Here is a 60,948-nt window from a genome sequence, read left to right on the forward strand (position 1 = left end):
TTGCCTTCTCCGAGCTGAAGGGGTAAGTGCATCCAATTGCTGGCAGGCTTGAGGCTCAGGAAGAGCTGATGTTTTGGTTAGGAAAAAAGTGAGCCCTAGTTCAAAGAAGGCATAGACAGAAGAAACTCTTTCTAACTCGGGGAAAGGTCAGCCGTTTGGGGTTCTGTGTTCATTCCTGCTGGTCAAGTTCCCAAACAAACTCAATTTCATGTTGTACTTACTACCTCAAAGCCCTCCCACCATTCATTCATTCGTGTATGCACAAAAGATTATTCTAAATACTTGGCATGTGTTGTCTCATTTAACCATTGGATTTGGGAGGGGGGCACCCAGGAAGCCCTTGCTTTTATATAACAACAATCCCATTAAGTGAATTTTCCCCCAATTATAGACAAAAAAGCTGATGCTCAGAGCCTCAAGTGAGCAGACCTTTGCACTAATACTCCCCTCTTCCTGCAATCCTCTTCCTCCTTCCTTGGATCTTGGTTCAAATGTCACCTCCTCCAAGAAGCCTCCCTTGACCATTCGTTCTTAAAGAGCTAGCACTCTGAATCACTCTTGCACTTCATTCCATTTTTTCACAGCCCCTATCACTCTTTGAAATTATATTTTTAATTTATGTGTCTCAAGTTTATTGTCTGTCTTCCTCCATTAGAATGAGTAAGTTCTGTGAGGTTGAGAAAGGTCACCTCCTCTAAGTTGGGCCAGTCTGAATCTTTGGCTCTTAAAAGGATTCTTGGTGCATAGTAAGCCATCAATTAGTGTTCTTTGGATGAAATCATGGATATACCCAGAGTCACACAGCTGGTAAGTCACAGAGTTGAGATTTCAACCTAGACATGCCTTTCTCTAAAATCTAGGATTTATGCCTTTTCTAGACTTCACACTATCCATCTTGCTTGAAACTTTGTTATTTACTTTTCTGTCTCTCCTTCACAGTTTCTGAGAGTAATGCGACCACATCCTCTCATAGCTCCTATTAGGACATGGCCTCGCTCTCCAGACACTCCGCCCCTGTTTGCTGAGATGACTACATTTCCATGACAACATCAGAGGAGGAAGAAGGGCTCAGAGGCCCTGTGTGCTTTTCCTCCCCTTAGCATCACAGAATAAGAAGAGGTCCTCCTCAGCTCGCTTCAGGCCAGAAGTGTCATCTGCAGCCTTGGGAGGAGTCACAGCCCCGGTGCTGACCGCCTCCCTCGGGTGACACGCATGCAGGGCAGAGGCTTCAGCCCAGGCCCCATTTCAGGAGTAAGCACTGGCCAAGTTGCTTAGAAGATGTTAGACCTTCTGGCAAGGAAACTTGCTTGGCCCCTATTCTCAGGGGCAGGATTCTTCTTGGCCAGTGACAGCCTGGGTGATTCAGAGGGTAGCCAGCCATCTTCTTACTCCTGGAGTGAACACAGTGCAGGAAAAGCCTTCCCACCCGAGCCTGCCTTGGTTTTTTCCATTTTCCCCTGAGCAGGACAAAAAAAAAAAGAACAATGGAAACTCCCCATTTGTGCCGGTGGAGAGAGAGAGCTATGAATGAAACCCTTCTTTAGTGCTCACAAATCATTCACTCTGCCGTCATCAGAAAACCCAGAGGAGTAAAGAAGGCAGACGCGGCTCCTGTGGCCACCCTGAAGCCAAGGGGCCTCCGGAGCAACAGAGAGGATGTGCTCGCCTCTCCTTCCATGGAACCAGCCCCAGCCATGAAAGCCAAGCAGCCTCTGCTCCACTACGCACGCTGTTTTGCACAGGGATTTGGAAGCAGTACTCCACTTTCCTGGACTGATAGAGCAGGCAGCTGCCTGACATGTATGGTTTGACAGCAGCTAGACATGACTTCCTTCCTCAAAATAGCTCCCTATGCCTGAATTTCCCCCATTAACATAATACCCTTGAGTCTCACAGAATTGTCCTTTAAGAGAATCGTGACAACAATGCAAACTCCCCTAGAAGGCCAATTGTCCACTCGACAGGGGTCAGCAAACTTTTTCTGAAAATGACCAGATGGTAGATATTTTAGGTTATGTGGACCACACGGTCTCCACTGCAACTGCAATATTAACTTCTGTAGAGGTAGTCCCATAGCAGCCCCAGATGGCATGTGAGTGAATGGGCATGGCTGTGTTCCAAGAAACTCCACCAAGCCTGTGGCAGGCTGGACTGGGCCCATTGCACATGACCCATCAGCCCTGCGCGAGGCTGTAAGTCAGTGACCTTACCATCTCTCTACCCCCAGAGCCTCTCACATGAGGCATGCAGAATGAAGAGATGCTGCAATGCTGTTTGTTGAAGTAGTTACCAGCTAACAACAGTCCAAGGGAGGCTGTTTGATAGCCAGCATTTCCAGAAGGAGCCTTGATATAGCAGGGAATATTCAGAGGGCTGAGAATTGAGGAGGGTAGGGCTCTAAAATGAAATTTGCCAACTTAGCAATTTTAACTAAACAGATCTGTTGGTTGTAGTCATAAATCTCCAGATTCCATACCTGGATGAGAGCATCACGGATCATGGTCCCCATCTGGGGACGAGCAGAAAGGAAAGATTGGGAGCAAAGGAATCAAATAAGAAACCCTGGGCACAGTCACTCTTTCCAACTTTGGCATTTTTGTTATATTCCTGCCTCAGGAATGATGTTTGCTTTTGTCATTCCAGACAATGAGCCAGAGTCCTGTTGTTCTGGCTTAGGTGAACCATAAAGCCCTTTGGAAACAGCTTAGTTCTTCTGTAAGCCAGGACTGCAAGGCAGCGTGCCACTGTCCTTCTTTCCTCCCTCTCTGCAGTTGCATCACTGTGGCAGTCACAGCACCCAAGATCAGTCTATTGACCTCTTTCAAGATGGCAGAAGTGATGACTGTGAAGGTGAGAAATGATTTCAGTAAAGGATAATTGCTGTCGTTTTCACTTGGCTGCTTTTTGGACTACCATATCGGTTTGGTAGAGCACAGAGCACTAAAGCCTGAGTTGTGTGTGCTCATTGCAGTTCCAGACTTTCAGGGACCTTGTGTCTGTCAGGATAGGTAAGGTTTGGCCGCAGTAACTTCAAAATTTCAGTTTCTTCACACAACCCACGTTTATTTCTCATGTTACATGTCCAACGTGGTTGTCAGGCAGGCTCTCATTAGTTGTTCAAGGACCCAGATACTCTTGGCTTCACCATCACATGTGTCTTCTTGATCATCTCATCAGGGGAAAGGGCATGGCATATTATGCCCCAGATTCTAAAGCCTCTGCCCAGAAGTGTCATAATCTGTCACATTTCATTGACTGAACAAGTCACATGCTACATGGAACTTCTAAGAGGGGGGTTAAGTGCAATCCTACCATATGCCTGGAAGGATGACACAGTAGTGAGTTAGCCTAATGACTACCAGAGGACCTGAATAAAGGGTTGAGGCATCAGCTTGCATGAGGAATCAAATATCCTCAGGGAAAGACACTTAGCTAGAAGCTGAGTACTGGTTCAGCTTCGGGAACGGGAGTTAATATGAATATTCCAGAGGCAGCACAGGAGAACAACGCTCATTAAGGAAAGGCAATTGCTGAAGGCCAAGTTGAAGTTGAAGCCTGAGGACTGAAGCAGGTATTAAAGATAACTGAGGCTCCACAGTGGGAGAACCGTCAGACTGCCTTCTTCCAGGAAGAAGCAGCCTTTAAAAGAAAAAAAGCCTGAGATAAATGCAATGTGGATATCACTAGATTCAGTATAAAACCAAGGGTTAAGCACAGCAGTAGCTCTGAGAGTGGGTAAAACTACTGACGTGGAAAAGAGTTGACTTATTCTGATGCAGAAGGAAATGGAGCGGTGAGGAAGATGCTGGTATGTCTGCCCCATCCTGGTTTCCAAGTAAAGCCCTCCAGGCACTACAGTAGCCCTAGTGCCCAAGGTAAAACGAGCCAGGCCTGGGAGCAAGGCCAGCACAGTTGCGTAGATCGAGCACTGCACGTCTTGAGCTGCTGCCAGCCACACTGTGATTTATGTGAATGGAGTGTCCAGGAGCTGACAGTGAGCAACGTGAAGAATCCTGAGTGATAGCCCTGTCTCCACACCCTATAAAAGGCAAGATTTAGACCCCCGCTCTTCACTTCCCACAGCTCCTGCCCGCTTCAGCGTCATTTCCTGTTTCTGGCCTTGCCCTCACCCTTTGACTCTGACAGCAGAGCTAGCTGTTCTGGTTTCAATGGTCAGGGTTTACCAGTGCTTCCCTTACTTGTTCCCCAGAAGTGAGGTCACAGAGGGTGAATTCAAGGTCATGCAAAGTATGTCAGCCTAGAGCGAAGTAGAGGAAGTCCGCTGTTTGCAAGCATGTGGACATCCCCAAATCAGGAGAGGCAAGGATGAGCCTGGAATTCCCATGAGCAGAGGACGCAAGGAATTAGGTTTTTTGTTTCTGTTATTGTCAGTCTCCTGGTTCACTGAGGCTGGTGTGCAAGATAACAGAGGTATCTTCAGTGCCTACACAGTGCTCAGTATAAAGCAGGTCCTCATTAAATGTTGGTGGGAAAAAAATCATGAATACATATATTTAAAGAAAATTCAACCTTCTTCTTTCCATAGTCATAAGAATGAAGGGAATTTGACCACAAAACAAGCTACTGAAATGTGAAAAAGTCAACCAACTAAAGTAGAAGGAGAGAAGGTGGGTTTTTTTTTTCTCCTGTAGGAAAGCAAGGTACCATCTAGAACCGAATTGATGCTTGGGGATGGTGTCTTCTATATAAACCCTCACTTGTGAATTGGTCCTTACAATTTCAGTCCTAAGATGTTCAGGGGTGGAGTGAGTTTCAGTTCTTTAAATGCTTATAAAAACACCCAGGGTTAGTGCTGTGTCTGGTATTAGCACAAAACATTGAAGGTATTATCACCTTGAAAACTAGCACCAAACATCAACAGTGTTGCCATAACAATATTGAACAAATAGAAAATTGCTTTAGTCCTTGGTCATTTTGAGGGAAAGCAATGTATTTACATACTTCTCCTTAGAGAAGCACAAATATAGGTGATAATTGAACGTGCATGGGTGTGGAATAACCATTTTTCATGAAATCATGATGCTCAGCAAAATAAATACTGAGACTGAAGCCAAGTCAATCTTAGGCAAACATTTGCCTCTGAATGCACATGTGACCTCCCCTCCCATTGTCCTTCCCCATTTTACTTTCTGACAGAGACATGTGTTGAAATGTGGGCGTGGTGAAAACTTGACTCACATCAATAACGGTGAAAACTCAGCTCAGTATCAACAAGGCTCTGGCTTCATAAATATCTGTCCTCAAATAAACAGAAAATCCCATTTAGAAACAAAAAAAGAAAGTAGGGAAGATGGTAAAGGACAGGACAGAGGGTGAAATCTGACTTGATTTATTGGACGCTATTATCCAACAGCTTATTCTCTGCCAACATGTGTACTGGCCATCAAAAAACCCATGCTTAACGAAGATTTTCATCAACGCATTTGCATAATGCCTTATTTACATGCATAGAATTCCACATAGCATTGCTTCTGACCAAGGGACTCAGGTCTTAGAGAAAAAGATGTTGCATGGGGTTCACACCATGAAATTCCCTGGGCTCACCACATATCAGGGGCTTCCCTTGTGGCTCAAGTGGTAAAGAATCTGCCTGCAATGCGGGAGACCTAGGTTCGATCCCTGGGTTGAGAAGATCCCCTGGAGAAGGGAAAGGCTACTCACTCCGGTATTCTGGCCTAGAGAATTTCAGGGACTGTATAGTCCATGGGGTCACAAAGAGTCAGACACGACTCGACATTCATCATGTACCCCATCACCCAGAAGCAGCTGGCCTTGTAGAAGGCAGAATGGGCTGTGGAAGACTCAGTTACAGCCCAATTTGGGAGAATCACCTGAAGGTCAGAGTTCTAATTAATAGGATGCCACATATGCTTTGCGGAGAAGGCAATGGCAACCCACTCCAGTACTCCTGCCTGGAAAATCCCATGGATGGAGGAGCCTGGTAGGCTGCAGTCCATGGGGTCGCTGAAGGTGGGACAAGACTGAGCGACTTCACTTTCACTTTTCACTTTCATGCATTGGAGAAGGAAATGGCAACCCACTCCAGTGTTCTTGCCTGGAGAATCCCAGGGACGGGGGAGCCTGGTGGGCTGCCGTTTATGGGGTCGTACAGAGTCGGACACGACTGAAGTGACTTAGCTGCAGCAGCACATATGCTTTGAATCACTTGCCAATACATTTCTCCCAAAGCCATAGGTCCAGGATCAAGGGTAAAAGTGGGAGTGGCTTTTCTCACTATGTCACCGAATATCCACTCACAGCATATTTGCTTTCCGTGCCTGCAACTCTGGGCTCTTCTGTCTCTGAGGTCCAATTTCATACGGAGAAAAACTTCTGTCAGGTGACATGGAACTGCTGCACTGATGTGAAAGCCGTGACTGCCAACCGGTGCTCCCCTTCCTGCTGAACTTGCTAGGGGAGAAGGGGTTTCTGTACTGGTGGATCCTCATTATGTACTGAGGGACATCAGTTTCCTATTATACAAGACCGTTCTCTAGAACTAAGGGATTCTCTAGGGTATTACATAGTACATCAGCTAGAATCTGATTTTGGAAGTGGCTGTTTTATGTACGTGCATGCTAAGTAGCTTCAGTTGTGTCTGACTCTTTGCAACCCTATGGACTGTAGCCCACCAGGCTCCTCTGTCCATGGGATTCTTTAGGTCAGAATACTGGAGTGAGTTGCCATTTCCTTCTCCAGGGGATCTTCCTGACCCAGGGATCCAATCTGCATCTCTTATGTTTCCTACAGTGGCAGACAAGTCCTTTCCTTCTAGCGCCACCTGGGAAGTCCCTATTACATAGTTCATGCTAAGTTGCTTTAGTCGTGTCCAACTCTTTGCAACACTATGGACTGTAGCCTACCAGGTTCCTCTGTCCATGGGATTCTCCAGGCAAGAATACTAGAGTGGGTTGCCATTCCCTTCTCCAGGGGCTTCCCAACACAGGGATCAAACCTGGGTGTCTTACATCTCCTGCATTGGCAGGCAGGTTCTTTACCACTAGTGACACTTGGGAAAACCCACTACATAGTACACCCATGTCCATACTAAAAGGTAATGAACACGATATCATCTACAGCCAAACCAAGAAGCTATCATTTTTGTATGGAACTTTAAACATGTAGGACAAGTGTGTACCTTAGCTGAATAGCCAAGTGATCCGCGCTCCAAAACTACCTTTCTATGTCCCTTGGACTGCAAGGGGATCCAACCAGTCCATTCTGAAGGAGATCAGCCCTGGGATTTCTTTGGAAGGAATGATGCTAAAGCTGAAACTCCAGTACTTTGGCCACCTCATGCGAAGAGTTGACTTATTGGAAAAGACTCTGATGCTGGGAGAGATTGGGGGCAGGAGGAGAAGGGGATGACAGAGGATGAGATGGCTGGATGGCATCACTGACTCGATGGATGTGAGTCTGGGTGAACTCCGGGAGTTGGTGATGGACAGGGAAGCCTGGCGTGCTGTGATTCATGGGGTGGCAAAGAGTCGGACAGGACTGAGTCACTGAACTGAGCTGAGCTGAACTGATGTTCCGCTCAGTGATGTGAGGACTGACCCCTCTCTTTTGACAGTTGGCTCCTGGTTGTGCTCTGCCAGTAGGGGGCACTAGCGAGATACCAAAAGGCCTGCTGCTCTTAAGAACTTTGCCTCACAGGGACCCTTCACCTTGGCATTGACGAGGTCCATCCAGTGTCAGAGTTGCTTAAAACAGCTTCCTTTCACCCTCTTAGGAGTACAGGCATAACCAAGTCCCTTCCCTGGAGCATCTAGGTTTTGATAATCCCACCTCCTCCTCTGTTTCCTCAGCCCCGAGAGCAGTTGCTACTCTCACCGGTAATGATGTTGATTACCTCGGTTGTCCCCTTTTTGCTCCCTCAGCCCTCTCACACCTGTGTGATCAATTCTCCATCTTCAATTCTTTCTGTTGAAATTTCAAATGTGGTTTTTGTTTTCCTGCATAGACCCTGACTGATATCCAGCCTTAGAATGACGTTCAAGATTAGGCAGCATTTCAGTTATTATCCATTTTTTCAGAAAGATTCATTGGAACACTCAATCACAAAAAAGGGGGGGGGTTTAAGTAATTTAATATGGAATTAGTATTTTTCAAGACTACTATCCAAATAGGAATGGGGAGATTCCTGTGAATTCCTGTTGGAAAACAAATTCATTTTATTAAAAGGTTTTCCTCTTTGTATTTGGAGATTAAAGAAATGATAGAATTTATAATTCCATTAAACAAACAATTTCACTTATTTTTGATAAATTGCACTACGTGTGGTTTAATTGCTGTGTCCAGAATAGCATTTCACATCTGTGGCCCCAAAAGCTGTTATTGCTGTGGACCTGCGGGACAAAGAAATAGAGCCCTCCTGTGGCCAATTTAAGTACTACAACCCCTTGCAGTTCAACGTTGATAGTATTAACATCTTGATCTTTCGTATTAACATTTCTGATCTTTGAACAGAAAAATATCATACAAATCCTGCCCTGCATTTCTAAGAAACAGAATAGAAGCTTACTATCCATAGAAATAATACCTGTGCTTCTTGGCACTACACAAATATAAAACATAAACTGTGTAATCAAGGCCATATTAAATGCCCAATTTTTGAAGGCGTAGGTAGAGGGAGTGAGAACAGGTCTGGGAACAAAAGAGCTACTTAGACCCTGTACGTGGCAGAGGTCTTAACACAAACACAGTGATTTACTTCGAAATTGGTTATACACACAAGTAAGTCTCCTGGGCACCACAGAGAAGAAAACTCAATAAATGCTGCAAGAGTTTTTGATGTGCAGATGCAATGAAATATGTACATTATTATCTTTTGTGGCAGAGACAAGGGAGCCCAGTGAAGAGGAGTGGTAGAGACCTCTCAGGGCAAGCCGGAGAGAGATGGAACATGGAAGGGGGGAGCATTTATGCTTTGCAGTTGGATGGCACTGGGTTCTAATGGCATTTTAGCACATCTCTTGCCTGGAAAATCCCATGGATGGAGGAGCCTGGTGGGCTGCAGCCCATGGTGTCGCAAAGAGTTGGACACAACTGAGTGACTTCACTTTCACTTTTCACTTTCATGCGTTGAAGGAAATGGCCACCCACTCCAGTGTTCTTGCCTGGAGAATCCCAGGGACAGGGGAGCCTGGTGGGCTGCCGTCTACGGGGTCGCACAGAGTCGGACACGACTGACGCGACTTAGCAGCAGCAGCAGCAGCAGCTGTGTGACTTAGGGCAAGTTGTCCAACCTCTCTGATTCTCAGTTTCCCATCTGTAAAGTGGATGTAACAATATCTGCTTCAAGACAATGTATAGTGTCATGGGGCAGGGAATATGTTTCTGAGCCAAGCTCCCAGGCTTGAAATCCTGACCCTGCCACTTATAGTGTGACTTTAGGCAAGTTATTTAACCTCTCTGTGCCTAATCTATAAAACAGGACGAAGTAGTACTGACCTTGCAGGGTTTTTTGAAGATTAAATGACTCAATATACACAAAACACTTAGATCAGGCATCGTGGATGAATTTTCCAGTGTTACTACTATTTAAAGTACCTTAGGATGCCTTCCACATGTTAAACAGTAAGTGTTAGCCTTATTATTTGCTGTAAGTCATCATGGACAATTTACTTGTTATCTATTCCTTATCTGCTTCTTTCTCTATTAAGTAGAGTCAAGTGAAATTGCCATTTTTATAGGTGAAGAATACTTGAATGCAATATTTTCTTGGTTTGATGGAATACAGACCAGCGCTTATCACCAGGTCACACTCAGGGTTATTGGCAAGAGCTTAAGATGAAGGAATAAAGTAGGGCTTTCTGTCCACATTTATGCCACTGAGCCCAGAAGCCCCTTCCCTGCCTGTGATGACAAATCCCTTGAGCAGAATTAGTGGGGCTTTGTCCCCCCCAGTTCCTCTGCTAGTGCAGGAAAGGAGGAGAAGGAAGTGATGATTGGGGTATCTGTACCAATCTTACAGTCTGGCAAGGAAAACAGAATCCACCCCAGGTAGTTTTTATAGAGGGTACTTAATATGGAGAACTAGTTACAAAGGTGTCAGAAAAGTTTAAAAGCCACATAGGAGACATTGAAGCAACCCAGAGATGAGCAACAGTGGGGAGTAGCTACCACTTTGACTGCTGGAGGGGAAAAGGGCAGAGGGGGCATCAGAGCCAGAGCAGGGCCCCTGGCAAGAGAGGGAGCCATGAAGAGCTGCCCGGCCACTCCTAGAGCTGCCCCCACAAGCAGAGAGGGGGAGGGAGGTATCTCTTCCTTCTGCTCCCTGGTCTCTGGCCAGTGCCTCCCTTGGGCTGAGCTCGTCCTTCTCTGTTGGCAAAGGGGCATGGGGTTTGCAGGCATTAGCTCCTTGAATACAGAGAAGAGCAGGGTAAAAAAGAAATGGACTTGCCAGCAAAGAGGCAAATGCCTGTCTGGAGAAGCAGAAGTTGAAAGGAAGAAGGGGAAAGACTGGAAGGTGGCGGCAGCAGAACATAAAGTCCAGCCTCCTGTTTCTGGCGCTTCAGCATCTTCTCAATCCAGTGGAGGTAGAATCCAGACACTTCGCTACTTTAGCCAGGCCCTTTCAAATAAAAACTGCAGGAACCACCAGAATCCGTCTCAGGCGACTTGATAAGATGGGGAGGGGTACAGGCAACTGGGCAGGAGCCTTCTGGTTGACTTATGACCTCTAGGCAGAGAGGTTTAAAGACCTGCACTGCATATTCTTGGCCTCCACCCTTTTCTCCTGATGCCAAGTCCAGCGGCCAGGGAAACAGACTTCAGGAGGAGAAGCCTCACCTTGGAAGTTGTCTCCTCTAAAAGTACAGAAATCAGACAACAGGATGCGATGTGGGTAGCCTGGATTGAATACTAGAACAGAAAGGGGCACTCATGGAGAAACTGGGTAAAGTCTTTATTTAGTCAATAGGATTGTTAATTTCTTAGTTTTGACAAATGTACTATGAGTGGGCTTCCCAGGGGCGCTAGAAATAAAGAACCCGCCTGCTAATGCAGGAGACATAAGAGACATGGATTCCATCCCTGGGCCAGGAAGAGCCCCTGGAGGAGGACATGGCAACCCACTCCAGTATTCTTGCCTGGAGAATCCCATGGACAGAGGAGCCTGGCAGGATACAATCATAGGGTCGCAAAGAGTTGGACATGGCTGAAGCCACTTAGCACACATGTACACGCTATGAATATGTTAGATATTAACACATTATGGACTGGGCAGGGTTGGGGGGAGGGGTTAGCAGAAACTAATACCTGCGTCTGGCAATTTGTTATGTAAGTAAACGTTGAAGTGTCCCCAGTCGGTAATGTTCTGGAAACAAAAGATGTATTTATAATATGTAACGTTCTGTACTATTTTCTCTTCTGTAGATCTAAATTTATTTTAAAAGAAAGCCCACAAGATTTCTGTGACCTCCTCCAGAAAGACTTCTTCCTTTAGCTTCAGTGGGCAGCTTCAGCTGACACAGCACCACTGAAGCACCACCAAGGAGAAGATGCTTCCCCCACAAACCCACAAAACACCAGTAAACACATTCAGGAGAGTGTCAGGAAGCTCATATCCAGAAAGACTTCTGCAGGATTTTTCATACTAGTAAAAAGCATGAATGCATAACAGTATCCTAAGTACAAGGAGCACGGTTAACTCGTGTTGTGACCACAGCCACGCTGTCATTCTCATTGATGGGGTTTGTGTTATACCCCCTTTGGTTAAGCCAATGAACTGGGTGATGTTCAAACTTAATGGACAAAGTTCATGCTCCGAGTGTGTGTTAGTCAGTGGTGTTCAACTCTTTGCAACCCCATGGACTGTAGCCTGCCAGACTCTTCTGTCCATGGGACTCTCCAGGCAAGAATACTGGAGTGAGTTGCCATTCCCTTCTCCATTCATGCTCTAAAGAAGTTCTTAACCCAAACCCAGTCATGGTACTGGGTTATCTACAAATGAATTGACCTTGTATAGACACATTCATCTTTTAAAGTCACTTGAATAACTTTTAGAAAAAGCAGAGCATAGCTATACACACATACATACACACATGACCAGTTTAGGAAGCAATCTGACTCAATAGCACAGAAGCGTGAATTGATTTTTTTTTTCCAGCTTTTTTCCCATTGTCTTCTATCAAAGTCCCCGTTTTCCCACTGGGTGGTGGCTCCCTTTAAGGCATCTCAGTCAAATCCTATAACTTTTAATTCACTTTTGGTAATTATAACAGTCTCATTCTAGTTACCAAGACTTAGTTCTGTTCATTTTAAATTTTCAATGTTGTATATTTAATTCAAAGTGGCCCCTCCCAACATAGGTGGCTGCGGCTAGTTCTGATGGGGTCTTTCCCCCTCTGTCCTCTTTCTGATAGTTACTCCTCTGACATTGATCTGAGGGTGGGGACTGGGGAAAGTCTCCCTTTGGGACTGGTTATGATAAAATATATTTAGCCTCTTTCCTGTAAACTCCTGGCCACTAATCTATCTTGTAAACTGTATACTTCATTGTGGTTGCAGATGGAAACTCTAACAGTATCTAATAAAGAGACACTTGATTCCATTGACTTCTGATCCATGAGTACTAGCCCCAAATCTGCATCCCCTGATAGAATGTACTTCTTTGGTCATCACTCTGGCACTTCCTGGCAAGCCTGGGGCCCTGGATCTGATACACAGTCTGCAGCCCTAATCCACAGGCTCAGTACATCTTCTGGGCCCCTCAGAGACCAGCCAGGAGTGGTCTTTGGTCCTTCGTCTCTGTGTGGCTGTGCTCTGCTCAGGTCAGGTGTACTAGGTCAGGAAGCTTTGGCACTGCTAACCAGGACAGGGAAGGTCACCGCTTCTTACAGAACTCACAATTCTGTAATTAATTTGGGGGGTTTCTATCTCTGATCTTTGCAGACAAGATCCAGCCATGCTCATCCTCGTCCCCCTGCCCCCCAGAAGAAGGCAGAGATGAGGAAATGGCCTCTCTGTCTTGTGTACCACCTCGACCTCCAGCTTCCATCTCGCAACAGTATAGGACCTAACTCTGATTAGCATTGCTTGCCCCTGGAACTACAGACTGTAATACCAAGAATGATCTCTTATTGGTGCACTGGGACGACCCAGAGGGAGGGTATGAGGAGGGAGGAGGGAGGAGGGCTCACGATGGGGAACACAGGTATACCTGTAGCGGATTCATTTCGATATTTGGCAAAACTAATACAATATTGTAAAGTTTAAAAATAAAATAAAATTAAAAAAAATAAACTTGGCCCTAGAAAATTTGGAGGTTTCTCACACCATGAGACCATCTTCCCTGTGTGTAAGGTCCAGAGCAGAACAAGAGCTCAGTTACAACCTCCCCGCAGACCCCTGGGCACATACACATAAATACATTCCTACTGGAAGCAGCTGCCCAGTCCAGAGGACTCACCTCTACGGCTCCAAGGACGTATCCTTTGAGATGAACAGTGGATTTGCTATAGATCTGTCCCACCTTGACATTCCTTTGAACTTTGTGAATTCTTTTTTACTCTTTTAACACAGTACTGGCAGGGGACTTGAGAGGCAAAAATTATCAGGGACTGTTTCAAAGCTCCATCCATACAAAATCTGGAGGATGGGGGAGGTGCCTCCCCGTGGACCACTCTTCGAGGGAGAGCTGTCCATATCAAAGGAGCAAGTACTTGGCCAAACTTACCTCAAACCACAACTTCACACTGGCTGGCTGGAGTGTCCCCACAGGACTTACTTCCCTCCTGTCTCTATTCAAAGGCCACTTGTACTGATGATTTAACAATGAATATCTCCCTGCTGCGCGCTTCTGAGCTTAGACTGTGTTGAAAGGGCATCGCTGCCCACTTCTTTCCCTTTGTATTGCTCTTCCGAGGGATGTAACCAGGATGGAGAAACGGGAGTCAAGAGGTAGAAGGGTTCTAAGTAAATGTTTACAGCACTGCCTACATTTTGCTTTTAGAAGCATTGGCTGATGGCCTACTAAATGCCAAGTGTAAAGTAGGTACTGAGAGATGAAGATGAGGGAGGCGTGGTCCCTGAGTTCCCAGTGCTCAGAGGCTGGCAGGGGAGACAGCCAACTGTAAGTGCGAGGGTGACGTGTCTCCAGGGTCAAGGGGAGGGATTCATCTGTTCTGGGTGCCAAGGTAAGGTTACAGAGACGGACTGACCCAGGAGCTGGGTCTAGAAGGGTGAGAAGCTGAGGGTGGAGGTGGAGGGAGGCAGCAGCTAAACAAGGTCAGAGCTTGTGGCCTGCCTAGTGCTGGGCCTCTCAGCGGTGCCAGAGCCCCGAGTGCAGGCTTTGAGGGTGGTTTCCCTGGTAACCACACGGCAGTAGATCCTGAAGGATACCCCTGCTGTCTTGCGTCCAGGAGTGTGATAAAAACACTGCAGGACTTGGGAACAGAATTGCCCGCAGCAAGTCTTTGGTGGTAGTATTTTCACCAAGCACTTTCTCATATGCCATGGAGTCCGCTAAGCAGGCTACATGCTGCAAACCTCACTGAATCTTTACAACCACCCTGCGAGCTGGTATGATGCGCCTATACCCTATTTTGCAGAGGAGGAGATAGGTTTAGCAGTATCAATAATTCTTTTGAAAAAGCACATAGCAAATAAGCAACAGAGCGAGGTTTTGAGCTCGGGTGACTATGACTCCAAATCTCCTATTCTTAACCCCCTCTCCTTCCTAAGAGGAACTTAGGAATCTCCTTCCTAAGATTCAGAATGTTCACAATGGAGTCCCTCCATGTGCTGGGTTCAGGGTATTTAATACAGACCATGAGAGCCAGGGCTTGCCCTCGAGGAGTGTGCACCCTATGGAATGAAAAACAGGTGAGCAGCCAGTCGCAGCCCACAGTGGCAAGAGCTACGATATGTACCTACAGCCTTACAAAGTAAAAAGATGGGGCAGCCACCCAGCAGAGAGCTCCAGTGATGAGTCCATGTGTGTGATTTATCTCAGTTTTAGAGTCCAAATGGTACTTTAGTGTCTCCAGTTCCGTTCAGTTGCTCAGTCGTGTCCGACCCTTTGCAACCCCATGGACTGCAGCACCCAGGGATCGAACCCAAGTCTCTCTCATTGTAGGCAGATTCTTTACCAGCTGAGCCACAAGGAAAGCCCTTAGTGACTCCAGGACTCCGACTAATCAGGATCAGGTAATTTTACCCAATATCACACGAGGGATTAATCACCTTAGGCTTGGATAAGGAGTGTCTCTCCTAAGAAATAGGAAGATTAAAGTTTTTAATTTGGGAGAATAACAGGAACTTATCGCACATTGGCAAGAGGTCTCCAGGAAGGAGATGTGGATTCCCTTAAGGGAGAGCTCCCACTTTACCAGGCTCCCCCATCTCTATTCCTCTTGTAGTTTGCTACTCTGGTCCCTGCTGTAAATAACTTTTAAAAGACAGTCAGGGCTAATGTTCATTGCAGCACTGTTTATAATAGCCAGGACATGGAAGCAACCTAGATGTCCATCAGCAGATGAATGGATAAGACAGCTGTGGTACATATACACAATGGAGTATTACTCAGCCATTAAAAAGAATATATTTGAATCAGTTCTAATGAGGTGGATGAAACTGGAGCCTATTATACAGAGTGAAGTAAGCCAGAAAAAAAAACACCAATACAGTATGCTAACGCATATATATGGAATTTAGAAAGATGGTAACGATAACCCTGTATGCGAGACAGCAAAAGAGACACAGATGTATAGAACAGTCTTTTGGACTCTGTGGGAGAGGGAGAGGGTTGGATGATTTGGGAGAATGGCATTGAAACACGTATAATATCATATATGAAACGAATTGCCAGTCCAGGTTCGATGCAGGATACAGGATGCTTGGGGCTGGTGCACTGGGATGACCCAGAGGCATGGTATGAGGAGGGAGGTGGGAGGGGGGTTCAGGATGGGGAGCACGTGTATACCTGTGGTGGATTCATGTTGATGTATGGCAAAACCAATACAATATTGTAAAGTAATTAGCATCTAATTAAAATAAATAAATTTATATTAAAAAAATAAAGACAGTGAGGGCTGATTAAGACTGTAGTATAAGAGAAAAACAGTTATGTTCCACCTTGTAAAGTTAACTAGACAGAGCAGGGAATCTGATATTGAAAGGCAGATGTAGCCTGTCATCAGAGCTTCATTCACCTTTAAATTCAAGATTTTGCCCTCAAATCAGGATTTTTATTATCTTGTCAAGATCTTACCTAGAGCTGTTAGTTTTGTTTGGTTCAGCTATTTTAGGATAGAATGCTTTACTGAGCTTTATTGAGTGCAGAAGAAAGGTGAGAGTTACAAGAAAAAAAGCCTCACTCTTGAATCTTAGAAAACCTCATTCATTCAACAGATTCAGAATGTTCATAATGGAGTCCCTCCATGTGCTGGGTTCAGGGTATACAATACAGACCATGAGACCCAGTGCTTGCCCTCGAGGAGTGTGCACCCTATGGAATGAAAAACAGTTGAGCAGCCAATCGCAGCCCACAGTGACAAGAGCTATGATATGTACATATAGCCTTAAAAAGTAAAAAGATGGGGCAGCCACCCAGCAGAGAATGAAGTTGAAGAAAAGTCATAGAAGGCTGCTTGGAAGTGGTGAAATCTGAGTCTTGAATGATCAATCTTCAGGAGCATTTAACTCATGTTTTAAAGTCAAATCCTCACTTAAAACCAATAAACCAAATCATGAGGCCGTGCACTCACTGGACAATAAAAACGTATGCAATATTGACAGCCCACCATCCGTATTGTGGGAAAATTCACTTCCAAAGCAAAGATCAAAAGGAACAATCAATACAGCAGAACACACAATAAAATCTACCCTCATACTAGCTGATGAACAAAGCTTAAAATTAGTGATCTTTTCTAGGACAGCAGTAATTTCAAAGTTAGACGCTAGGTGGTGATCTTAGCACAGTTTGCTGTCCTTGACATTGCCTGGAGAGAGCCAGTTAGGGAAGGTTCACCCTTTCTAGGAAAAACAAAACTCTGAATACAGCCATCATGAAAGTGAGTTGATTGAAGGGGATAATAGCTTTCATGGTATCTTTTCCCTATAACAAACAATATATATCTTTGGTTTACAGCAAATGTTTTCTTGTAGACAGTCACATCTACAGTGATGAGGACCAGTGGAAGGACACTCTCCCAGGTCCCTTCAGCCCAGTTGTTTTATAAAGGTAGCGATGCCTTTGGACAATGGAGTCGGGAGTTCATATTCAAGAGTCTCCCCAAGCAACCTTAACCTTGCACTCAACTTCATAGTCTCTAAGGAGAGGCTTGCAACCTGGAAGAAATTGTTAAAAAAAGTCAACACCCAAATCACTAGATCTGAGCCTTGGTACAGAATGCCTGCCTCCCTCTCTGTTAATAGAAGAATGCTATACTAGAGGATTAGAGGTACTATGGAAAGCACGTTAAGCTCCTTGAATTAAAGGAATTATGAGAATACCAGATGTTAGCAATAAGTCTCAAAGGTGACAAAGATAAGGGGAAACCTTAACTCTTAGAGCCATAAAATAGCAAGAAGTTGATATCACAGGCAAAAAAGAAAAATGAAGGAAATAGTTACAACTGAAAGTATTTTAGGTAAACAGGTAAATTATGGGGGAGAGGAATGTAGATTTCATTTATTATATGCAAAAGGAGTGGAAAAAATTTTTGAGATTGAACACCAGAAGTCAGCAAGACCCTAGGCAGAGAATAAAAAAGGAAAAAAAAATGATTTATTGTTGATAATATTATAAGCAAGCAGGTTATTTATATCTGGTTTCCAAGCACTGACCTAAGAACTTGACCCATGCTAAGGGTTCACTGGTCTATGCGGAAAAGAGGAAAGAAGGACACTGTAAAAATATTTCAAGAAGTTAAACATGTTAAATTCTTTAAAATTTGCTTTTATCCTTAGATTAGATTTCTACCCTTCTAAAATTGAAGAAAAGCCTTCCTTCTGTGAAGTGGTCACCATAGAGCTGTTTGTGGGTCATTTTGCTGTTTTGTTGTGAGTCCTGACACCTCCAATCCGTGGCACCATTGTGTGGGTCCTGAAATGTGTTTTTTGGAGACTGACACTGGTGTAAGGAATCCAGAAGTCTGAAAACTACAGAATCAACAACCCATTTAAGAGAGCAATAGTCAGCCAGGTGTTAATCACTTACTCATTCAACAAGTTTTTGCTGAACCCCTCCCGTGGGCCAGGCCCTCGTGTTGGGTCATGGGTGGTGATCCATGAGCCAGACGAGACCCCATCCATCTCTGACACCATCATGCAGGGGTGGGTGAGGCATGAAGAGTCTGGTGGGAGGGGTCATATTTAGGATGGTGGCCTTTTAGTCAAGTAGTTGCACAGGGAAGAATTTTTAACATCTTACATAAAATTGAGCACTGTATTTCATTAAAGCTAGCTGGGAGTATTTCTTTCCTGTGACAGTAGGGTAAGTGAATGTTACTAGGGAGTTACTTAAGAAGTATCTCCATCTCCACTCTGAGAGTTGCCATGCTCTCTCTCCAATTCTGCCTGCTCCCTATGCAGAGTATGCCGTAAAGGAATCCGACTGAAGACAGAGGCCCAGAGGTTCTCAAACTGAGTATCCATATCTATCCTGAAAAGGTAGACTAGGTGGTATGGGCATGGACAAGATATTTCTCACCATGTCATGGCAAGAAGAAAAGTCTGTTTAAGGGATCCATGGCTACTCCCTTTCTGATATGTACAGGCGTCCCTGAAGGACTTTTTGAGACTCTTGGGAACATTGACTTATATTTGGAATTCATCCCAGCTACAGTCTGGGTCTCCAGTCCTCAATGGTCAAATCAGCAGGAGAATTTTCGATGGAGGAGATTGAAAGAGCCTGATAGTGAGTACGCTCGTTCCCATGGTGACATGCTGAGTACTTACTGCTCCTTAAAGACCAGCAACATGAATAATTTAAAGTATTTATTAAGGACTGCCTAGCCTAGAATATAGGGATCTGGGTTAAGAAAAAATTTAAAGCCTCTGCTTCTAGAACAAAAGTGATAAATAAAGATACCTAAAAGGAGGCTTAAAAGTAGTATTTAGAAGTGGTTTCCTTTATAGAAAAGTCAAAACATACAGAGATTGGCTATAAACATTTACATATCAGAGAATTGTTTCAATGCATTACCTTAAGCTTTACAAGGTTTTCAGGCCCTTTAGGGAAACGTTTCAGTTCAGGTACAACCTTACAAATTATTTTACTACCGCTTAGTTCCCTTAACTATGCACCTGTGGGTCTTACTTTACATTTTTAGTTCACTTGGAATTATTATATCTGCAGTATACCCCTCAGCCCAAATATATCTGGCCAGTTTGGGCCCCTTCAAACCAGTGTGGCTGCCAGCACCATGGGTGGTGGATGGTGAGTGCCCTCTCCATTGCACGGCATCTGCAGACTTGGTCCAGAGGTGTCTTTCCTGTATTTCTCGACACTCTGGCTTGATCTCATAGGTTCACTTTGCACACATCTTTATTCCCAACTGTGAAGAAACCACGATGCTTCAGGCACATGACTAGGTAAACAGGATTCCCACCCTGCTCATCCACCTCTGGCCACCTGGTCTCTGCACTGCTCTTCTGGCTGGGGTTTTCCATGGATAGAAGAAATGTGTGCTCAGTCATGTCTGACTCTCAGCAGCCCCATGAACTGTAGCCCGCCAGGCTCCTCTGTCCATGGAATTTTCCAAGTAAGAATACTGGAATGGGTTGCCATTCCCTTCTCCAGGGCTCTTTCTGACCCGAGGACTGAACCCACATCTATTGCATCTCATGCATTGGCAAGCAGATTTTTACCATCTGCATCACCTGGGAAGCCCATGGATAGATCTCCCGCAAATACCCCTCTTTCAATGATCTCTCCAACAGGCAACTTTCTTGAGGCCAGCCTTGTATGATAAGGCCTTGGATCACCCTCTTTGAGGACCACCCTTGAGACAGCCTCACCAGACACCAACTGGCTCAGCAGGAGGGCCTGGATCAGAGTCACCTTCCCCTTTCATTGCTTCCTGACTCCCTCCCTCCCTCCCTTCTTTTGTAAATTCCACATTAGATCTCAAATCCAAATCCTCAGCTCATGATGTCTCATCACCATCTATCTATGCAAGGCTTGTTTCCATACCTTTCTGGTATGTACAAAATTATGTATTTCCTGTGGAAAAAAAAATACTGTTGTCTCCTATGCAGGTATTTTCAATGTACACAAAGTTGTGTACACAAATTCAACGTACATGCATATTTGTGTATTCAACGTACACAAATCGTATTGCACTGTACACCTCAGTCTGTTTCTCGCTTTTTCTCTCAGCATTCTGATTCAAAGTTCTCTTTATGTTGCTAATCATATATAAAGCCTTGGCTAACCGCTGCTTACTCCCTAGAGAATATCCACTACAAGGGCTTCTCCATTCTCTTAGTGAGGGACCCCAGATGGCCTCTACCTGAAGGTGAGAAACAGTGAACATCTTCATATACATCCCCTTAAGGACCTTTGTCAGCAGGATGACAGGCTTTCCCAGCAGGATGGCTCAGTCATCAGATATACTAGCCTTAACTTGACCAAATAGAGCAGGCGGCTAGCCAACCTGATCATGCCAGTCTACAGGGCCACCAGCAGGGAATAAAGATCTTTACATCCCCACCTCTCCACAACACTCAGTGTGAGATCATGCGGGATCTGATTTGAGTAAAGTGAGAGATTTTGTTTTAATTTCCATTTTTTTGGAAACCTCAGTGACTCTACCACCTCATCACAGACTGGATATCATTTTATGCTTTTTCTTCTTTATATAGCAAGTGTTTTTCCCTTTGATTGAGGTTTTTTTTTAATCTTCATTTATTTATTTTGGCTATTCTTGGGTCTTAGTTGCAGCTCTCAAGATCTTCATTGCAATATGTGGACTTCTTAGTTGCAATATATAGGATCTAGCTTCCCAACCAGGGATCCAATGTGGGTCCCTTGCATTGGGAGCACTAAGTCTTACCCACTGGACTATCAGTAAAGTCCCTGACTGAATTTCTATTAGAATTAACAAATTCCCTACCTGTTCTCCATCTCTTACCTTGGTCCATGGTTATTTTCATTGAACAGAAAAACTTATTCTTGGGGCAGTCAAATCCATCCATGGTTTGGTTTGTACTCATAGCTTGTATTTTGGGGATTTTGTTTAAGAATTTTATTCCCATTTCAGAGTCACAAAAATGTTCTCTGATGTATCTTCTATTAACTTTCTGTTTTGCCCTTCTTATATTTAGGTGTTAAACTAGCTAGAGTCCATACATGTATATGGTGTTAGACAGGAATGCAGCTCTGTCTCAGAGCCTCAAGTTGTGTTTCATTGGTCTATTTGTACTTTTATCAGATGTTTGCTGTTTTTATAACTATGACTTTGTGGTAAAGCGATCCTTCATTTCCCCACACTTTGCTCTTCTTTTTCAAAGTTGACTTGGTTACTCACGAATCCTTAAACTTCCTTATCAAATTTACATTGAATTATTGGATTTCTAAAAGGAAAATCTAGCTGGGATTTCATTGGGATCTCATTGAATTTATAGTTTTCTTTGCTGAGAATTGACATCTTTATTATAATAAGTTATCCCACTCAAGCGTATGGAACAACTATTCATTTACTCTTGTCATATTTATATATCTTAATAGAGTTTCATATTTTTTCCACTGAGACTCTAAGTATATGTTTCTGCATCAAATTGTTTCAGTAACTATTGCTTAATAGTATTTCCAAATTTCTAGTAAGTCTAGTTTCCTCTTGTTATCTTATTTTTTTCTCTTAAGAATGTTCCAAGCTAGTCCTTTTTTTTTTTTTTTTTTTAACTTACGTATTTAACACTCTCACTTCACTTTGGGGCTTCCCTGTTGGCTCAAACAATAAAGAATCTGCCTGCAATGCAGGATACCCAGATTCAATCCCTGGGTCAGGAAGATCCCCTGGAGAAGGGAATGGCAACGCATTCCAGTATTCTTGCCTGGAGAATCCCTTGAATAGAGGAACCTGGCAGAATACAGTCCATGGGACTGCAAAGAGTCAGACACAACTGAGCGACTAACACTTTCACTGTACACATTTATTTTTACAGCTTGATGAATATTCTGTAAGATGTATATTACATACTCGTATACCAGAGAGATCACTAAATGTTCTTTGATAAACTAATCCCTAGGTATTTTACCATTTTTGTTTTTGTTTTAAAGTGTATCCTAGTTTTTAAAATATTTTTAATAAATAGTTGCTACTGCTGTAGAGAAATGCTACTGATTTTTTTAAGTTGTATCTGACAAACTTCTTGAAATTTTATTCATTCTAATAGATGGTTGATTATTCTAATAGTTTTCTCTTAATATATAGATGATCTTGTCTATAGCAAATGACAATTATTTTGTTTCCCTCCAAATCCTTTGGCCTTTGATTCGATTTCTTTCCTTACAGTGCACTGCCCAGGACCTCCAATATTAAGTTAAGCAATAATAGTGAGACTGAGCATCCTGTGTTGTTCCTTGTCTTAGAAGGAATTCCTCTAGAATTTCTCTATCAAGCATAGTGTTTTCTGTAGATACTTAGCATATGACCTTTATAAAATCAAGATATTTCCTTCCAGATCTGATTTTCTAAGAATTTTTATTTTTAAGCATACATAATTATTAAATTTTACTGGCTTCTGCTGCAATAATTGTATAGGTTTTCTCCTATAGTCTATTGATGTGGTAAGTTACACTGATTGATTTTTCTGATTTTGAATCATCCTTGCTTTCCTGGAGACAAAACTTTCTTAATAGTGTCTTATCATTGTCATAATATAGATGATGATAACATAGTTATATTGGCCTCACTAATATTTTTAAAGATTTTTTTCAAAGAAGCTTTGGGTTCACAGCAAAACTGAGCAGAAAATACAGAGTGTTTTCCACATACTCTCACCTCCACACATGCATAGCCTCCCCCACCATCAACATCGCCGACCAGAGTGGGACATTTGCTGATGTACCACACTAATGAACATAAACTGACAGATCTTAATCACTCAAGGTTCATCATTTACATTCTGGTTCAACCTTGGCATTGTACATTCTATGGATTTGGAGAAATGTATAATGATATGTATCTGTCATTATATTATCATACGGAGAATATTTATTGTCCTAAAATTCTTCAGTGCTCTGCCTGTTTATCTCCCTTACCCCACTATAACCTCTGGCAACCACTGATTCTTTTACTGTCTCACAGTTTTGCCTTTTCTGGAAATGTCGTAGAGTCAGGATCATATAGTACGGAAACTTCTCAGACTGGCATCTTTTAGTTAGCGATACACATTTAACAGAGAGATGGAGCCAAAGCAAAAACAGCACCCAGTTGTGGATGCGACCGGTGATGGAAGTAAAGTCCAATGCTGTAAAGAGCAATATTGCATAGGAACCTGGAATGTTAGGTCCATGAACCAAGGTAAATTGGAAGTGGTCGAACGGGAGATGGCAAGAGTGAACGTTGACATTTTAGGAATCAGTGAACTAAAATGGACTGGATGGGTGAATTTAACTTGGACAGCCATTATATCTACTACTATGGACAAGAAATGGAGTAGCCCTCATATTCAACAAAAGAGTCCAAAATGCAGTATTTGGGTGCATCTCAAAAACAACAGAATTATTTCTGTTTGTATCAAAGGCAAACCATTCAATATCAAATCCAATATGCCCCAACCAGTAATGCTGAAGAAGCTGAAGTTGAACGGTTCTATGAAGATCTATAAGAACTTCCAGAACTAACACTCAAAAAAGATGTCCTTTTCATTATAGGGGACTGGAATGCAAAAGTATGAAGTCAAGATATACCTGGAATAAAAGGCAAATTTGGCCTTAGAGTACATAAGGAAGCAGGTCAAAGGCTAAGAGAATTTTGCCAAGAGATCGCACTGGTCATAGCAAACACCCTATTCCAACAACACAAGAGAAGACTCCTCACATGGACATCACTAGATGGTCAATACTGAAATCAGATTGATTATGTTTGCAGCCAAAGATGGAGAAGTTCTGTGCAGTCAGCAAAAACAAGACTGGAAGCTGACTGTAGCTCAGATTATGAACTCCTTATTGCCAAATTCAGACTTAAAGAAAGTAGGGAAAACCACTAGACCATTCAGGTATGACATAAATCAAATCCCTTATGATTATACAGTGGAAGTGAGAAATATATTCAAGGGAATAGATCTTACAGACAAAGTGCCTGAAGAACTATGGATGGAGGTTTGTGACACTGTACAGGAGGCAGGGATCAAGAAATCCCTAAGAAAAAGAAATGCAAATATGCAAAATGTATGTGTGAGGAGGCCTTACAAATAGCTGAGAAAAGAAGAGAAGCTAAAGGCAAAGGAGGAAAGGAGAGATATACCCATTTGAATGCAGAGTTCCAAAGAATAGCAACGAGAGATAGGAAAGCCTCCCTCAGTGATCAGTGCAAAGAAATAGAGGAAAACAATAGAATGGGAAAGACTAGAGATCTCTTCAAGAAAATTAGAGATACCAAGGGAACATTTCATACAAAGATGGGCACAATAAAGGACAGAAATTGTACAAACCTAACAGAAGCAGAATATATTAAGAAGAGGTGGCAAGAATACACAGAAGAACTATACAAAAAAATCTTGATGACCCAGATAGTCATGATGGTGTGATCACTCACCTAGAGACAGACATCCTGGAATGCAAAGTCAAGTGGGCCTTAGGAAGCATCACTACCAACAAAACTAGTGGAGGTGATGGAATTCCAGCTGAGCTATTCCAAATCCTGAAAGATGATGCTGTGAAAGTGCTGCACTCAGTATGCCAGCAAATTTGGAAAACTCAGCAGTGGCCACAGGACTGGAAAAGGTCAGTTCTCATTCCAATCCCAAAGAAAGGCAATGCCAAAGAATGTTCAAACTACCTCACAATTGCACTCGTCTCACACACTAGCAAAATAATGCTCACAATCCTCCAAGCCAGGCTTTATCAGTACATTAACTGTGAACTTCCAGATGTTCAAGCTGGATTTTGAAAAGTCAGAGGAACCAGAGATCAAATTGCCAACATCTGTTGGCTCATCAAAAAAGCAAGAGAGTTCCCGAAGAACATCTACTTCCGCTTTTTATTGACTATGCCAAAGCCTTTGACTGTGTGGATCACAGCAAACTGTGGAAAGTTCTGGAAGAAATGGGAATACCAGACCACCTGACCTGCCTCCTGAGAAATACATATGCAGGTCAAGAAGCAACAGTTAGAATTGGACATGGAACAATAGACTGGTTCCAAATCGGGAAAGGAGTGTGTCAAGGCTGTATATTGTCACCCTGCTTATTTAACTTATATGCAGAGTACATCATGTGAAATGCCAGGCTGGAGGAAGCACAAGCTGGAATCAAGATTGCCAGGAGAAATATCAATAACCTCAGATATGCAGATGACACCACCCTTCTGGCAGAAAGGGAAGAACTAAAGAGCCTCTTGATGAAAGCGAAAGAGGAGAGTGGAAAAGCTGGCTTAAAACTCAACGTTTAGAAAACGAAGATCATGGCATCTGGTCCCATCACTTTATGGCAAATAGATGGGGAAATAATGGAAATAGTGACAGACTTTATTTTGGGTGGCTCCAAAATCACTGCAGATGGTGACTGCAGCCATGAAATTAAAAGATGCTTGCTCCTTGGAAGAAAAGCTATGACCAACCTAGAAAGCATGGTAAAAAGCAGAGACATCACTTTACTGACAAAGGTCTGTATAGTCAAAGCTATGGTTTTTCCAGTAGTCATGTACAGATGTGAGAGTTGAACCATAAAGAAGCACACAGAGGTCTGTGTTTTTTAGCTTCTCTAGGACTTCACTTTCACTTTTCACTTTCATGCATTGGAGAAGGAAATGGCAACCCACTCCTGTGTTCTTGCCTGGAGAATCCCAGGGACAGGGGAGCCTGGTGGGCTGCCGTCTATGGGGTCGCACAGAGTCGGACACGACTGAAGCGACTTAGCAGCAGCAGCAGCAGCAGTACCGAAGTACTAGAGTGCTGAAGTGCTGAAGAATTGATGCTTTTGAACTGTGGTTCTGGAGAGTCCCTTGGACAGTAAGGAGATCAAATCAGTCTATCCTAAACGAAATCAACCATGAATATTCATTGGAAGGACTGATGCTGAAGCTGAAATTCCAACACTTTGGCCACCTTATACAAAGAACTGACTCATTTGAAAAGATCCCAATGCTGGGAAAGATTGAGGGCAGGAGGAGGAGAAGGGGATGACAGAGGATGAGATGGCTGGATGGCTCACCGACTCAATGGACATGAGTCTGAGTTGGCTCTGGGAGTTGGTGATGGACAGGGAAGCCTGGTGTGCTGCAGTCCATGGGGTCACAAAGAGTCAGACATGACTGAGTGACTGAACTGACTGACACATTTACCACATGCCTCCATGTCTTTTCATGGCTCAATAGTTTCTTTCTTAGTGTTAAATAATATTCCATTTTCTGGATGTATCAAAGTTTATTTATTCATTTATATTTTGAAGGACATTTTGGCTATTTCCAAGTTTTTGACCATTGTGAATGAAGTTGCTAAAAAAAGTCTTTGTGCAGATCTTCATGTTAACATAAGTTTTCAACTCCTTTTGGTGAATATCCAAAAGTACAAACTTTTGGGTAAGAGTATATTTAGTTTGTAAGAAACCACGAAGCTATTTTCTACAGTGGCCGTAGTATTTCACATGTTCACCAGCTACAAATGAGAGCTCCTATTGCTACACATATTCACCAGTATTTGATGTTGTCCGTGTCCTAGACTTTGGCCATTCTAATAGGAACATAGTGAAAATATCTTTTTTAACAAAGGAAATAACACTATAACATTACTCACCTACTGAAAATGTTCTACTGTTTTCCAATCACAATTACATCCCAGCTCCTTATCACAGTCTGTTAGGAAAGTGACTATATAATTTATCTATTGAAACTAGGCACTTTTGAGGCTCTACATGTAACAATGCCACGATAACCTCATTTCTAACCCTTTCTCTGATCCCTCAGCTCCATCTACATTGGCCATGTTGCTGTTTTCAATAGTTCCCACATTAAGGCTTTTGTACCAGCAAAAAGTCAATAAGGATGCATGAAATGTTTATGTGGCCAACATTATATCTGGGGATTTGGTGAACAAAACAAAGTTTCTATTTTCATTGAGTTCACATTCTAGAAGGTCCTTCCATCTAAAAGACTCTTTCCCTAGATTCCCACATGGTTTGCCCACTCGTATCACTCAGGCTTTTGCTCAAATGTCCTTGAAAAGGTCTCCCCTGGATAGCCCATCTACAATAGACTGCTCCTACCACCCTGTCAATTGCCATTCTCTGCTCCTAACATTATTTTTCATCAGTACTTGAAATTTTACTAGTCATTTGTTTGTCTTCTTATAGTCTCCCTTAGAATAAAAGACCAGGGTTTCCGGCCTCAGTCACTGCTGTATCCCTAATCCTGGAACACTACCTGAATCATCAATCAATTATTATCTATTTACTAAATAAATAATGAACAGTTCGCTGTGGACATTTAGTATAGATAAACCTTTCCCTTTGGGAAGATTTAATTATGTTTTTCAAGAATGTTTAATAACACTGAATTTCTGAGAGATGTCTGAAGAGAGGATCCCTATCACAACCATTTCTCTTAAAAAAAAAAAACAAACACTTTCTCATGTCTCCTGTCTCTGCAATAAACACTGGACTACAAGGAGACTCCACCAATATTACTGAGCTCTCTTAGTATCACAAAGACCCGGACTAAGAGCACACGCATGAAAGAGTTCATGAGTCCTTCTTCTGAGGTTTCCCATGGCAGATTCATCCACCAGTTTCCCTTTTGAAAACGCTGCACTTTTGAAACTGCACATCGAGCATACTTCAGCAACTTCGATGCTGAAGTCTGTGCTGCAAAGGCTTATCAGGGGTGTTTCCCCCTGTGGCGCAAGTTCAGCTGGCTGGAGTTTTTTCAGGTTCTTGCCTATGTGCTTCCAAAAGTTCTCTGTAGATAAGCATGTGAGTGAGAATGAGCTGTAATTATAAATTAATGAAAACAATTTTCTGTCGAACTTATGGATATTGTTCTCATGAAGATTGTCTGGCTAATCAAATGTTTTTCCTTCATTCTGCCAAGTTCCTCAGAAATTTAATTAAAAGTGGCTTTGACCGTGTGTATCCAAGGGAAACCAATTCCTGGTTTTAACGAAGGAAGAAATGAATACTTAAAGCAGGCTGCTATTATGGAGCAGGAGAGCACAAGTAGGGTTTTGAACTGGCTTGCATGCCAAACAGAGCCGATGACTTAAAGAATTTGTAGAGAGAGATATTTCTTTGGAGAAGAGAATATCATGGAAACATTTCATTCAGTGTGACTTTCTAAGAGGCACGTGTCATGTACTTCTTGGAAAGTAATTCCTTTCAACCTTACAGTCATTCTGCTTTAAACATACAGTTATCTCAGTTTCAGTTATAATGCTTCTTGAATTTTGTATGTTTCAATCCAGTATTACCTGATTCCCTGTGTTGTCCCTCGTCTATTTTCCTAGACTGCAGTCTTATCTCTGTAGTTAGAATGCAGCTGGTGTTCAAATTCGACTTGAACAGGTGAAATTTTTCAATTAGCTGCATGAAACTGGCCAAGACACTGAATCTCCCTGTGGCTCAGTTTGTTTCACCATAAATGGAGCTAGCATTACCTTCTTGTTGGGTTGCTGTGAAGAATAGATGTGATCCTATGTGGGAATATTTGTGAACTACAATCTGGCGTGAACCAAGCCAGGACCAAGGTGAAGCAACTGAGGGGAAAACTGAGGGGGAACTCCCCAAAACTCAGCAATGAAAATAAATATTTAAATACTGCATTTTTAAAAAAGTCAGATTTACTACCAAAAAAACTCCATGAGGAGCAAAATATCAAAAACATTGACCCTCGGTGTGAAAATGTGAGCACTGTAATCACCTGCGTGGTAGAGGTATAAAGGAAAGATATGGATCAAAGACTCGATTGACAGTCTTTGCCATGTCACACTTTTTTTAAGATTGTCCTTTGCTTTCAGCAACTGGTTTCAGAGCTGGGCTGCTTGTGCTTTCTCACTGTCGGGTCAGCTGGAAGCTATTCTCAACATGCTATTTGCTTGAACTCTTGATTTCTTTTTCTTGCAGGTAACAGGGTTGCCTGACGTCTCTTTCCTTCTTCAAGTTCCTCTGTTGTCCTGCGAGTGGTGCTCTGGTTCTTTGAAAAAGTCTTTTAGTATAAGATTTGCTGTTCTTTAATCACAGCATCACCAACTGGATGGACATGAGATTGAGCAAGCTCAGGAGGTTGGTGATGGACAGGGAAGCCTTGCATGCTGCAGTCCATGGGGTTGCAAAGAGTTGGACAAGACTGAGCAACTGAACTGAAACCTTGGTTTACTTCCTTAGACTCCTGAGTCAAAGACTGGCTTTTTCTGGGCTCTCGAGGTGATGTAATGATGTCAAAAGAAACACTTGCTTTACAGTACACTCTCAGGTGAGTTTTCACACAGATTTGCATTCAGTGGTCCAGCCAGGTGCCAAGTCCGGGCATACAACCCTCAGATTTTGTGGAAACACTAAGACAACTCATGTTTAAATATAGACAACATGAAACAAGTTTAGAAGTTCAGCACATGTCCCTGACACACAGAACTTTCTCCAATTCTCTCTTTCTATGCAAGCATGGAGTATTCATTGATCTATTGTTATCATCATCAGGTCCCTATTTCCACCCCCAAATTCTTATTTATTTCTTATGTACCATGTCCTAGCTGCTGTGCATACATGATCTCATCCAGTTCTTACAACATCCTTTGGGGATAAGAATTGTCAACTCATTTCTGGATGGGGAAGCACAGTTGTAGGCTAATACAGCTAGTAATAACAGGTTCATGCATTTATTCAACAAATATTTACAAAGTTCTTACCATGACTGAGGCTCTGTGTGACTATCCTTGGAGGCTAAGACAGACCGCAGCTGAGTTAAGCAGGAAGGGGTTTATATAAAGATATTGAGTAGCTCACAGAATCCTGGAGACACATGGCTATGCCAACAGGGACAAACCCTAAAGTCATTTCACAGACCCAATCTGTTAAAGAAATTATCACCATTGACTGCACCATCATGGGCACTGGAAAATGCCAGCAGCACATCACCACTGCTGGGCTTCAGCCTCCACCAGAGAGCATCGTTGATATCCTTGCTGCTCTGCATCATTAGCTTTTCATTTGGAAAAACACAGTCACATGTCCAAACCCTAACAGTGAAGATGCCTGGGAACATGAATGCCTAGGAACTTCTGTTGTGGGATGTGGGTTGAGTCTTTAACAAACACTCAATTCCCAAAACATGGAAAGGGATTTCAGAGGCTGGTACAGCCAAAATTTTGACAAGTGATCACTACATGGAGTCCTTGCCCAGCAGGCATTTGCACACACATGGGTGAGAGGATACACACAAGTGACTGTGGTGTGTAAGATGTGCCACCAAAGTGACGAGGACAAGGACTGCGCCTTGGAGGGAGATGGAGGAATCCAATTCTGGCTAGAGATGACAGGATCACACTTCTGCTGGGTCTTTTTTGAAAAATTTTTATTGAAACATAGCTGATTAAAATGTTGTGTCAGTTTCAGGTAGAAGCAAAATGAGTCATGTATACTCTTTGCTGTGCTTAGTTGCTCAGTCATGTCCGACTCTTTGTGACCTCTTGGACTGTAGCCTGCCAAGCTCCTCCATCCATGGAATTCTCCAGACCAGAATACTGGAGTGGGTTGCCATGCCCTCCTCCAGGGGATCTTCCCAACCCAGGGGTCAAACCCAAGTCTCCCACATTGCAGGCAGATTCTTTACCATCTGAGCCACCAGGGAAGCCCAAGAATCCTGGAGTGGGTAGCCTATCTCTTCTCCAGAGGAACTTCCTGACTCAGAAATCAAACCAGGGTCTCCTGCATTGCAGGTGGATTCTTTACCAGCCGAGCTAGCCAGGAAGCCCATATTTATACATATACATATATAAATATTCTATACATTTTTAGTTTCTTTTCAATTATAGATTACAAGATATAGAGTATAGTTCCCTGAGTTATACAGTAGGTTCTCATTGGTTTTCTACTTCATGTATAGCAATATGTATATTTTAATCCTGAACTTCGCATTTATCCCTTTCCCCCCTTCCCCTTTGGTAACCATAAGTTTGTGTTCTATGTCTGTGAGTCTATTTCTGTTTTGTAAATAAGTTCTTTTGCATTTTCTGGATCTTAAAGAGTGGTAGAATTTGGAGAGATAACAACGGTGACAGGGTCAAATAGGAAAAACCATGAAAGAATGAGACACCCAGGCAAAAAGATCCAAAGTGTGTTGGCAGTGAGGAGTCCTCATATCGTGCTGAGTAGCAGAAGAGAACAGAAGGTTTACTGCAGAGATGTGGACATGAGATTATAAATCCTGCTCAAGGTGATGGCTATGGTGAAGGGAAATAAAAAATAATTCAAAAGTGAAAAATGAACTCAGGATGCTTCTTGTGAAATAAGCATCAACTGAGCTTACTTCTCTTTTTAGCATTTGTCCTGGTTGTAATTCATTATTTGTGTCTATGATGATTTGAGGAACATCTGTCTCCTCTGTTGGATGGGAGCCTTCATGAGGGAGAGACCTTGTCTGCTCTTTCTTCCCGTCTTATACTCAGGGCCTTGCCCAGTGCCAGTTGCACAGGAGGAGCTCAGGAGATATTTTCTGAGAGGAAGACAGGTTATAAGCAGATTGATACATAATTAGATGGAGAACAGGAAATAGAGATGTCAAAGATGATTCTGAGGTTTTGGTCATAGCAAAGTCTCATAGACATGTTGAATTTGAGGTTCAAAAGGGATATCTGCAGGGAATATTTTCAACTGATTTTTGGAGATGAGGGAAAAGTGATTCGTAACCTACCAGACTTAGGCAGGTAAGTCTGTTTTGTACACTGTACATACATATAATATGTTCAGCGGCTAACACAGCACAAGCATGCGCTGCAGTGATGAAATTCCATGTGCACTGGCTTTGGGACAAAAAATGATGTTTAAGTCCATTATTTCACACCATCTGTGCCCCTGTTCCTGGCTCAGATGGTAAAGAATCCGCCTGCAAAGCAGGAGACCCAGGTTCGATCCCTGGATCAAGAAGATCCCCTAGAGATGGGAATGGCAACCCATTCTAGTATTCTTGCCTGGAGAATTCCATGGACAAGTGATCACTACATGGCATCCTTGCCCTGCCAGAGAAATCTGTCAGGCTACAGTCCATGGGGTCGCAGAGTCAGACATGACTGAGCAACCAAGCAAGCATGCACATGCCCCTGTTCCTACGTTCCCCGGACTGATAGAGAGTCAGGACAGCACTGCGTGGTCTGAGCGGAGAGGCGTATCTCCCCTGATGAGCTTCATCCAGCTGCCCGCCCTCCCACATTTGGAGTGTGACACGGAATAAGAGCGGACATCTGGTCCAGGTTAGAAGAGCCTACGTCAAAGACACAGTGCTCAAGCCCCACCAGGATATGTGTGAGAGTGCTCCTCCGACTTATGCCATAACTCATATCAAGAGCGGATGAATTTTTCTCAGTGAGTCTCTCAGTGTGGATGTCTTGTTTTTCAGTCTTGCTCCTCTGGGGTCAAGTGACCCAAGCAGGGTTTGGTGGCTAATAGGAGGGCAGGATTTAAAGAATTACACAAATACTGGAGGCTTTCCACCTAGCTCCCTGGGTAACAGCAGTGAGGTGATGGGAAATATTTTACAAATTAAGTTGCTTTAGCCAGAAAAGGGAGCAGAACTATTGCTTCCTCACGATTAACTGTTTCTCTTCCAACACTAAGAAAAGTGAATGTTGTATGTCTTCTGTGTCTTCCTGAACTCAGTTAGAGATAGCAACTGAATCTGGATTGCAAGGATCTCAGAAGAAACTAAATTATCCAGGCTAGCAAAGCAGGGACATGTATGAAGAAGGGAAAACCAGGGAGTAGACATTTGTGGCTTTGTGCTTCCCAGCAACCTTGATTTGGGTAGCAGAACCCACACCTCACCTGAGAGACAATGACCCCACTCCGGCCCCAGTCTGGCCTGCAGAGACTATTGCACCCTTGGGCAGAGAGGTTAGTTTAGGGATTGACACATTCCTTACCAAGTCAGTCAGGAAAAATCCTGGGGGTGTAAATACAGTCATTCGTGAGTAGTTTCAGATACATATGGATCCAGCCTCTTTACACAATTATATCAAAAGGGGATGGGAAATTTCTTTGGAAAATGAATCTACCTAACAGCTTGTTGTTTACACTTTATGATACTCTTAAACACAAGTATCATGCATTGAATATTTGTGCTTCACACATGAAATCTTTAAACACATTTATTGAAATGATTCATCTTTAGCTTTGTCAAGGCAGGGGCAATGGGCCCCTGAAAATGGATTGGACGTGATGAAAAACTGCTGCTCAGAGAAACTCTGCATCCTACCGAAGATTTCACTTCATAGGTATATCCTGAAATATATAACTTTATGGAAGTGCTGAAGCCTTCCATGAGATAAATCCTTCAAAATTAAAAGCAAAAAGCTTTGCTTCCTGAGGAAAGGGTATTTTTTTTCCCCTAGTGGATAAAAGCATCTGTGTAAATGACCACAGTTCTTCCCAGGTGGTGCTAGTGGTAAATAACCTGCCTTCTAACACAGGGGAGACACAGGTTCGATCCCTGGGTCAGGAAAATCCCCTGGAGAAGAGCATGGCAACCCACTCCAATATTCTTGCCTGGGGAATTCCACAGGCAGAGGAGCCTGGTAGGCTACAGTCCATAGGGTGGCAGAGTCAACATAACTGAAGTGACTCAGCATGCACACCAATGACCACATTTCTTTCTTTGCTTTGGCCGTCAGGGAGCTCTGAAGCAAATTTACTGCTCAATTATTGAACTTGATAAGATTTTTTGAGTTCCCTCATCTTCACTCTGCATTTGTTATAATTTACATTTCTCTGGCCCTGTTACTCAATTTTAGGCCTATATTTAATTATATATATTCTCCCCTATATTATTTGTTGAATAAGGTACAAGGTAAGCCAGTTCTGGCTCAAATAATACAATAGTTTTTTCAAAGCCTATGGATGTCTGAGACAACAGAAGTGAGTGTCTAGAACAAGGGACTATTAGCTTGACTCTTACAAGGTGGAATGCTTTGTTTCCCTAAAACGTAACTCCAGATCTGGAGATGGTACTGGTGGTGAGAGTTCTTTGTTGGGCTTCTGCTCTGATCAGTAATGAATTACTTAACTTTGACAGGTTCTCTTTTCTAATAGTGCATTAGCATTGCTCACTGCAAAATTCCATTTGGATTCGTGGGTGAATGTTTGAAATCATTCTGAATACAAAAAATTCAGAGTTGTTTCTTAGTTGCAATGTCTTTGTGAAAGGTGAGTGCACTTAACACCTTTCTGTTCTATAAAAGCATTTCCCTTAAGAGTCTGCCGAAGTCGCAGGAAAAATAGGTAGAGCTGTGCTACCAGCAAAAAGGAGCCCAAACTGGACATCTGAATATGACTTGGAGACACCAAACGAGGGACATAGAAAGAGCGGGTGGGCATAACCTAGGACTTGCAAGGGGCACGGGACCATCAAGATTTCCAGGAGAAATTACGGAAACATCTGCAAGGTCAGGGCAGGAAGTCCAGGGCTGCTACTCAGAGAGGGAAGTGCCTTCCCTGAGACTGTTTGAGCAGAGCTGAAATAACCAGGCCAGAGGGGTTGATGGAAGCCCCGGGAGTAAACTCCAAGAATGACCAACAGTCCATCAACTCAAATTCAAGTGCTTCAGACACAAAGGGAGGACCGTTTGGGACATTTGACCATTTGGGACATTTAGGACCCAGTGAACTGCGTTAGTCTGGCACACACGTAGCTCAACGTTAATTGCGTTACAATAAAGAATCTGTGTTCTGGGACTTCCCTGCTGATCCAGTGGATAAGACTCTGCACTTCCGCTGCAGGGGGCCAGGGTTTGACCCCTGGTCAGGGAAGTTCCACATGCTGCATAGTGTGGCAAAGAGAAAAGAATCTGTGTTCAGAAAAGTCTCTTGATTGCCTTTGCCTCTGTTCCGATCATGGCACTGTGAAGGGCTAATGAAAGAATAAAGCAAACAGAGTTGATTGCAGAGTTATAATCAAAGAGTTGGGAAACTTTGCAATTTTGGTGCTTGGAAAATACAAAGTCTACAAGACCTCAGCTGAATAACAGATAATTGGCCAGGAAAATGCATCCAAGAGGGGCTTGGAGTGTTTTGGGTATGAAAAGAATGTCTCCCTCTTGCTCCAGGGGGGTGTGGTGAGGTAGGACGGGAGTGGGGGTTGGAATACTGGGGACTCACTTCAAGTCCTGCCAATTTGGCAAGAAACCGCCTGCTTCACTGGGTTGGCTCAGCCACCCATTCTTTCACACCATCCCCCCAAGGGAGATCACTTTCAGCCTGACCCTTAAGCATCTCCAACCTTTGTGACCCTCACTCTCTACATCAGTCCAGCATTGTTCAGCCTGACAGATGACCCGGCCTCCTCCTGGTTTTCTTTAAATAATAGGAGAACATTTGCTCTCTGGAAATACCAGGTTGCATCCAAATTTAAAAAAGAAAAATAGGAGAGGAAAGCATTCAAACAAAACTCTTGGAATGGGGCTCCTGCGGTAACATACCGAATAAAGGAAAACAGGAAAGCAATTGCAATATTAAAAATAGATGACTTCCTGCATGTAAATTCTTCGCTGACCTTGTTGATTGGAGTGTGGTCACTGTTTGCTGGCCTGCCATCTCTTGACTTCATGAGAATTCGTATCAACAGACATTTCTCAGGGTTCAGTAACACCTGCCCCCGTTTTAAAAACATTGGTTTGTACATCTGCCTGTGGGCATCAAACCTTTTCCCCTGATGTTCAGTGCCTATTAGAGACTAATTTCTTATCTTTTGTCTCATTCTTACATGTCAAAGGAGAACTGATGAATATGAAGTACCTCAGAGGACCCTGGAGGGGAGATGTTACTTGTGCATAACCTCATGCACTTTGATGACATCAGTGTCCACTGCCAACAAAGCATGAAAGTAATAATGGAACTAAAGCATCACCCTGCTGGCAGAATATTCATCCACTCAGTGAACGCTCACCACACTCAAGCAATGCTATGTGAGCTTGGGACACGCCCATGCCCTTGTGAACTTGCATTCTAGTTGGATAAAACAGACAATAAACAATAAGCATAGTACATAAATAAATTAGTGTATTCTAAGACAGATGTGTAGAAAAAGGGAAAAGGAAAGTAGGGTAAGAAGGATGAAGCAGGTGGGTGGTGTTAAATAAGACAGAGAGGACCTCAGTAAGAAGATAATAGATAAGCGGAGACTCCGTGGGAGGTAGGTGTCTTGAGGAAGCATCCAAGCTGACAAGCAGCCAAAGCAAAGGTAGGATCATTACGCTTGGTGAACAGTAAGATTCGTTTCCCTCTCTTCCAATTCCAGGGAGGCCCCAGACAAGACAGTTACTGTCCGTAGGCAGCAGAGGGAATGGCTTTGAAGCTGCGGGAGCAGTGATGAAAATGGTTTCATCACAAGCAGTTCTGTGGAATTGGGGTGTGCAAGGGTGAAAAGGCAAGGTCGGAGGTTTAAAAAGGGAGCACGTTCCAAGGTTCCACTCCCTGAGTGGAGAATCAGGGCTGGAATCTCAAGGGCACACCCAAAACAAGTCAGCAGGAGACAGGAGCGTCGTTGTGCTGATTCCCCACACAGTTACAAGCGTGGCCTGGTAGGTGCCTTCTGAAACACTTGTGGAATTTGGCCCTGGATCACAGAATTTTAGGATTGTTCCTCCCCAGCTGTGTTTGTCCCCTAATCCCCTTCTTTGTGTTGCCTTAGTCACTGGGGTTCTCTTAACCATTTTCTGTTTAGGGCCACTCTTGAAATTAGATCTCACCAAGGGATGATCCATACCCTAGGACTGCCCCCTCCTCTCTTACTGTAATCAGAAAGCCTGGGGAGTAGGGATTCACACACACAGTTAAAAAGGCATGGGAGTGGCCAGGGCCTGAGAACTCAGGTATTTTTTTTTTAAATAAAAAGCCTTGATTTTTCTCTCATAGCCATTAGAGTTCCAGGATGAAGGGGGAAGAAAGAGATGGAGCTAGAAGCTTGTGTATTTAAAACCTTCCTAGTTTCGCAAGGTTCTTGGGAGAAAGTCCACACCCCTCAACAGCCTTTATGCTTCTAGAGTCTATCTCTCAAAGTTCTCCTTCTTGCCAGCTGAACACCCGGGCACTTCTCTGAGGGGCCCCGCTTCCTACTGCCTTCAGGTGTATGTACCTGCTGTCCTGGAATTTTCTTTCAGCCCCACCTTAGCCTGGCTAAAGCCCATTAATCCTTCAAGTCCCAGCTAATCTGTCCTTGCCCAAGGAAAGATCTCCTAACCCCCTAACTGGATTGGGCCACTGCCCTTTGAGAACTTGGCATGGTTCATAGTAAGTGCTCAATAAATATTTATGCTTTATAAATGTAGTTGATGAATGAATGAATGAGCACATGAACAGAAAAATAAGTTAAAGTCAATGGACATTTTCTTTAAAAACTGAGAACTAGGTGGACAAAAGTCCCGGCCACAAAGGAAAGAGAAGAGAATAAAAGAAAATAAATTCTTTAAGGTCTGAAGTGCTTTTGCTTAAGGCAATTTTCAGGCCAGGTCAACCAGGTCAGTCGCCAGAAAAAGCAATGGGGATTCGTTCTAGGACATTCATCTTCAGGCTTAGTGTTGAAAGTAACATTGTTCGCCTTGTTCACTGAGACTGAAAATGAGCTGAACCGCTCCAGGCAGAGGGGGCAGAAGGGCACAGCCAGGAAAGCTAAGCACGTCCAGTGTTGAGGGGTGAAGAAATGACATTACAAGAACATAATTTTAATTCTTGCCCTGTTTTGATCCAGTGTGGATGACCTTGGGCAAGTCACTTAACTTTTGGAATTACACTCTGATTGTCCAAAAAAGAATAAATACACTTGGGGACATTGGGAGAAAAAAAGAGATATTAGCCAAGTGTGTGTATGACCACAATAGTGGTGTTATTAATGATCACCGATGCTATCCCCAGCTGTTCTCCAGTATGATTTTATTAGTCCCACTGCTGTTTCCTGATTCGCTTCCATTCAGGAAGCTTTGAAATAATGGTTAGCAGAGGGGCACGTTGCAAAAATAAAAATTCTCACTCTTTTAACTTTTCCATCCACTTTAATCCCAATGCCCATCCTTCCTCTCTCCCCAGCTTCAGCTGGAGTCCTGCCATTCCTGTGATCAATCACGCTTGGGGGAGAATCTTACTCATGTGGTGGGGAGCCGGGGGGGAGGGGGGCGCGGTAGGACGGTCGGGGCGGAGGGAGTTCTGGTCCAGCATGACTGTTGAGTGTGATGTCCTTTTGTGGTGCCCTCGAAAACAGAAGTGAGGAAACAGGCCGTCATTTATCATGTGGCTTTGTAATACATGCTGATAATGCAAAACAGCCAGGCCGCTCCTGAGGTCGGTCCAACCAAGTACCAAGAGTCAGCTGAGGGGGGCCAAGTCGGAAAGGGAGGTTCTCGGTGGGACGTGCCCTTTGGCCAGGGATCTCCCTGCAGTCACAGCTTCCCACTTGCTGCTGGAGACTGCCATTTGTCCTCTGGAGAGACCACAGCCACCTGCCTTCTGTACACTGCCAGTTTGGGGCGTCTTGGGGAAGCTGAAAACTTCCCCATTTCAGCCACTCACAGCCCAGTCCTCCCCAAGCCTGGAATGCTATTGGATGCAGGTGCTAGACAGTGGAGCTTTTGGTGTGGCAGTGGTTGCTGGCCGTTGAACCAATCACTGTAGCCGAGGAGAAGCAGCATTCTGATTGGCTAAGCCTAGGTCACCTGCCCACTCTTGGATGGGTGTGAGGCAACCTCAGTCATACCCACACCACAGTGAACCTTGTTTCCAGGATGAATGACAAAGGAAGTGTGATGGAATCACTGGTATTACTTCTCCGATTTCTCCGAATTTCCTCTAACCTCTCAACCCAGCACACCAGTTAGCACCATGCCTTTGCCCAGAGAAGGCTTCCATCAATATGTCTTCTGGCAAAAAAAAAAAAAAAATCCACTTGAATCCACAAATGAACACATGATAAAAGCCATGCAAACGCAAAAGACCATGGAAGCACTTTTTAAAAAGGGACCTTTTCCCCACCAGGTACCCACCTAAGAAAACACCAAGCCAAGAGAATGACATTACTAAAACAGAATAGTCAGTTCCAGCCTCTCCAAGCGCTCAGCCACACTCTGCTTTGGACCTTTGCTGCTCTTCTCAGTGTCACAAAGGCTCCACGTAGCTAAGTCAGGGCCTCCTTTCTCAGGCCTCATCTGATTTTCCCCATCAGCAGCAATTGACTCAGTTGATAACATTCTTCTCCTTGAAACCCTTTCTTGCTCTGGTTTCTAAGACATCACACTCACTGTTCTCTTCCCACCTTACAAGCCTTCCTTCTTGGATTCTTTTGCTGGTTCTCCCTGCCCTCCCACCCTCCCTGCTTCTGAATGTTCAGTGCCCAGGGATCAGTGCTTGGAGCTCTTCTTTCCCCCTAAGTAAATAAGTAAGTAAGTGTTAGTCGCTTAGTCGTGCACGACTCTTTGCGACCCCATGGACTGCAGCCCACCAGGCTCTTCTGTCCATGAGATTTTCCAGGCAATGATACTGTAATGGGTTGCCATTGCCTTCTCCATGGTATCTTCCCAATCCAGGGATTGCACCCGGGTCTCCTGCACTACAGGCAGATGCTTTATCGACTAAGCTACAAGGGAAGCCCTCTTTCCCCTTGGATGATCTCATCTAATTTATGGCTTTAATACCATCCATGTGCTATGATCCAGTGTGTGTGTGTCTAGGCTAAACCCCTTTCCTGTGCCCCAGATCTTATATCTGTCTTCATTCACAGCTGATATTTTTACTTGGATGTTTACTAGAACTCACCAGCCTATCCCATCTATGACTAAGCCCTTGATAGCTCACCTTTCACTGCTATCAAAAAGAAAACAGTTCCTCCCATAATCTAGTCACTCAGGCATATCCACCATGCTGTTCCTGACTCCTCTCTTTCTCTTCCTCCATATTTTTCCAAAAGAAAATTCTATATGCTCCACCTTAAAATATATTCAAAACTGAATACCCTCTCTCCTGCTGCCACCCTATTCCTAACAGGTCTTCCTGCTTCTGCTGTTGTCTCCAATCTCAAGTTCATCCTCATTGCTTATTCTCAACACATGAGCCACACTGATTCCACTGAAATTTTAACAGATCATGTCAATCCTCTGCTCATAGAATACAGTGGCCTCAGAGTAAAAGCTAAATCCTTGTTGTGACCTATGTGGGCCATGTGATCTATCTCTCACTTACCTCACACACTTTGTGTGAGTGCTAAGTCACTCAGTCATGTCCAACTCTTTGTGACCCAATGGACTGTAGCCTGCCAGGCTTCTCTGTCCATGGGATTCTCTAGGCAAGGATACTAGAGTGGCTTGCCATGCCCTCCTCCAGGGGATTTCTCGACCCAGGGATTGAATCTGCATCTCTTATGTCTCCTGCATTGGGCAGGCGGATTCTTTACCATTAGTGCCACTTGGGAAGGCAACCTCACTCACTTTCAGTTCAGTTCAGTCCAGTCGCTTAGTTGTGTCCAATTTTTTGTGACCCCATGGACTGCAGCATGCCAGGCCTCCCTGTCCATCACCAACTCCCGGAGTTTACTCAAACTCATGCCCATTGAGTCGGTGATGCCATCCAACCATCTCATTCTCTGTCATCCCCTTCTCCCACCTTCATTCTTTCCCAGTATCAGGGTCTTTTCAAATGAGTCAGTTCTTCACATCAGGTGGCCAAAGTTTTGGAGTTTCAGCTTCAACATCAGTCCTTCCAGTGAATATTCAGGACTGATTTCCTTTAGGATGGACTGGTTGGATCTCCTTGCAGTCCAAGGCACTCTCAAGAGTCTTCCCCCAACACCACAGTGTTGAAGTGTTATCGCTCACTTTACCTCCTGTTAATCACATCCTTTCTCCTTCCACTTCTTTTCTCATATATTCCAGGCATGCCTCCACCCCAGGGCCTTTGAACTTGCTCTTTCCTCCCCCACAGAAGCACTTCCTCCAAATATCCACATGGTTTCATCCTCAACTCCCTCAAATATTTACTCAAGTCACCTTCTTAGACAAGTTTTCCTTGGAAATTCTGTCCAAAATTCAGTACTCTAATTTTTCCTGTCTCCCTCTCCTTTTTATTTTTATCCTTTCCTTTTATCATTAGCTAACATTCATATATATTATATATATACATATAGCATATGTTGGAGAAGGCAATGGCAGCCCACTCCAGTACTCTTGCCTGGAAAATCCCATGGGCGGAGGAGCCTGGTAGGCTGCAGTCCATGGGGTCACTAAGAGTCGGACATGACTGAGCGACTTCACTTTCACTTTTCTCTTTCATGCATTGGAGAAGGAAATGGCAACTCACTCCAGTGTTCTTGCCTGGAGAATCCCAGGGACGGTAGCCTGGTGGGCTTCTGTCTGTGGACTTCCGTCTATGGGATCGCACAGAGTCGGACACGACTGAAGTGACTTAGCAGCAACAGCAGCATATGTTATATATATAACATTTACTATAGTCAATAGACGGAGAAGGCAATGGCACCCCACTCCAGTACTCCTGCCTGGAAAATCCCATGGATAGAGAAGCCTGGAAGGCTGCAGTCCATGGGGTCGCTGAGGGTCAGACACGACTGAATGACTTGACTTTCACTTTTCACTTTCATGCATTGGAGAAGGAAACAGCAACCCACTCCAGTGTTCTTGCCTGAAGAATCCCAGGGACGGGGGAGCCTGGTGGGCTGCCATCTATGGGGTCACACAGAGTTGGACACGACTGAAGTGACTTAGCATAGCATAGCATAGCATAGTCAATAGAATGGACTTTCCCGTAAGGTCTGTTGAATGGGAATTCTTAGTAAGAATTCTTACTAAGATTCTTTTAAATCTGTGCCATTGTCCAGAAACTTAGTGCACAAATGTGCACATTTATGTGATTCATTCTTTTTCAAAAATTGAGCTATAATTGATATATAATATTAGTTGTAAGTGTACAAAACATAATGAGTTGATATTTGTACACACTGCAAAATGATCAACACTATAAATCTAGTTAACATCCATCACCTTACATAGTTAAAAATAATTTTTTTCTTGCAATGAGAACTTTTAAAATCTGTCTTTTAAAAGTTTCAGATATGCAATATATTCAAAATATTCACACATTTTCTTTACTTATTTCATCCTGTGCATTATATTTTCTCCTTCTAGATTGTTAGCTCTGTGAGGATAACACTATTTTTCTTTTAATCATTAATATCTTCTTGGGACCTGAAATAGTGTCTTTACATACAAAAGGAAAGTAAACAAAAGAGCATAATTGTATAACTGAAATCTGAGACCCTTGAAAGTCAAGCTCTATATTTGAGCTTAACTTCTAACTAAATTCAGTCATTAGGCAAGATAGGATTCCAAGTCTTGAGGTCCATTTTTGGTCTACAGGAAGCCAGGAAGATTTTCTATTTATGTGGTTTACTAGCCTTAAAGTTTCCAATAGCTTCTCATTGTCTTCAGGGATCAAGTTCATTCCACCATCATCTGTACCTTTTCAAGTTTATCTCCTATGTCAGCACATTTGTTTTCCCAGCCAAACTAGTCTGTCCACTATTTTCCCAAACTGCCTTGAGTTTATTTTCTTCCATGTTCTTTCTCTTTCCTTTCTGTTATCCGAAACATCCTTCACATCTCCTCTACTCATCTATGCAAACCCACCTCACTCTTCATGATCTCTTTCTTTCCCCACCTGATGAAATCCAATGGGTCTTTCAGCTCACATTATGCCTCCTTTAGAAGGTCTTCCCTGAACTTTCCAGATGGAATGAAACACTCCCTATCTAGTAAGTTTATAGTACCTTTCCCCAACATTATTCAGCTCTTTGTACAGTGCCAACATGGAGTAGTAAAGTGAGGATCCACAGCACAGAGTCTAGAGCTTAAGTGTATTGATTCAAATACTATAATTCAAATACTATGATTAAATATGCTATAAACAATTTCACTGATTTTTTTCTGCAAACCCAGTGTATAACCATAATGCCAGTGTGACACTGAGTTGAATTCAACACCTATTTATTGAATGAATGCACAGTGAGAAACAGAAAGATGAATTCAAGGTCCTTCCCTGAACCACTACCTACAGAACCACTGTCTGTTCAGGAAGATCAATGTATACACAGCTAACTTCCCATTATTTACTATATCCTACATACAATATGGAGAAGGCAACGGCACCCCACTCCAGTACTCTTGCCTGGAAAATCCCATGGATGGAGGAGCCTGGAAGGCCGCAGTCCATGGGGTCGCTGAGGGTCGGACACGACTGAGCGACTTCACTTTCACTTTTCATTTTCATGCATTGGAGAAGGAAATGGCAACCCACCCAGTGTTCTTGCCTGGAGAATCCCAGGGACGGGGGAGCCTGGTGGGCTGCCGTCTGTGGGGTCGCACAGAGTCGGACATGACTGAAGCGACTTAGCAGCAGCAGCAGCAGCAGCAGCACATACAATATGGTTCTTTTATTTCTTTCTTAAAGTTTCAGCTTTCCTCAGTCTCTCACTCATACCTACTTTATAATTTTGAATCCAGGATAAATTCATAGTTGAACCAGTTTATTGTTTCTTTTTTATAATTTCAAATATTTATTTCTTTAAAATGGAGAGAATTAAGAATATTTGAGAAGTAATTTAAAGATATAATCCTTTAGAAATCTTGCAATATTTCTGCAACTAGAACAATCTTTTTAAAGTCTTATTTCACTGATTTAACTTCCAAACTTCATTTAATATTTAATGATTACATAATGTACTAACAAGGCACTTTCATATTAAATATATAAAAAAAACTAATGACTCTTGGTAGTGTTGATGGTTAGAAGAAAATTTTCAAAGGTATATTTTTTGTTTTAATGTGGGAACATGTAAGTGGTAATCTATTAGTGTCTGCTTAATGAAATTGTTTTTGAAACCCTGCCTGTTAACCTTTAACCTTGAAGCTCGTGCATAGTTTCCTTATTCATTAAATGACTAACTCACCGACCAGAAATATTTATGAGCTCTTGGCTCAGCCTGAACCTTTCTGGCCTAGACTAGAGACTGAGGAAGTTTCCAGAATGATCTCTGCAGCCTTCTCCTGAGACATATCTCTGGCTGCCCCATTTATTGTCCCTTTCCTAGTCATACCACATGCCAAGCTCCCACCTCAATCTGCTCCCTTTTCCAGTAGGCACATTTGTATCTGGTATTATTGTGGTGGCTTTTTTACTTTGCAGTTACTTTTATAGATGTTTAATCAGGTGCGCCAGTGAAAAGATGCAAAGTGAAGAGTAGGCGTTTCTAAATATTTCTTCAGAAAGCAAATTCAGCAATATTCCATCTCGTGTCTTGTTTTCCCCCAGAGGCAGCAGCGGAGACACTGATTCCTTGAAGGTGAAGCCTGGAGCCACAGCTTAACACCCATGAAATTGTTTTTCATGCCTATTATTGTTCTCACCCTCCACTCTGGATAAACAGGCTCAGAAGTGGTGTATATGTCAAGTTGTTTTCCTTCTGAAAGATGATCCTTAAAGTCACTTCAGAAAACAGAAGGATAATTCTAGAGATAAAAAAGGAAGCCACGATTATATTTAAAACCTCTCAGTAAGCTAAAATGCTATTCACAGAACTGTAAAATAATCTTCCATAGTTCCTAACTTTCAAGTAATTTAGAACAACAGGACTTATAAGAAAAGATGCCTTATGAGAGTAATATCTTGGGTTATTTTCTTGAAGGTAGTTGAGAGGAAACAACTACTGCATAGGCTGATATGGGCCTACTTCAGGCTATAAAACAGTGAGCATCTAACTCTTGAAAGGAGTAAAGAATTAACAAACAGTGGCATGGGGGAGAACAGCTGTGGTAGTGGCTCATTTTCTTGAAAAAACCAAAAAGGCTGGTCAAGAGAGAATGGTCTTTCAAGATTGCTTTGGAAATCCTCTAACACAGAAGCTTCACCTTGAAGATACCTCTGCAGTCCAAGGTCAGGGACGGTGGGTCAGCTTTTCCAAATGTACTCAATGCCCCAGGTCCCAGGCTAACAATGACAAAGGGAAGGAGATGCTTAGTTTAAGAATCTAGAATAAAACACGCTAAAATTCATCTCAGGAAGTTTGGAAGATTACTTTTCCCATGGTGGCCATACCCAAGCCAGGATCACAAGTATGTTTATGGACAGAGCCCAGTCTTGTATCAGGTCCAAGTATCCCCTACTTTTCAAGAGTTCACTTTACTCCACCTGGCTGTTATGAAAGATTTACATCAGTACCTGTTTTATCTAACCAAAAGAAATCTGAAGAGGTTTTTGCTATCACACAAAAAGACAAAAAATGAAAATAGCATTTAGTGTTGGTCTTACAGCAACTGTTACAGAGGAAGCATGCATGTGAGCAGAGGGAGGGGTACCACCAAACTCCGTCCTGGGAACTACACTCAGCATCAGCCTCCACACCCTTGAAGTGTATCTGTGAGCGTCTGTGCTTCATCTTCATTTATTTTGTGCTTCTGTTAGCAAGACATGCCCTCAGGTAATTGCTTCTTCACTTTAGGCCATTTCAGCTTAGGAAAGGTTTCATAGGAACCTCTAATTTCAGATAGCAGAGGGATATTTGAACATTTCAATAAAATGGCTGGACCATTTACACAACTAGAGGAATCCACATGATTCCCCAGGTGAAGGACTACGGTCTATGAAGTAAAGACTACATGTAGGGCCGCAAAAGAGACACAGATGTAAAGAACAGACATTTGGACTCTGTGGGAGAAGGCGAGGGTGGGATGATTTGAGAGAATAGCATTGAAACATGTATCTTACCATATATAAAATAGATGACCAGTGCAAGTTCGATGCATGAAGCAGGACATCCAAAGCCAGGGCTCTGGGACAACGCAGAGGGATATGGTGGGGAGGGAGGTTGGAGAGGGCTTCAGGATGGTGGGCAGGTGGACACATGTATACCCGTGGCTGATTCATGTCAATGTATGGCAAAAAAAATCACAATATTGTAAAGCAATTATCCTCCAATTAAAATAAATTGATTTGTTAAAAAAAATCAAGGACTGTAGTGGGTAAATAAAATAGCAATTTGTGATCACAAACCTCAAGGAGATAAATGAGGCAGTTGAGGCCTTCATGGGCAGACAGAGAAGCAGAAGCAGCAGTCTCTCCATTCATGGGGTTCAAACAAAGAAAACTGTGTTAGACAAGATTGAACTATAAGAGAATTCGGCTGCAGTTTCCGCGGGCCACATAAATAGGAGGAGGTGGGGAGTATTTTTGTTGAAGAATGGTTTTCTGGAACTTCATCAAAGTGAAAGAAGACCCTATCTAGTTAGTCAGAACCTATCAGAGACACACCTTGAAAGCTTAAAACCAACATGCAGTAAAATGAGGGTCAGGTTCTCAGACCTCAATGAAAGGTATTGGTACAAAGGTGCTCTTTACTGAAAAAAAGTCTTTGGCTGAGATGCTGACATTAAAGCATAAAAGCACTACTCATCAATTAAAACAAAGATAGGGAAAACTAGCTGTGTCAAATGTCTTTGTATTACCTTATTTTACCTCAAGAGTATGTGAAGTTATAAGAAAAGAGAGGCTCAGTGAAGCAAAGCAGTTTTACCAATGTATTCTAGCTAGTAAGTTACTACCCAAAATTTAAATCTAGAATTGAAAGTTTCTAGAGTCCCTGCTACTTCCATAAGCTGCTGCCTCCATATGCAGCCCTGGGCTCTGCGAGAATGAAAGAAGTAAAAGGCCAATAATGCTTTGAAGAGGAAAGTCGGAGGCTTTTCTGTTACTGAATAATAAGGTAACCCCTGAGGGATGAATGGATAAAGCATTCTGCATACAGGGGCTAATGAGAGAAAGTTAATATGTCAGCTTTTGCTGGCTCCAAAGTCCCCATCGACTGAACATCAGGATCCTACTTCCTCTTCACTTGAGATTCTCCCCCCTTTAGAATCTCTAGGAAACCCCGGAGTGTTTTGGGAACAGCAGACTAAAGCTACCCTTCAGTAACACTGCTGTTCTTTCTCGGATCCCTGTTGCTTATTCACGTCCCTCGGGGTTCTACCTGCAGCACTGCCATCTCTCAGACATCTCCCCGAAGTTAATGGTCGCCTGACACTGCTTCTCTCCTCGTCTCTACTCTAGTTACCCATAAACCCAAACGCCCGAGTTCTGGGCCTATATATCCAAATGCCTGAGTTCTGGGCCTATATATCCAAATGCCTGAGTTCTGGGCCTATATATCCAAATGCCTGAGTTCTGGGCCTATATATCCAAATGCCTGAGTTCTGGGCCTATATACTCAAATGCCTGAGTTCTGGGCCTATATACCCAAATGCCCGAGTTCTGGGTCCGTATATCCAAATGCCTTTCAGACATCTCAACAGAATATTCCCAAGATATCTCAAACACAACACATGCAAAATAAGTTGCCTTCTTCTCCAAAAGTCTTTTCCTCTTGTCAGTTGAATTTTTATGAATAAAGGACGCCAGGACCCACAGTGATAGTGATTCAAGTCAGAAAACTGGCATCATCCTACTTGTTTTCTTCAACCAGACACCAAGTCCCTCATTTTTACCTTCCTGACAACAGTTCATATTTCCTCTCCATTCTCTGAAGGGTGAGGGGGTAAACCAAACACTCTTGGGCTACACCCACTTTTCTATTCACACCTTTGCAAGCCTCATCTTCTTTATTTCCTTCCTTGTTTCCTACCAGGATCACCCTTCTTAAATGCATATGGTATCAAGTTACCACATCCCTACAATGCAAAGACCTAAGTTTGATGCTAAAGTCCCTTCATAATTTGCTGCCTACTTATTCAACCAAATCTGGCCCATTTACATGTTCTTAAATCTATGACTCCCAAACAGCATGTGAAGACTATACCGGGGCTCAGGATGTAGATTGTGAATAGTAGAGTTCTACTTACTAAGAATAAGAAAGTTAGATTATGCATACTTGATATGTCGAAGAAGAAACAAAGGGTGGCTTGCTATTTGAAATAAGCAACACTGTGGAGGACAAAAAATACTGAACTTGAGCCACTCCCTTTTTATGTTTCTAGAGGTTGTTTTTGGAGTATAGTTGATTTACGATGTTGTGTTAGTTTTAGTTGTATAGCAAAGTGAATCAGTTATACATATACATATATTCACTCTTTTTAAAGATTCTTTTCCCATATACAGCTACTCTTTTAATCAAAGCTGTTCTTCTGGTGTTCCATCCTCCAACTAATTAAAGAACAATCAAAGCAAATAGGTTTGGAATTAAAGTAACTTCATTGAGAATGTATAGCCTGAGTATAATTTGAGTAAGAAAGATGACTGAATGAATGCCAGTGGAGGTTGAAAACAAGACTGATGGTTTAAGAAAGAACCATTGGAGACTTAGAAAAAGATGAAAATTATTAACACTGAGAGATAAAAACAGCCTATTGCAGAGTCTGGGAGAAATTTTTCCTAACTGTAAGGCAAATGGAAGTGTACTGAGAAAACACAATGAGAGCCTGGTCATGCTTTCCCTCATGAAACAGAGCAGCCCTAGCAACCTGAGAAGAGTCCTAAGACACACAGAGTTCTTTCTCTTGCTTAAAGACACGCAGTCTGTCTAAGCAGAACTTCACATGTGGGTTGCTGTCTTTTGAGATAGAGAACTCTTTCTTACCTTGCTCTATTCCCAAGTTTCTGGCCCTACTTGTAGACTATTAACTTCCTTAAGACAAGATGGTGTGTGCCTGTGTGTGTGTGTATGTGTGTGGTAAATGCTTCCATATGAGGCTGGTTCATCATACGTAGAATAGCGAATAGAGTGGTAAAGATGTAAGTGAAAAACAAAATGGTCCATGCTAAGAAAGAATTCTGGTTCTTTTAAAAAGAAGAAGAAGAGGGGAGAAAGCAAAACATTTTTATAGCACTTGCTATTCTAGGCATTAATCCAAGTGCTTTTTATGTATTACTCGATGTTTAAAACAATCCTGTATTCGTATAAACTGTGCTGTGGTAAAATGAAACAGATAATCCCCAAATCTTCATAGTTAGCATAACCTACGTTTATTTGTTGTTTATGCAAAGTTGGTTTTGAGTAAATAGGGATTGTCCTCCACTTGGTAGCTCAAAGATTCCTACTCCTTCTATCTTGTGATACTACGTAAGGGCGCCCTGGTAGAGGAAGAGGGGATGCAAAGGCAAACCAGCTCCTACCTGCCCCAGCCTGGCAGTGACTCATGACACTTCCACTCCCAAGCCATTGGCCAGAATTGGTCCCGTGGCCTCAATCACAGCAAAGACACCTGGGAAATGTCAAGGAGCTCCTGGATATCCTAGTGAGCACTAGCTGTCTTGTTCACAACACTTGTGAGAAAGGTAATAGCATAACCCCTGTGATGAGAAATTGAAACAAAGAAAAAATAATTTACCCAAATCCACATTGTTAGTAAGTGATAGACTTGCGATTTTAACCAGACAATCTGATTCCAGAATTTGTGCTTTTAAAGATTATATTATGTAGTTGATCCTTGAACAACATGGCTTTGAATTGCATGGGTCCATTTATATATGCAGATTTTTTTTCCAGTAAATATGTGCCTCAGTATTACATGATTCATGGTTACTGAGGGCTGACTGTAAAGGGACATGTGGATTTTCGACTGCACAGGGTTGGACACCCCAACCCTTGCATTGTTTAAGGGACAACTGTATTGCCTTTCAAAAGTAATAGAGGTGCTAGTGATTTTATTAATGATTTGTAACAGAGAAAACTGGGGATGGAGACAGAAAATTCTCTCTTGGAACCCCAGAGCCAGGTTACACTAGCCCCAGCTGGATACAGAGGATTAGGAAATGAATGTGCAATCACTGTTCTGTAAACCTGAGAAGGACCCAACCAGAAGGCTAGTGATCAACAAGGACAACTGAGAGAAATCTCTGCATCCCACTTAGTGACACACACCTAGTCCAGATACATCTCTCTCTAACTGAGCAGCATGGAAAATATCAACTCAAGACTTACAGGAAAAGTATTGAAAATCCAAGATAAAGGGAATAGGAGATTGACAATACGGGAGTCTATTCTCTAGAGCAAGGTGGCAAAACGTTTTTGTAAAGATCCAGATGGTGAAGTTTTTTAGGTGTTATAGATCATACTGTTTCTGCCACAATTATGTAACTTGACAGAAGGGTACAAAGCAGGCGTGGTGTTCGTCACTCAGTTATGCCTGATTCTTTGAGACCCCGTGGGCCCCACCAGGCTCCTCTGTCCATGGAATTCTCCAGGCAAGAATACTGAAGTGGGTTGCCATGCGCTCCTCCAGGAGATCTTCCAGGCCCGTGGATGGACCCAGGTCTCCTGCATTGCAGGCAGATTCTTTACCATCTGAGCCACCAGGGAAGCCCAAATCTTCCATAGGCAATACATAAATACAAAGCAATCAATAGAGAAATACAAAGCAGCATAGGCAGCACATAAATAAAGAGGTATGGCTGTGTCCTGATAAAACTCTGTTTACCAAAACAGATGACTAGATTGGTCCATGGACTATAGTTTGCCAACCCAACACTTGCTCTAAAAATGAGGAAATTACCAAATAGAACAGATCATTACACATTTGAAAAATAATTGGGTAGGAATCCAAAATCTATAAATCCAAACGGTGATGGAATCGTTTATCAACAAACAAGTGACAAATATTTTTAACAAGCTATTGTTAAAAGAGATTCAGTTTATATAATTCTGATAAAAGTCCGAATAGGTATAATTTAACTCAAAATTAATTTGTGGTAGAAAGTTATATAGTGTCCGACAGTAGACAGTAGCCCACCAGTCTCCTCTGTCCATGGAATTCTCCAGGCAAGAATACTGGAGTAGGTAGCCATTCCCTTCTCCAGGGGATCTTCCCAACCCAGGGATCAAACCCAGGTCTCCTGTATTACAGGTGGATTCTTTACCGTCTGAGCCACCAGGGAAGCCCATGTGTACTGTACGTGTATATAATATATATATATGCCTGTTATGTTAAGTGAAGTAAGTCAGACGGAGGATGACAAATATTGTTTGATATTGCTTATATATGGAATTTAAAAAGTCAAATAGATTAGAATAGTGACTGCCAGGGGTGACGGTTAGGTTAAATGGGGAAATTTTGGTTAAAGGATATAAACTTTTTTTATACAATGAAAAAGTTCTGGGGATGTAATGTACAGCATGACTACAATTAACAACCCTATGTTACATACTTGAAGTTGCTAAGACAGTAGAGCTTAGATATAGTCACCACAAAAAATGATAGTTTTGTGAGATAGATGTGCTAATAATTTCACTGTGACATTCGTTTCACAATATATGTGTATCAAATCATCACGTTGTATACCTTAAACTAATAGTATTATGTGTCAGTTATCTCCCAATTAAGTTGGAAAAATATATACATTCATACATATGAGCCAATTTTATAAACATTTATTTAAAACTGCATAAGATAATGAGATGGCTGGATGGCATCACTGACTCGATGGACGTGAGTCTGGGTGAACTCCAGGAGTTGGTGATGGACAGGGAGGCCTGGCAATGCTGCGATTCATGGGGTCGCAAAGAGTCGGACACGACTGAGCGACTGATCTGATCTGATCTGAAGATAAAAACAGGATAAATACATAAATTGTCAATAGTGAGTTAAGATGTAAGAATATAGGAGGCTGCGTCTTTTTTTTTTATTATTTGGGGTTTTCTACATAAATATTTCATAATCAGAAAATTTTTTAAAAAAATACAAAAGAAAACTCAGGGGCTTTTGAATCAGAACTGACATGGATTCTCTACTACTCACTAGCTGGTGATCTTGGACATATCATATCTTTGATCCCCAATATTCTTATTTGCAAAAAGTGAATATGATCACATTTACTTCACATGATTTCTTGAAGAATTAAATGAGTGTGTGTGTGTGTGTGTGTGTGTGTGTGTACACAGAGAAAGAGAGAGAAAGGAGGGAAGCTGACTATTGTGGCAGAGAGATTTCTGTGAATAGTGGGTAATGAACACTTTTCCTAGTCAGGGTTCAGTGGAATGTAAAACAGTTTCTGTCAGGAGTTGAGACAGAACTGGAATGCAGAAAGAAAGGACTATGCTTTCTTTTCTGAACTTGGAGCTGAAAGAACAAGCTTCTCTTAGAGGGAAGCCGGCAAAGAGGTCCCAGGGATTAGGAAGAGGGCCAAAGTGGGCTAGACACAACAGGAAGCTCGGACAGCAAGCATGTCCCTGCCCGATGCATGGGTGCAGCTTGATGGGAAGGTGGTGGCTCCATTCCTGACCTTACCCCTGAGAATCTGCTCCTTAAAAACTCCACAAGCTGCAGAACTCTAGGACAAAGCCCAGGATTTCAGTAGAATCACTTTGGGAGGAGATGGAGAAGACTGGGAGAAGGAAACAAGGAAGATCAAAGAGAAGCTGGGAAGAAGGGATTTGTCTCTCACAGCAGTGTCCTTGGAGCAGAGGACCCTCCACACGGCTCAGGAATCTCCCGTAGATGACTGAGTCCCATACAAGACACCGCAGAGGCACCAACAGCAGTTAGGCAAACAGTTCCTCAAATATGCCTGCACCTCCAAGGGCCACACGAGTTGTATCTTCATATCAGGAGCACTTTCCAAATGCTCCATCTCTCGTCTCCTTTGAACATTCCTGCCCTACCCTACATCCCACTAAGCACACAGGGGCAGGTCCACGCACGTGCACACACGTCTGTCTTTTGGCTGACTCCCTATTTACACCTCTATTTCTCAGCATTGGCATTCTTATCCCTGATGTCCAGGAGGGTTAGCTGTGGCTTCTAGAACCCTATGCTGAAACCAGCATGGCGCTCACTGATCTACAGTGGCATTGCCTTGCTTTTCTCACCCACTGGACTGTGGTACACAAACTGAGGACAGAGATGGGCATGGCCATGCTTCCCTAGGCTCCCACCTGGCACACTAATGTAGCTGGACTCCTCTTCCAGTCACTTCAGCACAGCTCCTTCACCACCATGCCCAACATAACTCCCCTAGGTGCTTTAAGACCTAATGCCCAGCATGCAAAGTGGTCTCAGAAATCCTAGACTGGAAAGCAAAGAGGAGCTGCAGGCAGTAGACATAATGAGGAATGATGGGCCCAGGCTATGGTAACAGAGAGCCTGCAAAACTGCTGTATAATTTCAATCTACCCCACTTTCCGCAGTCCTCCCCATTATTCCACATTTCCTGCAATGTTATTACCCAAAGCCTGGGCAGAGATGAGTGTATAAAATCTGTTTACCAACTTGGACGCTTTTGCTCTTCATACCATCTTGAGTGTAAATCTGTAGCTTCCCTCTTCTTGGCAATAAGTTGGCAACCCATTCTTGTCAAAACTATGGAGATCATGCCCTTATTAGTAAGGAAATCAGAACAACTTCTGTTTATTGAGTGCTTACTCTAAGTCATGTCCTATGCTAAATTTTACATACATTATTTCACTTATTCCTCACAAAAAATATTTGAGATGAACATTATTGTCCCAATTTTGTGGATAAAGAAATTCTAATGGAGTTTGAGTAACATGCCCAAGGTTACACATTTACAAAGTATTCCAGTCAGAATGTGAAACAAGCCTTTCTGTCCTGTCCAAAGTGTACTGCCAAGAATTACAGATATAAGGGACTCACTAGAGATCACTCAACAAAAGTTCAGTTAGAAAAGACCCCAATATCAAATTAAATGCCAAACTCTGATGGTAAGTGACTTATCTAAAAGACCAAGGGTCAGTTTGAACTACTGATAAGTAGGCAGCATTTAAGAGACTTCGATTACAGAGGTAGCAATCACAGACCTCAAAAGTATGTTGGAAGATGACCCCAATTAACACCACTGGGCATACTCGGTTTAGATGTAATATCATGTAACTGGTACAACATCCTTAAAGTTCCAGGTTCTGTTTTCCAGGGTCATTGATGACAGTTTTGTTTTCAGAATAAACAGGTAGAGTGGGATAAAGATTCCCAGTGGATAGTTAGTCTTTAGCAGTGTCTATGACCCACATTTTAAGCCCTAGAAATAAACACAGAACACTTGCCAAAAGGCCTGTCCATCATGTCATTTTAGACAAAGATAAACCCAATTAAGTGTAACCAACAATGTGAAGAAAGTTGTTGAGTATAGGAGAATTCCTCATCCTAAAAAAAAAAAAAAAGCAGCAAGACAAATTTACTTTTCTAGGGGGGTTAAGAATACCTGAAGGTAATGGGATTAACTCTGACATCTGTGCTTAGATTTGAACTCTTGGTGGAAGAAAAGCTTATAGCTTAATTTTGCAAGACCCAGCAAGGAAGCTTTGTTGGCCAGTAGGGAAATGGAATCTAAAAAAATTGGATTAGCGCTCCTGATATAAGGACTTATGTGATCAAGAGGAACATGCAATTATAAGCAGTTGTACTAGACAAGTCTTTTCCTGTGTGATGCTTCAATTTTAGAAAAGACCACAAGCTGGGTAACCAAACCATGACTTATCTATCCCATCCAGCAAGTGAGTCGGTCCTGTACTGAGACAGCTTTGCACCTGGTAACTAGAAAGACTAAATCCTTCTTAAAGACAACCGTTTTGAGTTCTAATGTTCTTCTTTTTAGAAAAAGGAAAAAGTCAGCTCCTGGAAAAAGAAGGACTGCTCCTTCACTTGAAGTTCCTACCTCTACCTCACTACCCATTTTGGTTAGGAACCATCTTCCATTTTCCATCCCAAACTACACATGAGCCAGTCTCCAGGATGACACCCTTCCCAATGGTCTCATAACCCCAGTCATATAACTCATGATCCAGTCATTTCTGAGCCTTCTTATATGAGAATGTGAAATGTAAACTCTGTCTTATTTTTGTAGGTCAGTGTCTAGCATAGTGTCATATACGTGGCAAGTTCTCAAGAAAAGTTTCTTTAAATCAACTTTTCCCCAATAAAAATTTTTTTAAAAAAGAAAGGATTTCTTGAATGAATCCACAAATGAGTAAAAAAAAGTAAGTAAATGGTTAACCCTCAGGTCCTCTGAAGGCCTGTTCTGGGGAGATGTGCCTGGGTGATCTTTCAGAACATTTTCACTCATTCTGTGTCCTTCAGATGAATTGCTTAATGTTGTTGAGGTTCAATCTTCTTACTTATAAAATGAAAGCAAGTCTACTAATTTCATTATGTTATTGTGAAGCTCAAAATAAGTAATTCATGCTGGGTGCCTATCCATAACCCAGACACTGTCCCTCCTTACTTTACGTTCAGTGTATCTTCTACTGAAAGAAGTTATCTAGTGTTGCACTGGGGCAGCAGTCATGCTGTAATGGGGTAAAATGGTAACTTGGCCCTAATAGCTCAAGTGTTTGAGTCTGATGTGTTCAGAGGATTTTTATCTGGTGGTGGGGGTAGGGGAATGATGAGGACTATATCAGTTTCTCGATATAGCTTTCCTTACAACAGAAACCTTGTACAATTAGAGTACCTGGGGCTTCCCTGGTGGCTCAGAGGGTAGAGCGTTTGCCTGCAATGTGGGAGACCCGGGTTTGATCCCTGGGTCGGGAAGAGCCCCTAGAGAAGGAAATGGCAACCCATTCCAGTATCCTTGCCTGGAGAATCCCAGGGATGGAGGAGCCTGGTAGACTACAGTCCACAGGTCACAAAGAGTCGGACACGACTGAGCAACTTCACTAAGAATAGTGCTCAAATTTCTACTTCCCAAAACATTAAAGAATAAATATCACAAGGAATCTCCTTGGCTCACAACATCTAAAATGCATGGATAAAAGATGTAAAAATGGTTATCTGAGCTGCCAGGAAAATGATGGAAATCATCAGAGGTTAAAAATGCAAGAAAGCACAAATCTTTAGAGGTAACCAACCATCCTGAAGCAATGGGTCCCTGTGATCATTAACTTATCACTGGTGGCCTAGAGTCTTTATTTTAATTGACATCAAGCAGGGTTGGGAATACAATGCCTAGAAATTGAACCAGATGAAGACAGAAAAAGATCCATCTTAAGTAGTTTAGGACACAGAAGTTGACATTTTTTTTTCTCCAAGGTATTTTATTTTATTTTTTTAATTTTATTTTATTTTTAAACTTTACAATACTGTATTAGTTTTGCCAAATATTGAAATGAATCCACCACAGGTATACATGTGTTCCCCATCCTGAACCCTCCTCCCTCCTCCCTCCCCATACCATCCCTCTGGGTTGTCCCAGTGCACCAGCCCCAAGCATCCAGTATCATGCATCGAACCTGGACTGGCGACTCGTTTCATACATGATATTATACATGTTTCAATGCCATTCTCCCAAATCATCCCACCCTCTCCCTCTCCAGCAGAGTCCATAAGACTGTTCTATACATCAGTGTCTCTTCTGCTGTCTCGTACACAGGGTTATTGTTACCATCTTTCTAAATTCCATATGTATGCGTTAGTATACTGTATTGGTGTTTTTCTTTCTGGCTTACTTCACTCTGTATAATAGGCTCCAGTTTCATCCACCTCATTAGAACTGATTCAAATGTATTCTTTTTAATGGCTGAGTAATACTCCATTGTGTATATGTACCACAGCTTTCTTATCCATTCATCTGCTGATGGACATCTAGGTTGCTTCCATGTCCTGGCTATTATAAACAGTGCTGTGATGAACATTGGGGTACACGTGTCTCTTTCCCTTCTGGTTTCCTCAGTGTGTATGCCAAGCAGTGGGATTGCTGGATCATAAGGCAGTTCTATTTCCAGGTTTTTAAGGAATCTCCACACTGTTCTCCATAGTGGCTGTACTAGTTTGCATTCCCACCAACAGCGTAAGAGGGTTCCTTTTTCTCCACACCCTCTCCAGCATTTATTGCTTGTAGACTTTTGGATCGCAGCCATTCTGACTGGTGTGAAATGGTACCTCATAGTGGTTTTGATTTGCATTTCTCTGATAATGAGTGATGTTGAGCATCTTTTCATGTGTTTGTTAGCCATCTGTATGTGTTCTTTGGAGAAATGTCTATTTAGTTCGTTGGCCCATTTTTTGATTGGGTCATTTATTTTTCTGGAGTTGAGGTGCAAGAGTTGCTTGTATATTTTTGAGATTAGAAGTTGACATTTTTAATGCAAATGTAAACCAAAGGAAGAAAACCTAACCACAAAGAAAACAATAAAGAAATGTTCTTATCTCAAGCTCACCACTGGATAGAGTCTATCTTGAAAAATTGCTGTTCACAGTGGTCTTCATGATGGTTTAGACCAGAAACTAGAATTGTGATCCCACAATATTCAGCTTTGGAATTTAACTTAAAGTGATTCAAGATTCATAACAAGTTCCTGGATAAATATTCTTAAATCAAGACCTCAAATAGTTTCCTCAAGTAATTACAAACTAACTGAAATATAAAAATTATAAAAACACAAGAGGAATAAATTTTTTAAGTAAAAAAAAACTGCAAGAGGAAAAAAGTCATTGGAATGAGAATAAATAACAAGAACAAGATCAATAACAAATGACAAGATTATAGCTACAAGACTAGATGATATTGGAATTCTAAATTAATAAATATAAAATAAGTAGACTGATTCTCTTAATAAAGAAATGAGGATATTTGAAGTATAACAAGATATCAGAAATTACAGAATTTGACCAAGTGGATCTTACAAAAGAATCAAATAAAACTCCCGGGTGAAAAGAAACACACATAGTAAATGAAACTAGAAAAACTAAGCAGATGTACACCATTAGATACAATGGAAAAGAGTATTAATGAACTGGAAGAGAGAACTGAAGAGCTACTCAGTATTCAACAGAGAGGAAAAGAGATTGAAAAAATAAAACAGAAGTTAAAAGACATTGAGAAGAGATGGTAGCAGTGGATGTCTAAGTCATGCTGATGCCCATGGTGTGGTAGTGGTGGTGGGGTTTCATTGAGAGGGTCCTGATCAGATGGGCCAGTGGGTTGTCATTATAACTCAGAGACAACAGATTGAGAAATACACAAACCACTGTACAAGTTGCTCTGAATGTTCCTGAAACATAAGTAACATGTTTGGAAAATGAACTCAGAGTGGTCTCTGGAAACTCTGGATTGTCATATGCACCATTCGTCTCTGGATTAATGTTGGAACTTGATATGAAAATAAGAATAATGGAACAGCTCATTCTCTGGAACATTCAAACTTCAAGGTCACCAAAAAGAAAATGAAAAAAAGGCTGCTCATTTCAAAGCCTATACCTCCAGAAAGCAGATGATATATTATGCCAAAGAATTCTCTAAAGATTTGTCAAGATCCGTAGAAATTCTTGCTGATGTAACACAAAACAGTACATTGGGGAAGCAGAAACTGAATATGAGCACAGAGTAATCCTTGGAGAGATGCATTAAGTGATATGCAATTTACAAAGAGTTGTTTTTTATTATCTTCATGCCACAGCATATCAAAATTCTGCACTTGGATGGATATTTGGGGACCAACTGAAAATGTCAAATCTGTAAATTATTAAGACCTTGTGTATACAAACACTGGAGAAGGTAATGGCACCCCACTCCAGTACTCTTGCCTGGAAAATCCCATGGACGGAGGAGCCTGGTAGGCTGCAGTCCATGGGGTCGCTAAGAGTCAGACATGACTGAGTATACAAATGCACATTATAAGGGTACAAGAATAGTTTTCACTATGACTGGAGGAATCTCCTATGATGGAAAGCTTAAGTTAGCAAAGTTTCATTTTGGTGACTTTTTGTGCCCACACAAAGGAAAAAGAACAGCTCTGCCTCCCTGTTAATTCATAGGAAATGAGATTTGTTTGATGGACGACAAGTTGCCTTTGATACACCTTGCAAGAGATGTTGAAGTTGTTGGTTACAAACATCAAAGGTACAATCTCTCTTACAGTTGCAAACATACTCATGGGCAACTCGGATTGTCATTTCAGAGGGTTGAATTTATCTAGTATGCCAGCCCATCTCATCTGTCATGACAACCTCTGCCATAGCTTCTAGTCTTTCCACGCTTCTCACACAGATACAGGGTCGTGGGGAATCTGTATGAATTGTCAATCTGACGTTGTTGCAGACATGCTACACGTCATTCAAACAGAATAGATGTGACTCTGTATAAGTCTCACTGAAAGTAAAGTTGCACAAAAATTCTTCTAAAACATATTCTTTGTAGCTCTATGGTTCAACTCCACGAAGATACCGGTAGGCAAATATTATATTATAAAAGAATTCCCAGTATCCCTGAGCTTGGAAGCAGGAACTGATGCTGTAGATATTGAGACAATTCAAAAGTGTGTACCAAATATAATTTTATAGGGGTTCAGTTACTGCTGCTATTGGTTCTGTTGAGTAAGATTTTAACTGGATTAGTAGTACCATGTTAATTTTGTGATTAAAATGCTCTCAGTCAAAATATTTTGAACACACTTATTAATAAAACTGATAGCTAAAAGTTCAAAGCAAATAAAGAAGGTGTGATACATATATAGGCTTATGAAATACTACTCAGCTGTAAAAAAAAATTTTTTTGCCATTTTCAACAACATGGATGGACTTGGAACACACATTACACCAATGCCAGTCTCCTAGTTTTGACCTTACTCCATAGTTGCTGCTGCTGCTGCTGCTGCTGCTAAGTCGCTTCAGTCGTGTCCGACTCTGTGCGACCCCATAGATGGAAGCCCACTAGGCTCCCCCGTCCCTGGGATTCTCCAGGCAAGAACACTGGAGTGGGTTGCCATTTCCTTCTCCAATATTCCATAGTTATGTAAGATGTAATCATTGTGGGAACCTGAGTGAAGGGTACATAGAACCTCTCTACTACTTTTTGCAACTACCTATGAGTTTATAATTTTTCAAAATAACAACCTATTTTTTAGCCAAGCCCTTATTTTGCCACGTTTTTGGCAGCAAGGATGAACAAAACGGCTTTATACCATACTTCCCTGCAGTAACTTTATAATCCTTTTGGGCGAATAGGTAAGATGAAAATATATTAAAGATAGAAATAACAGGAAAATGGTTGTAGTCATATGAGTAATGCTAGGGTTACAAAGTCCAACAATTTCAAGACTTCAGTACTGAGTCTTTGAAATAACAATTCAAAGTGCCAACTGTTGAGAAATCAGCCTTGTTTCGGTGTCAACTTCATGCCGTTAAGGTGGACAGTACAGTAGGGTATATCCAATATTAGACCAAAAGGGCTTGCCCCAGAACAGCCTTCAGTTTTCTGTTTGGAAAATCATCTAAAATAGATCTTGCCACATACATCATTCATGTGCTAAGTGGCACGCCTTTTCCATAACTGATCACCACTTGCCCACCCAGGCCACATGCCAACCTGAGTAATAGGGTGGAACCCTGGGCACAGGTCCTGGTTACTAGGCCAGCTGCCCATGTTCTGGGAGGACCTCCAGGGGCACACAGATTATGTGGACCCTCCCTGACATAGAGCAATCCATCACTTCTTGAGTGACCCTTCTCCTCTTGTATTAGTGAGACCCACCTTACCAAGGTCTGCTTTCCTTGGCACTGAGCCATTAGAGATTGTTGTTCTTTATTCACCCATTTCTTTTCTTAAGAAATGGAAAGCAATTTGTTATGTAATATT

At 42.5% G+C, this 60,948-nt stretch overlaps 1 pseudogene; it reads left to right on the plus strand.

Annotated features, from left to right (window-relative positions):
- The first annotated feature begins 2,106 nt into the window (after positions 1-2,106).
- On the plus strand, positions 2,107-59,495 carry LOC102288292 (mitochondrial-processing peptidase subunit beta-like; annotated as a pseudogene).
- The last annotated feature ends 1,453 nt before the right edge of the window (positions 59,496-60,948 follow it).

The sequence above is a fragment of the Bos mutus genome, chromosome 6, assembly GCF_027580195.1.
Source record: "Bos mutus isolate GX-2022 chromosome 6, NWIPB_WYAK_1.1, whole genome shotgun sequence".
NCBI classification, from domain to species: domain Eukaryota; kingdom Metazoa; phylum Chordata; class Mammalia; order Artiodactyla; family Bovidae; genus Bos; species Bos mutus.